The following is a 56263-nucleotide window of genomic DNA, read 5'->3' as shown; positions in this document are numbered from 1 at the left end:
CCCATTTATAACCTGTAATATGACCTCTTTTTGACTGTCCTGTGTATATGATCCTCAGGAAATATTTTGGCTTTTGAAAGCCTGCAGGAGCCAAGGTGCTATACGTGAACAAACAAATGACCATCTGAAACGGGTAAAAGCAGCCACGCTGAGTAAGGGTTATGTCCCCACATACAACTTGTTTGATCTTAATTAGCAATGAGAAATGAATGCTGACAATATTAACCACTTAATAAAGTCCTTTTGAACAGCTGTAAATCTACAAATTATAACAGAAGTCCTTGGTGTAATTTAGACGAATAAGACCTAGATTAGCAACTATTATGTTTTTGGTAGAAACGGACAGGCTTCATATTAAAAGATTTGTATCTTCAACAGTGACTCATTAAAAAAAAAAAAGCCTCCATCTCATCCAGTTTATGACTTTCCCAGATAACTAATAAAGAAAGGTAACAAGTGACACTGTGGGCTGCCTTGGGTTATTTTTTGTGGAACATCCCACCACTGCTAGCCCTGTAGCACGGTACAGGTACAGCATGCAGGGTACAGTATACAACACCAAGCCGCTCGCTTTTTCTGAGAAGAGTGTTTTAATGATCAAGCCACAAGCTTTAATCAATCCGCAATACGTGAAGAATAAATATCAGCGTAGTGGCACTTTTAACAGCTGGGACTTGGAAGGTCTATGAAAATATTACTTGCATATCATTTGCACAGTAGTAGTTGCAACAAAACCCACTATCTTTTACAACTGTGATAAAGATAGGACATACAGTAACAGGTTTTGTCCAGCATCCATGGTTTTATTTACTAAAGCTAGTCAACCATGGCAATAGGGTGACCTTGACATATGGCACTTGGTTATGTCCCATCCAGCTACAGAAACTTAAGACCTTCTATAATAATAGAGATGAACAGAGTTGTTATTCTTTGGAAACTTATAGTATTCATTTACCAGGAGAAAAGAAAAAACAAACAAACAAACAAAGAAAAACCACCCTGCAGTTGCATAAAGTACTTCACTAACAAAGGAAGAGAGAATTTCACCAAACAAAGTACATTTGATGGACGCTAGACAGAACATGTCACATGCTATGCCATGCATCTAGCAATGATCACAAAAGCTTTATAAGCAAATACTTCGAATACTCAAAGCAATCCTGTCTGAAAATATCCATACACATTTATTCAAGCAGATCTCCAAAATACATTAATCCTCTGCTGACAGCTGCTTTGGAGTCTAGGCATAATCAACATGAGAGTGAGCACATTTTCAACCGGCTCCTGCATGACCCAGTGTTTTTTCTTCTCCTTAGTCTTCTGCATGCTTGGTGTAAGCCTCATCACACTAATACATCTGCAAGAAACCTAAAGCTTCTCACTGCAGCCATTTTATCATTCACATTCTGCCAGGGTATTCACAATCTAACATAGGATCCCTTTCCCCCACATAAATTGAGGCGATCGTATAATTTATTTTTATAATGCACTTCGTTGCTCTTCCCTTAAGAATACTGAGCTATTTGAATCTTAAGCCAATACAGTTCATGCTTCCTGTCTTTATTTCAAAGACCTCATATTGAGAGCCGCATGGTTCAAATACTTCAGTGCAAGTCATGAGACCAGTAATAAAGTACAGAATGCCTAACTTTGAATGTAACCATTACATCTCAGTAACTAAATATTGCATGGTGTAGTCACAGCCTCCACTATGGTAAACCCTTGGAATGCCACACCTGTAAACTGACAGGCACAGAGCATATATTGTAAGAGGATTATTTTATTGCCATCCCCTTCTAAGGGAAAAAGGAAGTTACTGAAGTCTACTGAATGAAGGATGCATGGTTTTAGCTCCTGTACGCCCCAGTGAAAGCTCCCAATATTTTGTTGCTACTGCCCTACTGTCAGGGTACAAGTTAACAAAGTTAATGAATGAATTCTTTTTCTCCCCTGAAAACCTGCAATACTTGTCTGCTAAGGCAGGTGGAAGGGGAGGAGAAGGGAAAGACAGCTGTATAAAGAATTTCACTAATGAATAAAACCAGGCAATTAATTTAAAGAGGGGAAGAACCACCATTGACTGGAGTTTCAGGTATTGCTCAAAAGTTAAGACCAGATTCTCTCTACAGATGGCACTCAGGAATATCATCTGGAAATAGCCAGTTCTGGCAGCCACCTCCCTCCATCAGTCACAAGGAGCTCCTTAGCTGTCATCATTAACTTTTAGCCATAATGTCCATCCAACGCTCCCTGTAGATGGTGCGATGAAGCAGCACATCCCTTATGAACCTCAGGCAAACGGAAAATGGAACTAACATTTCTCACGTTACTTTCAATGCTTGAACTGTGTTTGGTTCCTGGCTTGGAGCAGGTAAGAAGGGACTGAACCACGAAGGAAGGGGAGAAGAAACAAGATGGAGACTGCCTGTCTCATTTCCACACTCTGTTTTGTCTGGGCTTTTTTAAACTACTTAGGCAATCCTGCAAGTCACAGCTGTTACCTCTGCCACTCCTGATGAGTCACCTATGAATGCACAACTCTGGACAAGACAGTATTTGCAGCTGCCTGAAATTACAGCTGGAGAGACACAGACAGCGACACATCTTGCCTGCTGTCACTAGAGGGTGCGCTCTCCAGACCGACGGGACCAAGGACCTGCAGCAGCTGCCCTGGGGCTGAGCGAGATGCCCAGGCACCAGCTCCGTGCTGGCCCAGACACACTGGAGGCAGCAGCAGCTCGTCAGCACGTAGCCGTCATACCCAGACACCCTGTCTGGCTGGAAATGTGCTGCAGCAAGTGCTTCTCCCGTCAGCTGGCTCAGCTCTCTCAGCTCCTACAGCAATGAGGTAATGTGCAAAGGAGGAGCTTGAAAGGCTCCAAGGAAAAAAATGCCTCCAAAAGGGAGATGCGTAGGCAGCGTACCCTAAATCTAACATAAGAAAACAGAAACCAGGTAGACAGAAGAGTTGTTACACTTAGATAAGGAAGAGGTGGGGAGCAGAGACCACACAGGAAGATAGAAGTTAACACTGCACAGAATTGGAGGCCAAAAATTAGATGCTTCCAGTTTATACAGAAAAAAAAAGTGTAAATTGATTGGAAATTGTAAGATTATTCAGTCCATTTTTTTTAAAACTTGGTAGGACTGGCCTTTGTAGACAGCTAAAAGCAGCAGCAGCTATGTCACCAACTGAGAAAGGAAGGAAAGGAGACAGGGTTATCAATTTTGCAGCTTCTCATTTTGTTTAATACAAGATGGTAAGAAAGGAAAAATATATCCAGGCAGATTAGCCGCCAGAACTTCCAACCAGGGGATACCAAGAAGCACTAACATAAGGGGTGGGGGACAAGCTAAGATGGATCATGGGTAAGATAAGCTCCTGTAAATGGAGTTGCACACTGAGAGAGAAAAAAAATGTTGAAGAGAGAAGAAAACACCTTTTATCTTCCATTATTCCTTTTGATAAATGTTTCAAATGAATGCTGTAAACTTACCGGCTTTAAAGCTGAGTTCATCTTGCTCTTGGCCCTCATAGTCATAGAGGGCACGTACTCTCACCTCCATTGCAGGAGAGGTATCTTCATCAAATGGATTGGTATCTCCATTTGCATCAGTGGAAGAAAAGGGATTGTTGGACTCTTCATCAGACCAATCTGTAGGATAGCTTTGGTTCTTTTCGTAGCTGCTAACACTAAAAACAAATGCAAAGTTATTCTGTGTGCTTTTAAAATAGGAGACTAGAAATGCCCCTAAGGTATCTGTTCCCTTAGCTAAGCTTAAGCTCATAGGTTAGGCCTGGTTTTGAAATTGTATTTCTGATGCTGGCTATGTCTTATTCAAAATAAATTAGTCTTACAACACAAAGTTAAAGAAAGAGGAAGAAAAAACAACCAACCAAACAAGAGAAAAAAAAAGCACAACCTCCCCACAAACCCCAAAACTTCTCTAACAAGAAACCTGTACAATCCATGAATGAGATATCAAAATTTGACAATTATTTACTCTAGAAAGGTTAAAAAAAAATGGAGGTAGCAGATTAGAAGAATTATCTGTTTAAGATAAGACATTTAAATTGCTCGCCAAAGCTACCTCCCACCTATGCAATAGCTTTTCACTCCTGCACATTACAATCTACCAGTAAAGAAATCTTGTTCTAAAGCAACAACTAGGTCATTTGAAGAAAAAAGTTCCCAGTTGAGCATGCACATGCCATTCAAGACAACAGTATGACATCCCTAGCTGGGTATACTAAAGCAACAGGCAGCTGTGTGAGAAGGTCCTAAATCAAAAGAAAGCAATAGTAAAAGCAGACTTATTCAGGGAGAACACAGAGCAGCAAAACTCCAGTAGCAGTTACACTAGAAAAAAAAAAAGTTGTCAGTTTTTACTTTTGAAAGGACTGGTAAAGGAAGGGGGAGAAGAAAAGCAACAGCAATTCTGTTAGCAACTGCAGACAACCCTGGTAGTTTCGAACCAAAGAAGATAAAGGAACAGATATGGCATCTGTTAGAAAAGACAAGGTTGGTTACAGAGTTGCTTACAAAACCTCTCAAAAGGACTTCATGCACTGACCAGCATAGTGTTACAGAAACCCAAAATTGAAAACCCTGGATAGAAAAAGTGCAAGTGTGAAAACAATTAACAAACAACATTTCACCAACTTTTTGATTTTATTGTCCTCCTTTTCACTGACAGTACTTCCAGTATCTTCTTCATCTTCAAAGGGATTGTAACTTGATTGTACTGACTGCACTGTGTTACTCGGGACACTAAGACTGCTAATTTGGAAAAGAAAAAGCATTATGGTGACCCTATCTGTTCAGAGTCAGAACACTGTCATTAGTGTCCCGATAAGCAAGTTTCTTAGCAGATCCCTTTTCCAGAAAAAAAAAAATCAATCAAGTGTAACATAAAATCCAAAAAGGTTTTACAAATCTCACACGAGTATGATAACATTCCTCTAAAGTTAAAAACTCCTAATGTTTTGTAGCTCTTAATTTTCTTTATTTCCACAGTAAAAGGCAGTGCTACTTCTTCCACACAACTTTATTCTTTCCTAATGATGATGATGATGATAATCATCTTGCATTAATGATATCTGGAATTCTCAAGTGACCAAACATTTTGAAGACTGAAACTTCAAGATATATATAACTGTCATTTCTAGATATGGGAAGATAGCAATGACTAACTACCAGATTAACTAGAGTCAGTTTCTCATAAAGTTTGGCCTCTTGTAATTCCGAGATGAAAGGAAAATGTAAAATAGAGAATAATTCCCCAAATATTTAGTTAGCTGCAGAAATAAATCACTTCCAAAATGCTCACAGATAAGCAAAATGCAGTTGGACAGTGACTTTTTGCTCCCGTATAGCTTAATGCACTTGAAGATAAAAATCCTATTCTTTTAGTCTTTTCAGACAGGAAAAAATACCTGCTATGTTTGTTGGGCTGTGAAACCTGATCTCCTGTTTGATTAATACCAGTCAGAGTCACTCCATCAGAAGCCTTCTTCTTTTCTCTTCTACTGAGAGTACGATTCAGATCTGCAGACCACTCCTATAAATGAATGTAAAAGTGGCTAAGAAGTTTAATTAAGCACATGATTTTCATATTAATTTTCAAATTGGGTTATGGAACATACATTTAGATACACTATATAACTATATAAAGCACTGTTAGAAAAATAAGCTATTCTAGGTTTTTCCCCCTCACAGTTATAGTCTATTCCCTATCCTAGTAATGCAAAGAGCTCTCTCTGTGCCACCCATGGAATCTGAAGGATGCCTGTATTTCCCCTGCTTAATATTCCAAACAGCTTGAAAAGACTTAATACCAAACATCTGGCAGACAACTGGAGAAACCAAAGGCATCGGCCAGTGCAGCTCTGCACTAAAAAGGCTTACTGTTTTAAATAATACAAACAGGGCACATTTGATTTTAAAGAGTAAACTTAAGTTAAAGTTTAAAAGTTTAATTTGCTTTGAAAAGGTATGACAATCTACTTACTCCTCAGAAAGTGCTCCAAGAATGACCTATTGCACATTCCTTCTCCTGCCCCTGAAATTTGAGTCCCTAAGGTATTGTTCTCTAGATTTATAGATTTCTTGTCCCTAAAAGCCATCCAGAAGAGATAAGGCTCAAGCCAACACAACTGGCAGGCCTTATGTCGTCATTTGCGCAGTATCCGTTCCTGATGCTCTGCATTAGTCAGAAGCTTCAGCAGGCAGATGGACAGGCAAGCTAATGAGAGCTAAACACAATTGATAGAGTCAAACTAAACTGCATGTTGATATAAAGAAGGAATTAGAGGACAAATTGGATGTAACCAACTATTCCAAGTCAAAACATATTTAATTTCAGAAGCCTTATTAAAAGTGGGAAAGAAAAATAATAATAAAAAGATACCACATATCAAGAGATGCATTCCTAAATGGAAAAAAAAAAAAAAAAGGGGGGGAAGACAGATATTTGAAAATAAAAAGTTTTTGCAAGCTGGTATTACAACTGGTTTACACATATAGCACGGTCAGTCTTAAGTGATTTCTGATCAGATTTCAGAGGTATCCCATTATTTTAACTTTGTACAAATATATATTGGATTTCTGAGTTACCATAATTTAAAGACCACTGACCTAAGCATATTTGCAGTTTATAATGCAATTTCAGATTCATTTGATCATGACATTTTTACTTACGTCAACCTTGGAGCATGTAAAGGAGAGAGATACTTGATTAGAAAAACAGTAATGACAAAACTTCATTTGTTGTTTTAATGCTTATGGAAAAGGACGGCATTTCTCACACAGAAGTTAACAGAAGTTCAGTGCTTCGGACAGAGAAGCTTGAGAGCACTATTTTTATCTTTAATTTTTCCCCCATCTCCAACCCTTCAAATCTAACTGCTTAGGTCAAAAAACAAGCTCCTCACCCTAAGCAGGTGAAGTTTTAATGTAACGTTAATAAGGGAGTACTGAAGACTCCATCAAGTGATGTTCCTATTCCATTAATTTAATGCCCAGAATGTACTTCAACTAATTCCATTAATCTGGTGAGACAAACTCATCCCAATTAGAGCCATGCAATACTCTAATATACTCTAAAAAACAGGCCCTTTTAAATGTATATATATTTTTAAAGGATTTAAGTATTCAGTTGAATTTCATTCCTTTCTACGCTGCAAGTTGAATCTCCTTGCTGTCATCAGGTACTTAAAGTCTGACACCAAAAGACAGGAGTAAAACATGCAAGGTATCATACATACGGGTCAAAAGCGTATCAACTGAGGCATACCTCACTAATGACTTCAGCAATGACTAACTACAAGCATCATTAGAAAGCATTTTGTTTCAGTATCGTTTGATAAAATCTCCAAAAATAGCGAGTGGGAGAGCCCAAAGGAAATTAACGGCAGATATGGTTTGTAAAAACAAACAAAAATCATTGCTAAAAGTTTGAATGAGAGTTACGTCAGGAAGTAGTATGACAAAAAGCAGAGAGAACAAAATGCAAAGAAAACAACATGCATAACAATACATTAACCTGGGATTTATGTACTACGTCCTTACCTCAAACTGAGGCCAATTCATTGACATCCCGGGACCCTGATTAGCTCTAAACCACCGCAAATCTTCAACAGCGTCTGCTGTTTTGATGTTCTGTTCCAGTTCACGGTAGATATTTTTGTAACTACAAAGAAAATTTGTCTTCCAATTCAGTATACCAATTTGAAACACAGAAATCCACTAGTCAGATTAAAATACCGAACATTTACAACAGCATTGAAAACAACTGCAGCAAGACAGACCTTATAAATTTCTGTACAAGATACCTGCTACCTCCATGCTGAAAGAGTAGACTAAGATTTACATTTTAAAAACTGCAAGACTGGCATTCAGAAATCTAAAGTCACACATAAATCCTACATTTAACGACATCTTAAGTTGCTTTACATAAGAATCAGAATTCTAAAGTCTTCTGTATTTTAATTTTAATAAGTTCCACAAAGTTTTCCTAAAATACTGTAGGAATTGTTTTCATGAGAAGTTCACAGTATTCTATAACAACTCACATCTTAACCTAACAAGTAGTATGTGATGAATTATAAGCAATCAGTAAAATACACAACTCAGATTTGAAGTTAAATAGGTAAAGAATTTTCTTCCTCAACAGATATAATACCTACCAGCTGCTTTTACTGTTTTAGGAATTCTATGTTATTGTCTGTATTACTTATAGAAAATATTAAGTAATATATTTTAAAAAATCTTGCTGCTTTAATTATCTTTTAGTCTAACTGTTCTCAACTGAACCTGAAGCATGACAAATATAGATAAAGCATTTTATGGAAGTAAAGCTATGCTGCAGATATCACTTTGATTTCCTCATCCCAGATCAGGCAAAAGATATTTTTCCAAAACTCTATAGACTGTGACCACAAACACAACTGTTTGATACCAAAAGGATGAAAACAGTAACTTGAAACCCACAGAGTTCACAGAGAGCTCTATACAATGGCCATTAGGTCTGAAAACAGAACAGAAAACAGAACTCTATCTTCTAGCTAGGAAACACTAGGAAATACTTCTAGATCAAATTATACAAAATTTGGAATCAAAACTCACTAATGCTACACCATGAAGGAGTCCAACTTTCTCAAAATATCTCCAAATTTATAGGTTTTGACATATTATTCAACCATTTTCACATACAGTATTTTTTCCACACTTGTGAATGTATTTAAGCAATTGAGAGGCATACATTTGAAAAAAGGAATATATTGTTTTAAATTACTCCCTATGTATCAGTTAAATCAACAATAAACTGGAGGAGATTATATCCTCAGAAAATAGATCTGCGCTATTATTTGGACCATTGTCTTCAATATTTATCTTATTTAAGCAAGCTTTTCTTTTGGGAAATTGTTCTACACTTTTTACCTTTATATATTGAAAAAGAGGTAAGAAAATAGACCGGTTATGGTTTTATTATCCCTAATTTTACAATAATTGTTTTTTTTTCTCTTGCTTCCACTTTATTAATACACCATAAAACCATTCCGAAACCTAGTATCTTAGGAGCAAATCATTATATTTTAAGTTTTCTCACCTTTACTTTTAAAGTTAACTATTTCTCATTTATCTTCTTCTTTCAACCTGACTGAAATGAGTTCACATGGGCAGCAATCCTAACCAGCTATCTACTCTGAGTGAGGAAAAGGCTCTGCCTTCCACGGTAGATCCATGAGAGCTTTGAAGCAACCTAGAATAACAACAGTGCTGCTAAAACAAGTGGTCTTGCCCCTTTTTGCCTTCCTGTTGCCTGCTACGTACTTGTTCTTGCCCCTAGGCCATCTCTTTCCCTTGTGCCAGCACTAGCTTTTATGTGATTGCACAGCAAGTCAACCAGGGAACTGATGTGGGTTAAAAACTCATGGGATTCTTCCTGCCCTTGGTTACCTTGATGAGCTTCTCTATTTATACTGGACCAGCACAAGGAGGACGAGAAGTGAATAGCCAGGAACACATTTTTATTCTTTTTCCTCCTTTCAGTTGTTGTGCTGGCTAAAGTGCATATGAAATTCTGCTGTTTGAAGCAAGATGTAAAACCACCTTAGAGAGCTTCACAGAACCTGCTGTAAGCATTAAGGAGTTCTAGTCTGAGCTCCTAAGGAGATGGAGAAGTTTTGACATCTTAGAAGGTGGTAAAGAGAGTCCAGTCAGAGAAACCATACATATTTGCTGGAGCAGGGCGGTTGGACTAGATGATCTCCAAAGATCCCTTCCAACCCCAACCATTCTGTGATTCTGTGATATTATTTATTTAAAAAAAAAAAAAAAACACTTTAAAATAAAGAAGGATAAGGGTTCATTGATGGTGGACCAATGAATCTTAGGGATCTTTAACAGTTTACTTCCACTAAAATAATTCCTGTACTACTTTAGACTCAGCTCTAACATTTTAGCAACAGATAGGGTTAATCCTGATTTGCAAGAAGTCTATTAAAAACATAGTAAATGAGAGATTCTTAGTTCATTCAGCACTGAAAAGTTATGTAAAACTAGCAGGCATTGGGGACCAATGCTAATCTGATTCTAGAAAAAAAGTAGTAAGTTTTTTCATTTAAACTTCCAACAAATTTAAGGATTACATTAGGGAAAAGAAACAGACTAAATTATCTACTTGTAGTTTGGGTTATTTTTGCTGTAAGTATTAAGCATTAATCTTGAACTCTTGCATAGTTTTACCTTGCAGCATTAGACAAGTCAAGGTGTTTCTGAACTTCCAGTAACACTTCTCGAAAGAAACGTAAACGTTTTTCCTCAAACTGCTGACACTGTTCAAATACCTGCTCCATATTTTCCATATATTGAGGAGTAGCATTATCCAATTCCTTCAGTGATTTTTCGTATTTTTCCTTTGTCTGTCGGAGGGGGAGAAAAGAAAAAGCTAGCAATTTTTCTTATCATTAGCCCACATGTTGAACTGATCCATTTAGCAATGGTCAAGCTCCAGACCAAGAGCTCCCAAACTCTGTTCTCCTTTTATGATCATGGCACCCATCTTGGATCATGATGAGAGTTATCTAACAAAATAGGAGGAAGGTTACAGAGACGTTCTAAACCATTTCACTGTCTTTTTAAAAGAAAGCATCACAAATATTTACATAATACTAAAGATTAAAAAAAAATTAAAAAGGGCCCACAAAAATCATAGCAGGCAGTCTTTCAAGTTACATGTCTCTGATATAAAGTCCTCTGAGCAATTTCAAAGTACTGTCTCCCCCTTCAGCAATTTATATAGTCCATTATGAGTCAAAAACAGGGCAAAAAAAAGGCCTATGAAAAAAGGTCTCTGAAAATAAATCACATGACCTGTGAACTCATTTAACATAGAACCTGAGATTCTAGATATTTACAAAAATAGTTCAGAGACATAAAGATCCCACCCAACATATATGAGCCTTCAAGACCACACATACACACACCAAAACCAAACAACATCCAAATACAGAAGAGCATCTCAAAGGAAAGATGTTATTTCAAAAAGGATTTTTCCTTTTCGAGAAAGATCTCTCATTAGCAGCCAGCTAAAGAAATAAATCAAACAGGGAAATAGAACAGAATTTCCACAAATGTACTTACCATTATTTAAATTGATATCAGCTTGGTTTCTTTAAAACATAGAAACAAAAACCCCCACAAAAAACCATGCTACAACACCACATTCTGCAGGCCAACTTTGGAAAGTTTAAATGTCATCAGCAAACTGACAAAGCAGCCTCTCAAACAAAACAACTCAAACTTCATTACCTTCTTCAATGAGTAATGAACTCTGTCCTGAAAGTTCCTTGCCTTACTCTGTTTCCTTGCCCGCTGAAAGGCAGGAAGTAGAGGTGGTATATAGCCACCTGAAGTAGAGGCAGTGTATATAATGTTCCCCCTCACACAGGAGCAACTTTGCAATGATGCATGCTTGGGAGAAAGCTCTACCTTCTGGAGTAGGGCCATACTGAAAATGAACCGCACAGCTCTCCACAGCACGTGGCACAAACCAAACACGCCCACCTTGTCTGCTACCCGTCCAAAAAAATAACGTAAACCAAGACACCTCACCACACATAAACCCCCCTTGAAATATGCACAAGCTGTATTTTCAAAAGACCACACATGAACACTATGCGAGTGTGCAGTATACCTTTAGTACATCTTGTTTACTTCTTTCTACTTTGTCTTGCAATTTCTTAAGCTGTTCAGGATTCAGGGCTGGATCTGCTTTGCTATTTGTTTCCCTGGATATAGCCAGTTTCTCCTCTTTGCAGGCTGCATGGTATGCTTTCTTTGCAGCTTCCACCTACAAAGAAAATTGCAATCTTTGCATCTGGTACAACTTATAAAACAACCATTAATTGACATTTAGCCTTATAACCATATTGCAGTGAAGGAAGTGTCGAGTTTTGTTTCAGGATAATTTTTTTTCTTTTTTTTTGGAAAACATTTATTTCAGGCCAAGTAACGAACAATGCACAAGGATCAATGTGAGGAAATTAATGAAGTACTTATGAATTTCAGCATTCTCTCACCATACAAGAAACTTGACTCCCACAGTTTAGAAAAATGCGCAAACAGGAAAGGTCTAGAGAAAGTCCCCAATAAAACATTTTGTCATGCTCACGTCCCCCTGCTCCCCTTCTTCTACAAACCTGTTTTAAGAACAACACTACATAACATGGGAAAAGCACCCAAAGATACTTTTTCCCTGGTTATTTTTTAAACGTAGCATAACATTCAAATGCAGGAAATCAGATACTGTTAAGATAATAGAAGATTAGTTTAAACACCACTTTCCCCCCAGATCTTCATTGAAGTCACCAAGATCAGAAGAGACCAACAGAAAGTATTTATTTTCAGAAGAGGACAGAAAGCAAGAGATCTTTTTGAGAAAGGAGGATCCAGCAGAGAAAGTAGGGAGTTTACTCCCCTATAGGAATTTCAGACATTAGGATATTGTAACACAGGATATCTAATACATAATCTACTGCTGTACCTCTTTCAGCTTTTTTGCCCAGGGTTTCTGAGCTTTCCTAAATCCATCTTCTGCTTCTTTGGTTTCCTTAAATCCTCCCATCATTTGCTTATGAAAGGCTTCCTTCTGCCAGTTCTTGATTTTTTCAAAGTCTTCATTCATCAGTGAACTTTTTACTTCTAGATGTAGTTCACTCACTTTTTCAGCTTCTGACATAAAAGCACACCAAGCCCTTTCTACTGTTCCATACTGTGGGCCTAAACACAACAGAAAGTGTCATTCTCAATAACCATCACCCACATGGAACTTTTATTCCCGAGAAACTACCTGGAGCTATCGACTCATATTTACTTTTAAACAGTAATTCCTAGACACCAATACAGATTTAAAACAGAACAGTTTCTTTTTTATGCAAATTTAAGAGTTTCACAGATTTTTAGACCAGAAGAAGCAAGAGCTTGGTCTCCTCCTTCCTGTACTGTGATTCTTCCAGTTATATCCCTAACTCTTCTTTGAACCGCTTCAATTTCTCAACATCCTTTTAAAAGCACACATAGCAGGAAATGTATTATACTGGGATTATGCAGAGCTACTTTAATACTGGTCTTCTGCCAGGCACTGCTGACCCCTATTATTCAAATATGTTTTTCAAACTGCATGCTCTATACCATCATTCATTTAGAAACAGCCAGTTCTCTAGAACTTAATCTTTTTGGCTACCTCAATCTAATTCAGTAAGAAACAAACAAGCTAGCAAAGGAGTAGCCTTTTTTTTTCTTTTTTAATTATGAAAAACTTGACCTTGTCACACTATTGAGCTTTTTAAAAAAATCCGCTATAGACTAAAAAGTACAGAATTTCTACTTTGCACTTACCAAAACAACGATTACTTAGAAAATATTTTTATCATTAAAAAGTTAAAAATTGGAAGACTGTACTTACCTTTTTCCACAAGCTGTTTCCATCTTTTTGCCCATTCTGTAAGCTGCTGAGCATAGACCTTCTCTATCCGTGCCCGTTCATGAATACAGTTCATGAGATCATTGCAAAGCCGGTGACCATCATCAATTCGCTTGACTGTCCGCTTGTAATTTCCAACCTATGAAGGAGACACACTTTGAAGTTTATCTTGCTTTCAGTTCCAAGCGTTTGCGTAGAAATTGCTAATTAACACAAATATCGAAGAGCAAGATGACCCACCAGTAGAAATTCCTCATTTGTAACATGCATTAATTTAAATCTTAATATATCACTGCTTTACCAAAGATACTGAGAGCAGGCTGAAAGATGTTCAACAAGATGTTGAAAGTCCCTTGCAACAAAGGCCACCAAGTTTTCCTGGAGAAAAAGCTACTCATTCTAAAAGCCAAAGCTAGCCAGAGGACAGAGTTTAGACAGTGAAGCAACACAACCACTACAAAAGCTGTATTTTATTAGTCCTGTAATGCCTGTATGAGTACAGTCATCGCAGCTGTTGTTAAGCAATTGCTCTGCACGATTACTACACTTGGCAATATTTTAGATAATCCAAGTCTGTAACACAAATGCATTATTTTCTTTTTCCATGCTTATGATAAAAGGACCTAATACCTTAACTTTAAGTTAATCGATTAATCTTTCTTTCAGCATTAGGGAAACGGTGCAGACGTACAAAGGAGCATTATGAAATCTACATCAAACCCAACAATAGAGGGTTTGTTTTTTAAAAGCTCAGTATGAAAAAATACAAGCACTGAACCTACAGCAAAGACTGTATGTGCCCTACCATTAAGTCTATGTTTCACTGCTGACAAAGTAGATTGCAACCCGTTCAAAACTGTACTGTGGAATTTAATGTGGAAAGATACTGACAGCACTATCAAGGAGATCCCATACCTGCTATTAACATGAAAACAAACTCTGCAAGGAGTTACCTCCATAGGTATTGGATGCACATGCTACGGAGGGAAGAGGATGCTATGCAGTGAACACCTATTCCTCTTTAGTCTACACCAGTATGGAACCACTGATCTATGTAATGGAAAATTAAAGTAAATAAATAAGTAAAAAGGCTGATTCTGCGGGCAGAGCAACATTTCCACTAATTTCAAGGTCAGTCAGGATGGCTTTTGTAAACATTAAACAAAGCATAAGAAAGAGCCCAGTTAAAAGAATTTGCACAGCCTATTAAGTCGCTGCCTTATCTGCCTAAGCTACCTGACTGAAAAAAGATTAGGAATAAGGCAGTATGCGGACATTCAAATGCTTAAAGTATGTTTCTTATTTTAACATTTAAACCAGATCCAATTCAGATCTGGAATACAAGAAACTATGCAACTTCTAGGTTCACATTTATTCAGAATTTTGTCAGGAGGTTTATATGCAAACCATCTGCTTCGGAATAGCTCCTCAAAGTACAAAGGGACACAGTTTTAAAAAGGAAAGTAAAATAAAACTGCATTGCATGGTAGAAAAATAAGTGACACTTTTTATCATTGACCAGGCAGATAAGTACAGGCATGACAAGCTGTAAAACTCCTGATAAGACTCCTTGTCAAAGCTGCAAGAAATCAAACCCACCAGTGACAGCACAATAACACCAGTTCTTTTAGACAACATCCTCAAAATACTCATTTGGGTTTGCATTGGATTTAGGCTCTATCCATTTTACAGACCAAAAACTTAGATAACCTCTAGCAGACACCTGAGTTGGCAGCCAATGATTTGTCTTTATCTTGGCCTCCCAAAATATCTTTTTTAACATTAAAATCACAATATAATTGATGATGACAAGCTACCCGCATCAGAAAGCGGCTGACAGTGCACAGATAGTCAATGTCTCCATGCCAAAACACCTTTCACCTATTAACAAGGTAGTAATTGGGTAAATAAAAAAAAATTTACTTAAAAAAAAATCGATCTTTCTTTTTCTTGAAAAACAAAAAGAGGACTAAATTCTAACAGCATGCACTAGAACTATCGTATTAAAACTATCATCATATTATCACGTACTAAAAGCATTAGAAAAACCAAGCGATTCAAAGAAAGCTTCCTAAATTATTTGCAATGGAGGAGCAAGTAATTTGCTTCCTCAAAAGTATTCCAGTTCTAGTTTGACAACCAAGAACTGTTAGAACTGGTTATGCTAACTTCATGCAACAACCAAAGGCTCTAAATTAGCATCATTTGTGTTTCTAGTTAAGCGCGCAGGGACTTGGGTCTCTATCAGGAACATTTCCTGTCATAAATTTGCACTAATAAATTAGCATTTTAAACGCTAATCCTGAATAGGAGATGGCTGCCTGATAGTATTTTTACTATTTTCATTTCGAGTTGCTCGAGCAAATCCTCAGCGTGTGGTAATAGCCAACAGTTGCCAAGCCTCAGGCAGAACTGAGCTCCCTGGTTATGGCCCACACAACTCGCCGTTCAGCAGCCTCCCGGTGCATTAGGGCACTCTCAATGAAGCGCATGGAAGGCAGAGACGAATCAACCACCTTATTCCAGACCATCTCCCATGGCACAGGAAACTAAAGGAACTGGCACAGGTGAGAACAAATATAAGGAAAAAATAGGCTAAAACACTAACAAATATAACCTTGAATTCCAAAGAATGTCTCGTATACTAAAAGTTTCAAACTTAAAAAACAAAAAACCCACACAGAGCACAGCACACACACACATACACACAAAAATAGTCTTGCTTTGAAGTGTTGTTTCAAAAGTCGTATTACATATCACATTCCCTATCATATTCAAAGTTTACATCCCGTGACGACTACTAGAATCTTGGAAATTCAGCATTTCTTCCACAATTAGCTTCATGACACACATGAGAACATGAGTTATAAATCTGGCAGTTAACGTATTTAAAAAGTCTAACGGCTTATTAGCTCCTATCTAAAAAACAGGAAGTATCAGTCTAGCTTTTTTTTTTTTTTTTTCCCCTCCTCTTTTTTTAATCCAGGAAATAAGCTTTCATCCTAAATAAACCAAGTTCCTCAAGCAGGCATTTTAATAGCTATTTATAATTGTTTCATACTAAATTTACAAACGGTTCACATCAAGTTTAAGTATTTGCTTGAGTCACGCTGCCGGTGCTGTAGGTCACCAGTTCTCAGACTTTCCAGACCAAGGTGCCCTATTCCGATAAGAGCCCCGGCCTCCCAGGGAACAAGACGTGTAACACAAGAAACTCTCTGCTGTCTCCAGAGCGCCAGGTGCTCCAAGTGTGGAGCTCCAAGTGCTGCTTGTTGTAAGCAGCCGCTTTACAGTGCCCTCTGCTCCTTACCAGCCTTGCTGGTTTTCTTGGTGCGTGCACCCAGGCACCCTGCGCAGATGTACCAACTTCCACTTTGAATGCACAGTTTACTCCCCTTAGGCACCCCTCCTCCCCCAGCAGTCTTAAGAGAGGAGGATGAGGAGCATCAGCATCCGAAGAAGGATTGCAGCACAGAAGAGACATACAGGTGTCTAAGGGAGGCACCAGTGGAAGAAAACAAATGTCTCCCCAGTCCTCATGGAGGATTAGGAGAGGACCTGGAAAGGAACAGGCCAGTTGGCCCCACCTCCATCCTGGAAAGCTGATGGAAGCAGCTCATCCCAGATCCTACTTCCAGGCACATGAAGGTCAAGAAGGCATTGGGCAGTAGCCAGCAGGGATTCCCAAGGAGAAATCGTGCTTAGCCAACCCCATTGCTTTCTGCAAAGGGAAGCCTGGCTGCGTAAATGAAGGGGGGGAGTTGGGGAACAGTCGATGCGGTTTCCCTCAACTTCAGCAAGACTTTCCACACAGACTCCCAGGCCATCCTCAGAAGCAGGGTGATGAAGTGTGGAATAGATAAAGAGTGATGTGGACTGAGAAGTGGCTGAATGGCAGAAACCAAAGTCCACTGGGAGGCCAGTCACTAACAATATAGTCCAGGGGGCAACAAGGGGCCCAATCCTGTTCAACTTGGTCACCACGGACCTGGGTAGACAGCACCCTCAGCAGCACTGCCAACCACCAAGAACTGGAAGGAGAGGCTGATACACCAGACCCTCAATGGCCTGCAGAAACAGGGAGTTGAGGAACCCCATGAGGTTAAATAAAGGGAAGGACAGAGTCCTGCTGAGAAAGCTGAGCAAGGAATAGGTTCAGTTTAAAGAAAAGGCTTGGGGCATGGGGATTTTAGATGTGTGCATAAATATTGGGAGATTGTAACAGGATGGGGCCCAAGTTGTCTTCAGTTGTCTGGGCAGTAGCCAGCAGGGATTCTCTTCAGTGGTGCCCAGGGAGGGCATGAGACAACAGCAGGCACAAACTGAAATAGAGGAAGCTCCATGCGAATGCTAATAAGAAAACAACTTTTTTTAAACTGTGAGGGGATGCCTGAGCCCTAAGACCAAGCTGCCTAGAGAGGTTGTGTAGCTTCCACCCTTAGAGATGGTCAACTGCATCTGGACACAGTGCTGGGCACCCTGGTATATAGGTGACCCTGTGAGCAAAGCAGTTGGGCTAGATGACCTCCAAAGGCCCCTCCCGACCTCAACTGCTCTGTGATTTCTGTGAAAGAAAGGGCATGCAAGGCACAGACCAGCTAGAGCTGCTCATGGTTGAAGTTTCACGAGAACTTGCTTACAATGATATCTTCCTGCTGCAGCTTAGCCCAAATCAGCACCTTTATGATCCCCCACCCCCCTTTCCTTATTTTGCATCTGAATCTCAGTCTAAAACCCAGAATGAGTGCTGGCTTTCAGCTCCTTTTCTGTTTTCCAAGAATCCCTTCCTTCTTGTTTCTTGTCTGTAGCCTTGCGTTCAACTCTGCTGAAGCCTCCATGACATGACAAGTCTCTTTTTGTAGGTGAAGCCCACAGGACAGGGCAATAGCAAAGAATGTGCAGCAGATAAGAGCTCCGGGATACAAGACACCCAAGCAGGACACGTCAAGAGCAGAATCAGTCTTGGGAAGACAGAATTGGGTGAAGGTGACAAGTGTCTCGAGCAAGATTGAGCAGGACACACAAACCCTTTCTCCTAAGCGCTTCAGGCCAACTGCAAGGCAGGATGCTGCATCAGACCTTGTCCTACTTGAGAAAAATTAAGGCATTATTGGTAATTGCACATTACTAGATGCAGGACAAGATGAAACCAAGTAGAAACATTTGCCTATGAGCAACCAAATGTAACTAATTCCAATGTGCCACAGCACAGTATAAAATACATTTTTATTTTCCCTGTGAGAATGTGTTCCCATATTCAGAGTGCTGAGCACCCTAACCAACAGCAGCAGTCCCAACGGTAGGCAGGTTTGAAATTGATATTGTTTTTATATAACATTAATTTTCAGACTCAAATATTTTATAGAAGACCATAATGATTAAATGTAACTAAAGAAATTTAAAATTGAATTTACAAAGCTGTACACAAAGTACAAAGTCCGGTAAAATTGTTTAAAAGATCTTCAAGGCTGCTAAATTGATTTAATTACTACAGTGAAAACAACTGTCAGAAATGGCATTTAAAGTTATAGACGCTACAATAGCAATGTTTTGAAAAGGAAGTACATTCTGCCACCTTAGGTGATAGCAGAATTCCTCTAGGTGTAAGACAGTACTCCTACACAAGGTATTTAAGCAATACAGAGTATTGCAAGTATAGGAAGAAATCCAATATTCTAGATATGAGCTTCAGAAAATGTAGGAAAGTTAAAACTTAATTGAAAAACAGTATAAAAACCACTGTGTGGAATCTGAATTCGGGAACTAATATATTGTTTGATGTAAGCCTCAGATGTCTTCACTTTCTGAAGTAAACCACAAATATTCTGCCTTATTTCCCCTCCTCCCACCCCCAAGAAGTATTTGATCTAAAACATAAAGTGATAAATTCTATTATTATTCTGTTATTTCAGTCAGAGCTGCTTTTACATAGGGCCAAGAATTTACCCTGCAATTTTCAGCTTTCTGGTTTAACACCGTTTATTTGTATGTGAACATATAATTTCAGTAGTTTGAAAGTAACTTTCTGATCATTTTGAGTCTGTTAGGTTCCTTGCTGTTACACAGATTTATAGGACAAGTATTTCTGCACCATGCAAATAAAACATTTATTGAGAAGTAGTCGTATTAACACTGTCAATGCCTTTACAATTTCAAGAATAGCAAAATATATTTAACACATAAGACACTTAAAACTGTATCATGCTATTATTTGCATCAAATGATTTTGAACCGATTTGCACAAGTCTAAAAAAGACATTTTATTACATGAAATCAAACTAAGTTTCTGCTCACCCTTAGCTGCCAAAAACACTTTGAAAGTAATGAAGAGTTTGTTTTCTTCAATACTCTATTATAAAGGCCACTTTCTTGATTCAGCTATATTGCTCCTCCCTGCTGTTTCATACAGTCAATGACCAGCAGCTTCTCCTTTTCCACTGTAAAAAAATACTTAACTTTGCTACAAATAAAACAGCAACTGATCCAGTTTTACCCCATTAATCTCTTATAGGCCCTGCAGATGCCTTCAGATCTCCATTCTGCTTTCCTGTTCCAAAAAAGAGCTTCCAAAAAAAAAATCCTCCACATTTTAATGTTTCTTAACATGTATGACAACAGTCAAGCAGTCTTCTCAAATCTTTGCTCCAAGTTGAGATTTAAAGACTCCTTAATAACCACAGAAACACAGTGATCAGGTACTTTGCACAGTTTAGTCAGCAGCCCAGGCATCCTTCGCTTGTGACCACTTGGGCACTAATGCAGCCAAGTTCCGCCACTGATGCAACACTCAAGTGGAGCATTTGATAGCTTGCAACCTCCTTGTTTTAATTTTCACAGCACTTAAGGCAGAAGGAGAGCATTTATCCATTCCTGCTCCTTTTCCTCAACAATAAAAGTTTATTATTATTATTATTCATATATTTGCATAAAAGAGTATAAAGACTTGGTTTTTTTTTCCCCTGGTACACTGATTGAAAATTAAGAGCGATTTAATTGATTAGTGCCACAGAAAGTAGCAAATATTTAACTTTTGCTAAACTCCAGTCAATTCATTCTGGTGGTATGTCCTAGTATTTGTTATAACCACAAATACTGCAGGAGTTGCAAATGCCTGAAGTAAGATTTGATGTTAATTCTTTTTTTCATGCTTGCCTATCTTAAAACTATTCAGCCTTTATGCACTGGAATCATTTGAAAGAAATTAGGTTGCCTTATCTCAGAATTCAGCATAATGTACAACAGCTTTTACTGGCAAATATTTCCAGCATAAAATGCATAATAAAGAGGTTTGAAGGCTTCTAGTCAAAGCAAAATGTACTAGTGACCAATAGGAAGAGCTCTCATTTTCCTCCCTGTTCCATCCAGCCACAGATACGGTTTGTTTCTAGTTTATCCTGAAAAGCTCTTAAAGCCACAAAATGTACAAGCTTGCCACTAAAAAAATACATGGCAAAATAAATGGAAAACATTACTTTGCTTGGTGGTAGAGGAAAGCTAGAAGGAAGGTTTGTCCAAGGAGCATCCCAGATTAGCTGCCTCAGCTACTCTCCATGGTGCCCTGGTTTGGGAGGCTGGTGCTTTTGGGGAGGATGGTGATTGCAGAAAGGTCAGATTTGGTCCACCCATATTAGACAGAGAACCTACCAGCCTTTACTGAGATAATTGAAAGTCTTCTCTGACCAGTGGGTATCCCAAAAAACACTTCAAAACACAGTGAACAGCAATGTGCTGAGCACCTCAAAATGCACCTGCACAATAGATGGGGAGGTTTCCACATTGGTCATGCTGGCAGAAAATAAGGAAGAGTAAGGACTCTCACGTAAGATAAGCAGCACAGTCTGGGAGGGATCTCTAGCTCATGAAAGAGATGAAGTATTTTCACAGGCAGAGCAGCTGCTCGTTTGGATGTCTCACCTTTGCAAGATACAGTATGCGTGCATTTCCACTTTGATCTCTAGGAAAGCTTACTCATCACCTTTCCTCCTTTCAAGCTGACTCACGGAGCAGCAGCATTGGCCTCAGCTTGCTCAAGGCATTATTATTTTAATATGACCATAACAGGGATTAGCAAGCAAAAGATCAGGCTTGATTAACAAAACTGGCTTTCCGCTTGCTCGTATACCGAACTTTTATGTCAATTCCAGTATTAATTTAGTAAAACAAGGCCAATAGGATTGCCCATTTCTTGTTTTTTACTAGCAAATTTTAGCACAAAGTTGAAGCAAAACAGGTTTGCCACAGTCTACCTGGATGCAAGAAAGTGGCATGAATGATTACAGCAAACTTCAGTGTACTTAGTCATGGAAGTGCTGAGAGGCCCTGTGACACATAGGGAAAAAAATCTGTAGTCTATCAAATTAAACACTAGGCCTCAACTTTTTTTTTTTTTTTCCTTTTTCTTTTTTTCTTTTAGGAAAAGTTGCTGCCACATTTGTAGTTCAAGCAGCCAAAAGCTTGGGCTTTTGAATTCTCCTCACCACTGGCACTCAGCAGGTCATCCTGCTCTGGGCTGTCAGCAGGAGCCTTTGATTACACCAAGGAAGGTGCCCTTGCCAGCTGGGTAGAGCAGATGACGGAACTCCTTCTCAGAGCGTATCAGCAAAGTTCTTCTGTGTTAAAGATCTGTATCCGGAGAGAGCTGTGCGCTTAGCTGAACACATCAAAGTTCACTGAAGTTTGTTAGATGAAGAATGAAAATGAGACTGCTGGTTCTTAGGTAAATCAGGGCACTGTTACACCTGAAACTTTAATGCATTCCTCCATTACTGTCACAATTATCTTTCAGAAGGTCCTTTTTGATGTTGTTTATAATCCCTGGCAAGGAATTATGTCTAAATAAACTTCATGAAAACGGTCAGGCATTTCTCTCGGCCTCATCAAATATGTCATGATGGTGAACACCAACATCAATTAGAGAAAAAAACTGTCGGGATTTCTTATCCCACTAGAACATGAGTCTAAACTACAGCTAAAAATTTAACTAAACCCTGAAAAAAATAATTCTCAGTTTGTATAGCTGTGAAAACTGCTTCTGCCTCTGTTTCAGGCTAAAAGAGTATGTATTCTTGAAAGCCTGTTTTTTTCAATTATATCAGCTGGTCTGATAAAAAGACTACTACTCTCCAAACCTTGCACTACCCATGTCCTTAGACCATCATAGCTACAGAAAGGCTACCCTTAAAAAGGCAAATCAAAACAGGAACTTCTCTGTAGTTCTGGTTCAACATGACGAGTATTTCCTAGCCACAACATGGTCGATGAACTTGATTACTTACTGCAAAGGTACTGCTACCAGAGATACCAGTTTTTGAAAGAAACTAACTGCTATTCATAATGGATTTCAAGCACTGATCTTGAGACACTCAATTCACAATGGAAAATGAACTGGAAGTGTTTGTGTTGATAGCACTGATACTGTCATCTAATCAAAAAAAAAAAAAAAAAAAAAAAAAAAAAAAAAACACTTCATTGCTAAACTGCTCTGCACTGAACTCCTTGGTCAGTGTACGCCTACATGCAGAGGCAGCAAGTTTAAGAGCAAGAAGTTTGTAGCAGGTGGTTGCAAAGTACTAGTCACACTCTTAATGGGATCAAACTGCCAGGAGTCAGCTTTGTAATAAGGAACCCTAACGAAAGGGCACTTCCTGAGCCAGAGGGGTGACATGAACAAGGGAGAGTGTTCTAGTTCCCAAAGGTATGAAAGGCTCCCTTCGAAGGCAATGGTGAAAGTTTTGAAGGTGGTTTATTACCATTTTAGTAAGAACAGCTCTTACTAAAAGCTCAACAAAAAAGCATTCAAGATCAGTGCGACACTTCAAAAAGTACAGTGAGCTTAAATATTAAGAGCTTATTTCACAGTAAGTTCTTAAGATAGGTCCCACACTCGGACACCTCACTATCCCAAATGCCTCTCGAGATGTGCTTTGTAGCCAAAGGTAAATAAACGCGAGCTATTTTGGTACCTAAGGAAAGAACAAAAGCTAAGGCACTGTGAGACTGTGTCTTCTGTGCCAAGGCCAAGTTTGAACACATTCACTGCTTTCAGCTGTGGCAGTAACACACAGGAAGGCAGCTTTTAACAAACTGCAGGATGAATCTAAAAACAAACAAAACACCCAGCAAGTCCAATACCTTTAGAAACTTCTAACCAAAGAGAAAGAGTGCAAATGACAAGTCTGTTGTAATGGCACAACTTCCAAGTTGCTTTCAAATTCTTTAATTCTTGCTATCCAAGGCTGAGGGCAGCATTCCAGAGACACTGCTTCTTCTCCAAATCAGATGAAGAAAAAAAGAAAGTCTAGTTATCCAGTTTATGAAAGATTAAAATCAGAAAGCAAAGTGGCAACCTGCAGAAATGAAACAACTGATTCAGACAATATCGAAAAGAAGCCAGTTTTAGTTTAAAAATGAAAGGAGTTTTTATTCGGAAAAATGGATCCAAACCGGGAGCAATAATTAAATGGAGCTATAGGTAATAAGTTCTATATGCAGGAGCAAAACCCTCTCTCATTAGCTCCTGAGCTTGAGTAATTTCTGTTCTGCTGTTTTGTTGAGCGTCTCTGTCAAGCAGCGAGGTTTAAAGTCGAATGGTAGATTATGCCAAGGTACCGCCTGGCCTAGGCTAACTGCCACGCAAGCTTAATCATTTACTCGAGAAGTTCCAAGACAGCTCATCAGAAGCATTTACAAATCCAAGCACATTCCAGCCTAGCACGAGGAACACATGCCCTATTGCAATCACCCTCTCAAATGCATACAGGTAGGGTGCACAGGTCATAAACTCTTTCCAGAAGAAAGCAAACATCCAAAAGTTTCTCTATGAAAGCTACACTGCAACAGAGCACTGCTTTTACCGCTCACCCTTATGTTTTGTGTTACTTCAAGCATTTTGTGCATTGGAAGAATAATAATAAAAAATCTTCACTGTCGCATGACACTGCACACAACCAGGTTTATGGACCTCACATCAGTTCCATATAATTCGTAATTGTCACTATCACAGGGTACTGGTAAGGATATCACTCTTAAACAGTTTAAGAGTCAGTAACAAGGTGTCTTAAGTGTCAGAGTAAAACCCCTGTTCAGCTTGATTCATCTCAGTTATTTCCACCAAGAGAAGTGTTTATCTTGGAGAGGTTTGCAAACTGGTTTATTCCCTGATCACGTTATTTGGGCTTCTACTAAATCACCAAGTACAGCACTTATGCTGTATGCGGAAGGTCAGCAAAGGGTGTTACTATATCAATCCTTCCTGTTCATCGGTTAGCGTTACTGTAGAACATTTATCATGTTATTTATACCACAGTATTCACTTGCATTATTAAGTTCAAAGTATTTTAGTGTACCCATAAGAGCCCCATCTCTGCAGAATGCCAGCCAGTTCCTGTCACCTCCTCTAACTGCTTGTGCAGTTACATGGAGATTTACACGTAGCTATTGTGGCTTTACGGTTGTCCATATAATACCCTGTAATACTCGCCAGCATAACTTCCTATACCTGCTGATATCTCTAACTAAACCCATTTCTTACTGTTTTTGTACATAAATGCACCAGTAGCGATATTTTAAGTTCTGGCCAACTGCAAAGCTTCTATGGTCTTCTCCCTTTTTCTATCCAGATTTTCCTCAAGTAGCACTTTTACTTTCAATACATGTAAAGCCTTTACTACTTTTCTAAAAGAGTGACAAAAGTCTTTACATCCACAGTAACAAGTCAGGCATCTTTATATTTTAAAGAAGCAGAACTGGTAGCCACAAAGGCTCTAAAGTGCCCCATTTTGCCTCAAGAGCCTCCTAGTACAAAGCAGAGGAAGAGCAAAACTAGTATTTTCCTGCATAATTCAGTAATTTACACTCCAAGATTCAGTAATCCACTTTTTTTTGCTCAGCTATCAAAATTCTAGCAGAATAAAATACAAGATTTTCAAGTATGGTGATCAATTACACAGAGAGTCCAATTTTGCTATTACAGAGTTCTTGCTTTGAACATCCTTATAGTTGCTTCAATGATAAAAACCACTAACTATGATGCTCACGACTCCTTTTTTGCTGTAGCCAAACCTTGTCTTACTCACTAAGCAGAGCAAAGATGGTCTCTTAAGACCTTTAGTAAATCAAACTATTCCATTGGATTATAATCGCATCTTCAATTTCCATGACTACTTTAACCATTTTTAGCAAATTATTAGCTAAATATGAGATAACCATTGATGACAATTGTGCTCTTTGAACAACATGCCTAGCTGTTCCACTCTGTTTGCCATCTCTCATACGAATATACTTTATCAACCCAGAAAGCTAAATTAAAGTGGCCTAAAAATTATTCAATCTTTATTCCTCATGATCATTTTAGCATAGCATAGTTTTCTTAATGTGTACCCACAGTGAAAATAATTAATCAAGCAAGGAAAGACTGCATGACAAGGATTGTCATATCAAAGTTCAACTTTCTTATCCAAGGATAAATAACTTCAGTAGGCTAATATAAGGGTAAGCAACAAACTGCAATCATCATCTCTTAGAAGGCATACATAGAAAAAGGCAAGGAAGTTGAATAAGATGCAATGTTTTATATATAAAAATGTCATCAACAGCACAAACATGAGAAACATTAAACCTACCTGTAATGAGCATCCAATTCCTTTAAACTATGCTTTGTAAGCACCCCAGCTTCAGCTAATTGTTAATTCTTTACTACTATTGTTACTATTGTATATCCTTTACTACTATTGTATACTGTTGTTAATCCTTTTTGTTTGATTCTTTAATATTAAAAACTTGAGTTCATATTTTTTCAAGCACAGTGTTACTGGGTTTACAGAATGCCCATTCCAAAATTCATCTCATTTTTATGCTTCCTGACCTGGTTATGTGAAGGAAGATAACAGCTTGGTAGAGCACAGTCAGCCAGCAGAGTCATGTTCTCCTGGCAAGAACACTATGGCCAACGGATAACAAAAAAATTCCAATTAGCCCAGGAGTTTTCTTCCCTAACAGCCTCTTTATTTTTCTTTGACACATTCCTACCAAGGAGGCCTGCACACAAAGCTGTCTCAGCATAAAATCCAAAAACAACAGAACAATTTAGACTGGAGGTAACCTGGGGAAACTATCTAGTCCAGCCTCCTGCTCAAGGCAGGTCCAGTTAGAACAGGTTGCTCAGGCCCGTGCATAGTTGACTGATACCTCCAAGGACAGAGATCCCCAAACCTTCACAGTCTTACTTCAGAGTCCCCTTGCAGCAAAAGCATTATAGAGGCTTATAATCCCATAAACTTAACACCAAAACATGCCCTTTAATTAGGAAAAAAAAAAAAAAAATCATCGCAAGTCTCCCAGTAAAATGGTAGCTTCTGTTTAAAAAAGACCTAACCAATGCCAGTTAGACTCTTAGATATTTTATGAAAAATAATGGGAGATCTGTGAAACCACCCTACACCTGCCCATGCAGGTTGAAGGAGGCCCATAAAAGTTTTCATTTAAAAGGAAATATAATACAGTCAGGTCAAAGCTAAGTCAGCTAATAACAACTGCTCCAATAATGAATCATTCAAACACTTTCCTCCTAACCATTTTCACATGGTCCCCGGCCACGGTAGGGATTTGCATCACTGAATATGGTGCAATCAGCAGCACACTTCGTTATCTCCAGTCACGTCAGCATTGACACAAGCTTTTATATTTTTTGCAGTATCGATTTCTCTGTAATATGCTTTCTGCTTTACCAAGTTCATTCTTTTAAAGGCATAATCAAACTACTTTATCTAGACATTTGAAAAGCATCAGACTCGCACACTACCTTACATTCCTAACTCAGGTACATTAATAGCAGCTTTTAACCAGTTTAAGATTCTCCATGCAGTTTATCCCATGGGTAACTCAAAGTTTCTCTCCCCTGGCCCCATCCACTTTCAGCAGTAAGAAGTGACAAAGGTTCAATTCGGAATTGCATACCCTACCAAAATAAATGGTCCTTGAGCTTGTGCCACCTAAAAAGCCTCGAAAGAACTGGGCCAAACATAAAAGGTCATATCTACCCTGAAGGCAATTTCTGCAGATCAGAATAATCACATGCTTCTTATACCGCTGCTGTCTCCACAGTTCACTGTGCATAAAAATCTTTTTTTAATACAGAGATCAAAATATAAAAATATTGTTAAAATGCAAAACCAACAAAAGCATTCAAGTTACCTCCCAGAAGCTATCGCTAGAAACTTCTACTCCAACGGAATCATCGTATGACCCAGACATTTCTATGTATGAAGAGCTTGTAAATATTCAGTGTTTAAACACCAGTTCTTCAGAATCTGTAAAAAAGATTAAAAAAAGCCTATGAGCATTTGTAATCAAAAACAGTTATGAGAAATGCAATAAGACAATTTTGTTAAATTCTTGGATGTCTAGGGATGGCAAATAAAAAACAGTAATAACCACACTGGGCCTTCAGTAAGCATTTTAAGCAGAACTCTGTTCTCCAGTGCAAAGCTCTCAGCCCTTAGACAGCATTTATCTTGCCCAGAAATTGTTTAATACATTTTTCTCTGTCAAATTTCACTGCACTCTTGAATTCATTTTCCTAGAGAATTTACTATTAGAAGCAAAGGAAGAGATTCAGCAATGTGACTCCTAAGTCCTAGCTGTAGGGTTCTTTCCCACTTCAAAGCATTCTCTAAGAGGCAATCAGCTGACCTTCACTACTGATAAAACCACCTCCACTGCTTGCAATTACTTTTTTTGCTAGATAGCACATATGAAGTGAAATGACATGAGATCCACTGGAAATATACAAGGCCAGGAACAGCTGTGGATTAAAAAGAACAAACTCGGAGGAAAAACAGTGAGATTTCTATAGGAATTTTAAATTCAGTGATCTAGTTGAACATTGGAAGAATGCAATATCCACAAAAAGCAAATAGCGCTTTCTCTCTCAGCAACAATGTAAAGCTGAAGTTGCATGTGTATATGGCAGGGCACACAAAAACAGCCTCTGCCCCAGAAGATTTAATATGCAGTGAAGATATCCCAGCTCAGCACCAGTTATCTCGCCCAGTCACCTGTGACTAGATCTCTTACTGGGGCAGTCAAATGACATGTTAAGTATTTGTTTGTCAACTCACCTCTGCTGATTTTAGCAAAACAAAGAATATACTCTAAATGGTGGTATGAAGCACCTATTCCAAAGGTACCAAGGCAAATGTGATTGCTTCTGTGACAGAAAGCTTCTTTTCAGGTGACATCTACTTTCTCTCCAAGCTTACACTCTCACACCTGGGTTAACTGCATTTGTGACATGCTTATGTCATCTGGGCGTTTTTCTTTTAAAAACTAAAAAAGTTAAAAACTCCAAATACTAATCTTTAATAAATGTAATCCTTTAAGCTGATAGGGTGTTCTCACATAGACAAAGGATCTATCCTCATGTAAAGAGCCTGTTTGTTAATAACACTCCAAAAATTCCAAGGTCACTCTACACTAACATTTAGTGATAAGCATCAAAAACAGCATTGAGGGCAAAATCCGTGAAACCACAAAAACCTCCCCCTTCCCCCAACACACACATGCAAAATCCCTGCCCATCCTCCACAGGTAGCAGATCAAGTTCTCCTGTTTAGATTGCCAACAACTACTACCTGAGCTAAACAAAATTTACAAACAGGGGATCCTTGAGCTTGAACTTCACAAGAGGCTTAATCTAGCTGTATCATACTGACCCAGGGACAGTGCTATGAGCTAAGACCAGCACTCACTGCTGCCTACATCCCAAATACCCAGAAAGGAGGAATCTGCATGTTCTGGGTGTACCTGGACAAAAACGCAGGAGCTAGCAGTGCAGGAAACTCACTCGGAGCTCTCCTCTCCTGGGGCATATATCTTAATCAGTGCACTACAAGGTGAAGCTCCATCCCTCTTTCACCCTAAGAATTTTGCTTCTCTTAAGGCAGTAATGGAACTTCAAAGGGAGTGGAGAATGGAGACAAACCTCATCTTGTGCTAACAACCCAGTGCTTAATGCTGCTGAAAAAACCTTGGTCAATGAGGAAATTTAACATTAACCCTCTATTTCTTGGACAACCTGCAAGTAGCTCTTCTGTGAGGGTAGCTGTATACCACTAGCTTTTTACAAAAATCAGCTACTGGAAAGAAATAGTTGTTTCAATAGTTGTGTCATCCAGAAAAATGAGATGTTTCTCCTAAAAAAATTTTCAACCATTTCATTTCCACAATCCAATTCAGACAGCCCCGATGCCAAGTGCAAAAGACTACAACAGGGATATTAGATTTTAATCTTGAAAAGATGGCCAATAATACAGGAAGGGGTCTGCAACACAGCAAGAGTTAAGAATCAGCACTTGAGCCAAGGCGAGGGGCAGCAGCTTCTACACATATGTATGGATGCAAAAAGCACAACTACTTTCTCCAAAAGTAATCACTTGGTCACAAACTGAATATGTAAGACAACACACAGTAGTTTGACACATCAGTAAGAACCTCCAACTTACCACTGATTAAAGAAAAGAAAGAAAATAAGAAAGTTTTCTGCCTGTCTGAGGGAAAAGATAGGTTAAAACACAATTTCATTGTCAGCTTCTAAGTAGCCTTCATACATGGCAATATACTCTTTTCTAAATAAATGCTGTCCCTTGCAATTCTTAAAGTATATCAAGGAAAAGAAAGATCACATTTGAGTTGGTAATATTTTCTGATAAGCCTTAGAAAATTCTAAGCAGCACAAGAAGGACTTAGAGGACAAACACAAAATAATAATTTGACATTAAACAGCACTTTCTAAGAGTCTGTTTGCTTTAAAGTTTCCACAAAAATAAAAAGCTATGCCTTGTGGTAGTTTTAACCATAATTTTCAATATTATTTTGTATGATCAAAGGGGGACCCAGAGCTTAAAGACAACTTCTTAAATCAACAAACATCCCTAGCTAGAATCTGGAACCATTTGTATCCTCTTGCCTTTTTGCCCGTTAAGGCAATATTAGCACTTACATTACTTTAAAACCAGCTTAATATTTGAGGCAAATACATAATGCAGGAATGATGTGCAAGACAATTGAAGAAATAAGATTCCTAACGTTCTCAGAAAGGGTTACAGTTGTTTGCCAACAGTATCTACAGCAAAGACTTTTAAATCAAAACATTTATTGCCCTTTGCAATTGCTTATATAGACAGCTAGAGAGAAGTCTCCTGAAAAAGTCCTTATGACAAAAGCCTAAAGCTAAAGAAAAGTTCCCATTCAACAAACCACTCCCCCTGCAAGAATTACTTCTTAAAAATAGTACATTAGCTTACCTTTAATAAAATAAGGTATCTTAACATTAAATGTTTAAACTGAGAAGCCACACAGGAAAAATGGGAGAAGCTGAATCCGAGGAGGAAGGTTTTCTTAAATAAGGGAAAACAGTTGGGTTTTGTTTTAAATTTTTATTTCTCCTAAACTAGAACTAGTTCTGATTTAAATGGCTCCTCCTAAACTAAAGCACAGGGCTATCCTTTTTTTTCCATAAAAGCATAAAAATGATCAACACTGAGGAAATTCTGATGAATTTTAAAGACTTCTGCCTGCTAAACACCGCGCTGTGAGAAAGTATGAACAAGCGTATTTAGGGAAATATTATGAAGTCATAGCAACAACTGGCACAGAAAAACAGGAGTTGTACAACACTGCTTAAAAATAAACTGAACACTGAAATACCAACATTAAGCTGTGTGAGTCATACTACCCCCATGAAACAGAATTATTACAGCAGACAGTCCCTTTAGCACATTTTTTGAAAGGGTTTGGTTCTTCCATCAATCACATGAATTTGCAAAGGCTTTGCAAAGAAAATTGGTTATATTCTGATTCTCAGGGTATTACATTTAGCTATCATAACTAAACCTATATACAACTGAGGCTGACAGTATAAAAACTAGAAAATTTAGAACAGTAAGAGAGAAGAGGTGACTTCTTTGACGAGATGTGTAAGCCACCAAGCATAAACAAGGACAGAGAAGAGCCTGCTAGTTTAAACCACTTGTCTTTTGCAATAAAAATGACCAGGCCACACGAGCTATAAGAACTTATGCAGGTTAAACTCCCAATTCCAAATGAAAAAGATAACTATGCACCAATAGTGCATACTCTTAACATGCTGCAAGCAATCAAAGCTCCGATTTCTTAGCTTTGTTATTCTTCAGTAATATTTGTACATTAAGACACAATGATCTTTGACATAAGAGAACTAACTGAGGGGCAAGGGAGGGTTTATTTTTAAAACAAATTTTTAGGGAGCATTCAAGTAACAACATATCCTATGACCTTTGCTTTCTTCTCTACTGCTAATGCACTCTAATGTGACCTAATATAAGCACCTTGAAGACTTAGCACATGAGAATTTCAGAAAATATTATCAGTTAATGAGCAAACAGACCTTAAAATACTGCACACAAACTTCTGGATAGAGTATGCTGCCTCTGCTCTCTGGAAGTTGTTTCTGATGCTGTTATCTTGAAAGCAAATTACAAAATTCAGAAATGCCTTGCCTCACTTATGCTGAAATAGTACTTTTTTAAACTCCCTCCCCCCTTTTTTTTTCCTCCTCAAGTGTCAGGTGGTAGAGATTAACATAGCACAAGACTTGCAAAAGTCTAAGCAATGAATGAAGACCTTCAAGATGTTAAGGACATCTAAAACTTCAAAACAGAAATAGAAGAAGTCATGTAGAAAAAGAAATCCTTCATTTTATTCCTGCCTCACAGTAAACAGCTGATTTTTTTTGAAGAACTCTTACTATTAACTACACAGGCCTGTTTGTTGAAAGATTTTGATGCCTGAATCCCTCTGGGAAAGGTCTGTTTTGGTAAGATATTCTACCATCATTGAAAAAATCACCATTAAAAAGAAAATTCTGATAGTCTCACTGCTGTTTACTTAATTCTACCAAGAGAAAGATCAGATTTTAAGAGTTTCCTATTTCAACCTGAAAAATGCCTACAAGCCTAATTCAGACGTTTAACACTGAAAGGTGAAATTGCAACCTTGTCCTGAAGACCTGACCTTACCTTTCCTAAAAATGTACAAGATTGATGAGAAGAGACATGATTTTTCTTGCCTTGCAGAAATTCTAACAGTTTCTAGAACAGAAAGAGCTGTCAGAAGCTTTTCTCAGTGCCAACACAACACAGTACTTCTCTCTAATTATTTTCTCAGGTACAGTAGGCTACATTAAAGCAAGGCCATCCCTGGTCTGTGGCTCTAGGCGACAAGATTGCCCATAGCAGGGAAGACTTCAGAAGGACAGACTTGTTCAGGCTAGAATCATTCTGGCTTCAGGAGACCTGAAATCCAAACCCATCAGACAAGCCACAGGGTCAGACCAGGTTCCACTCAGGACTTAAAAACCTCCAAGAATAAAGACCGTACAACCTCTGGAAGCCTGTTCGAGTGCTTGATTATCCTTATTGTGAAAGGCCAAGGAAAGCAGAATTAACCCGTACTAATAAAAAAACAAATTGCCCTTTTGCCATTAGTATTATCCTTGTGTTTTCTTTGAGGACTTTGAAGCAACACTCAAATACATTTAAGAGAAGAGGGCATCTGTTCACATTACTTTTAAAACTTCTTTCTGGAAGAACAGGACTTGTCACTGTGCATCAGACACAACAGGATTCTCATGCCGTGAAACTTGGAATCAAGTACTTCGAAGAAGGATGCCGCTCAACTTGCCCTAGCTATTCATAAATTTCTGACTACAGTATTTTACTGTATTGCTCACTGAAGGCTAATGTTTTGTTCCATATGGAATAGCAAGAAAAATACAGCTTCATTCTACTGAAACAATCATGTCCCATGCTTTAAGTGCAAACCATTATGTAACTACCAGGAATTTACTTCACAAATGACATTTTGAACAGCCTGGTTAAATAAAGCAATAAAGTAATTGCTTCCTTTTCCATCCTATCCAAGTAACTTGCTCTAATAGAGATCCCTAATCCTTTCAGGTGGAAATTTGCTGCAATTTGCAAGAAAGAAAAACATATCAGAATATCTGACCTCAATTTAGAAATGCTGATGAACTGTGTATCAAAACCTGTCAGAATCACCACTGTCCACACCGATACATCCATAAATAAATGAATGGTGCAAGGAAGTATAACAGTAAAAGAAGTCTCTTTGGTTTATATATTCATTCAACTGACACCAAGGATTTCTAGCCTTTGATTCAGGGAACAAATCCCACAAACCAAAATTTGTTATTACTATTCAGTACTGTGAGCACTTTTAATTGCAATCAACAAATCAACAACATTGGCCTAATTCTTAGCCTGCAATCTATGAAATAGAACAGCATTCTCTTTCACAGAGATTTAAGATAAGAAGGTCCACTAGTCTTCTTTAAGTACACAGATACTACAGCAACAAATACCAAAGAAAAGTCTGAGGAAATCACTCTGCTTCCTATGGAATTTAGGCTGCATACTAAAGCTAACAGAGCTAACAGAGCCACACTACAAATGACTTCTGGAAAGATGCTGACAGCAATTCATTTGGTGAACACGATATCCTGAGCCCTGGGGGGAGGAAGGAATCCAAGAAATGCACGCGATTGCAAACTGCAAATGCGATCCCTACTAGGCGTGCTCCTCAGAGACTGCGAGCAATAGTCCCTCTTTTCTAGTTCAAATACCTGAATATTTTGCCACCTAGGCATTCTCCAGGGTTCAGATAACAAATGATATAATATAGAACATGCTTGTTCACACTAGTCATTCGGAAGTTCAAGTATGAGTAACAAGAGGCTTCTTTCATTTCTGCATTGGGGTGCCCATGTGGGAGGAGGCCAGGAATTGCCCCTTGCAGGTTCCCGCCAGCTCCAATGCCAGTGTCAGCAGCCACCAGCCCTCAAGAAAGTCCTGGCTCTGGCAAGGGGGAAGGAGAAGGTGGAATCAGAGCAGTGGGGCTGGCGTACTCACAGAAAATGTGCTGCCTGAGCATAAGGAGAACCTGGGCAGGGGAGGAAGAAGAGCGCCTGACTGTGTACTGGGGCTTCTCCCACTACTGGGGCAGTGATCAGAAGCTGCTGTTAACCACCAGTTAAATTAAGCAAAAATTCCAGGTTGGGACTGTTTTGCTCATGACAACTTTCTCACTGCTGTGTTAAAATCACTTACAGCCATAGTTAATTAAGTGTGAAACAAGCAACACACAATAAAAGAAAGACAATAGCATTTGTTTTATTACTTTAGCATAAAAGGAAAGACAAGGGATGGACATTTAAACCATATATTTATAGCACACATCAGAAGTTAAGATCATTAAAGCACGTGCATTTTACTTGATACTTACCAAAACTTAAAAAGGCTTCCATCTATACTGAGAACACCATATCTCAAACTAAACTCTCCAGGCATATCAACACCATGCGACCAAAATTTTACAACATAAAAATTTCACAATGTGTAATTTAGTGAGGCACAAGCCATTTCAATAACTAAAGCACCGTGTTATGTGCTTTAATATGTTATTACATAAATGAATCCAAGTATTACTGATTAAGCTTAGGCATTTGAATAATACACAGCACGGAAATGTATCTCAATGCTAGACATGATGATCCAAACATTGCTTGAACACTGACTCTTAGCCTCAATGTTAGATAAGCATTTCACACAGATCGAATGCTTCATCTCACCCCAGCACCTTGCGCATCAGATTGGCCCAAGTTACAAACCCTGCTTCCGTCTAGTTTCATATTCCAAGGTGTACGGGTGAACCCAGGAAGCCTCGGAAGAAATTAACTTGTGTAATCAGTGCCTTCACCGTAGGCATGAGCGATTGCCAAAGGGACAGAGCTGTCCGAGAACCAGCTCATCAACTTGCATCATTCCTTCCCTTAATTTGTAATCAGGCATACTGGCTTCAAGATTCATGACTCACCTGTCCTCGCTGGCTCCTATACATGGACAACATGACCAAAGCACAAGTTTTTTAAATAGCAAAATGACTGACTTCTGGAACATTGCTTTTCCTCCCTGCCATCTTCTGCATGACGGACTGCTCAGTGCAGGTGTATTGTTTTAAAAATACATTTAAACTTTATAGTTATTCATTGCCTTCAGAGGTTCTGCTTCTACTACAAGACACCTGGGTACTTATGAAGTCCCTCATGAGGGCACAGAGATACTTTGACCAGAGGTAAAATTAGTGAATGCTTGAGAAGGCACTACGTTAAACACTGGGATGCTCCTTTTATTACCCACTCTGCGCCATTCTTTCACAGCCTCCTTTTAAATTCTCCAAGTAGGCTAAAAATTAAGTTCTAAAATAAGTCTCTCAAGACTATTTCATGACGAATAAGATGCAAGATTCTTTTAAAATACTTTGCATATAGACTATCTGATCCTCGTCCTTAACTAATACTTAATTTTGAAATCAACTTTGGACGTACACTACTCTGATGAATGCAGATGGTTGGAGTGAGAGTTTCCAACTACCTGCAGAATCTTCACTTGACACAAACAGAAGTACAAATAAAGTACAACTGAAGAGCAACCTTCAGCAACAATAGGTGCGTTTTCTCAAGATCTTGCCATAACACATGAAAACAAAACAACTTCCCAATTTTGTTGAGATGGGCAAAAGATGGGAGAAAATGAGAGTAATCTGAAAGTGTTTTGGTCACAAAACATTTGTGTTCTAGATTCTAAGCACTTCAACACCTGATTATATCTTAAAAGATATTTCACATTTTAAAGACACTTTCCTAAATTTGAGACCCAGGAAAGAGAAAAGATTGAAGTACTAAAACCCACAATACCTGGGTAGTACGCTATTTAAAATAATAGCATGTGGTAGTCCTTTTAAAATGGAAAGCTTTAAAAATTCTTAGTTTAAAATCTCATGCCTTTCGGATCAGGGAAAAAAAAAAGGCTGGGCAATTAAGCAGTTTAAATACCACATTCATTACTGCAGAGGAAAAGGTGCATCAGAATTGGCCTTTCATAAGTTTTGCTAGAGAATCACTGGGAGAATGAGGACAGTTCTGAAATTTAAATAACTTAGAAGATTAAATCCTAATTTAAAAAAAAAAAAAAAGCTTGCTTCCTTTTTTTTTTTTAGCTTTAGCAATTAGCTCATTCAAGTGCAAAAGAAAAAAAAGTTGAATGAGAATTCTTCTTCCTTTTTTACCATTTACTATTGCTCTGATAACATATACTAATTAACATGACCCGCCAGAATCTCCTAAAATGAGAACACCCTTAATATCTTAACAATCCTCCTCTCCCTCAAATAAAATACAGATGACTATGCCTTGAGGCTTGTTTCAAAGACAAGGACATGAGATTATTTTGCTCCGATTTTCAGATTACTTTTGGCAAGCATCTGGTTAGTGAGAAATCTTTCAAGTGACCAGGCATTACTAGAAAAAAATGCTTTTACGTTTACTTATTAATATGTAAAATTCCTCAGTAATTCAAAAAGTGACCATGTATGTAGCTATATTAAAAACTTAATTCAATTTTAATACATCCATATTACTGCAATACAGAAGCTTGATGGTATAACAATGTGCAAATTTCACCCCCAAAAAACTATGTTAGAAGCAGTTTGCAACTGAATGATTGACAGTTTCAGTTAATGGATGTAGGAGTCAGGTTATATATAGCTGTAAAGAAAACTTATTGTAGGAAAGTCTCAGTGGAACTATTAAAATCTGTATGCTTATTAGTTTAATCCTCATGTGTAAGAAAACACATGTTTAAGTAGAATTTGATAGTCCAAAAGAGTACAAAACGATAATAGCGAGGAAACTAAAGAACAAAGGAATAGTAATGGTGCATTCTGCAGTGGAAGAAAACACGAAACAGCATTTACAGCTGCACTGACAAAGTAGCTGCAGAGAAAAATGACATCTACGCAACCCTTCTGAAATGGGATACAATTAAGCAGCAGAACAGAATATCAGAAGCACTGCCTTTGACAAAGCTTTCGAAAGTTAAGAAGTGTCAAAATCTGCCTACACAAGAACCACAAAACATGAACTTGTTTCAAAAAACCTACATATAAATATAGTGCAAATAATACAGTAATCATTACTAGAAAGAGATGTAGACAGCAGTCTGTCTCTAGGCCGAGAATCATATTTGTCAATAATCAAACAAAACCTGTGCTGCTTGACAAGCATTACAAGCTTTACCAAAATATCATATTTATTTTGCCAAAAATACTTTCATATTAGTTGTTAAGCAGTACAGCAAATTTCTGGTAGGGAAGGGGAAAAAAAAACACCACCACCACCACTAATATTAGAGTTGTTTGGCAAGTCATTTGATATGTTGCCTGCCAAGAATTTACCTTAAGAAACGTGCCTTAAGTTTCCTTGCGCGGAGTTCAGCAGCATAGCTCTGCACTGGCTGCGGTACCTGCCCAGCTCTGTGTGACCTCCACTTCCCCAAGCGGAATTCTCTCCACACGCATTTCATCATTTCCTGTTGGCCAAAAATCCTTGGAGCTCAAGCTAAGGTCATTTCCTCACACTGCAGCAGTCAAAGGCATCTCAGGGCTTTCCCCACCTCGCACGCACACACACTTCTCATGTTTATATACTGCAGCAAAGTTCAATATTTAGATTTATTATAATCTTTAGAAAAGACCACTAGTAACTCGCCTTAAAACAAGGTATTTTTAACCACATAGATGGCCTAGGTATAGAAGTTTTAAAAATGCATTAGCGCAAATGCATCACTTACTTAGGAAGCAGCTGCGCTGTTTCTGTGTTTCATATTCAGAAGCTGCATTATTTCACTTCAGGAAATATAAGGTTGCAATATTAATTAAATACTGACACAAACTGAATGAAAAAAGGTCTAAACCTTGGAAGTGAAATAACTGAGTCTTCCTGACTCTGAATGTTACAAAGGCGGGAGCTGCAGCTCTTCACTTTGAGATAAAACCAATTTGATGTTTGTTTCTAGGAGACCAGAACAGACCAAAACCAGATCCAGTGAGGATTGAGCCTAGGCACTCTACAGCTGTAATGCTAATTCCTGCCACATTGCTGCAATGCAAATAAATCAGGCACACTGGCGGGCAGATGAAAAATTATGTTTTCCTGACCATGGAGCAAGTATTAAAAGGCACAAAAGTAGGCCTTCCTCTGTTGTGTCTCAGGACATTACTGAAGAGGATAAAAGCTGGGGGAAGACAGACAGAAGGCTTAGCTAAATAACTGAGCTTCTCAGACCATAATGCCTATATATTATACTTAAAATATTAGAGAGGCATGCTTTTGGAGAATTCTTGGGGACCTAGAAGAGTATTCTCTAGCTTACTAGGATAGCTACTCAAAAGATAAAGTACAGTGAAAGAAATATCCTAAAACATCCGAGACATTTTGCTGGTATTCTTTAAGCTGCTCTTCAAACAAAAAATGCACGAAACTGCACACCAGAATCCTTGTTAATGCTTAACAAGGATTGTTGGCATGTTAAGGAATGTTAAGGAAATAAACCTCCCATAACTACTTAGTGTGAGTTCAGAGCTGAAAAACAGCCCAAAACAGGAGCTTTGGTTATTACCAATTGTTTCTGCAACTATTATCCTCTCAGTCCTAACTCTGCAGACAAAAAGCAGGTCAAAACATCATGTAACATTCCTCAATTCTCAAATGACATTTAGGCTAGTTTAGTATTTTCCCCCCAATTTATCAACATAAAAATTGCTAATGAAGAGGCCCTTGCAGCTGGCAAGCACACATGCTCAGCTGAGATCACTGTCAAATAAGCTTTTTAAAATAAATCTCTTCAGCAGTGTCATATGATTTCTGTAATTGATACAGAATTATATTTACCTCTGTGGAATGCAGTTCATAAATGCAGACATAAAACAAAACAGGCACATATAGCTTCTGCTATCCCTTTTTCTGTAATAATGGATTATTCTGTTTTAGAAACAACAGAAGATCTGTTCATGCATTTTAAAATCAACAGCATACTGTCACAGTAAGAACAAACCCACAACAGGATTTCGTATTTCAGATTAAATAAAATAAATTCAGATTTTAAAGCAAACTGAACCAGACTTGTGAAGAATTGTTGCAGGACATTTCAGCTATTCATTTATTTGTGTCAGGATGGAGGAAGAAGGTTGCATGTTACAGTCTCTGGAAAGAAAATGTCTTAAGTTCTGCTTAAACAGATTTCCAGCTCAGTAAATCTGAGGTAAGCTTCAGCCAGGTCTTCTACGATTCTAGTCCATCTCATTTTCTGGTCCTCAAATAGTCACTATGGCAATAGGAACAAAGGAGGACTTTTTACTTTTCCTTAGCATTCCAAGTAACGCGTGCCAGAGGTGAGCATTGATTTTATAGAATTAAACATCCCTTACAAAGTACTTCTTTTTGTAAATAAGCATAAAAGATAAACTGGGTCCTTCATGTAAGTAATAAAAAAGCCCTTCAGTGTACTAAACTCACTGGTGTAAGCTACCCGAAAGTATCACCCTTTTAAGTCCCAAGGTCACAGATCTTGTTTTATAAACTTACATACAACTCGACAATCTAAACTGGAAGCAAGTTTAATTTTTTTTTTTTAAATCACATACAATACACCTAACAGTTTAGCTTTAAGACAACTGAAAATGTGAACTTTTCGGTGTATGACACAAGGTGCTGCTTTAAAACAGACACAAAATCAAGGTTAGGAAAAAAAAAAAAAAAAAGCTGCAAGTTTCCCTTCCTAAAGGTCTCTCTAATTTTATTAAGAAAACCCAAGTAGACAGACTTCCTTAAAACTTTCAGAAACCTGGATGTGCATTATTTGCCCTTTTACAGTTCTCACACAAATTGCAAAAGTGTGGCCCCAAATGGAAGAATAGACAAATATAGATTTAATTTTATTAATTAGTCACCAGAAAGATTAACCTTTTTTTCTCCTATCCTTCCCTCCTTTTCCCAGAAAATGAAGTTTTTTATACTGTTTGCAAGTAATGATTGACTAGTACAAGTAGGCCAGCCCTCTAGTACACAACCTAATTTAGACTGAGGTTCAAGGAAATTAGAACAAGTCCCATTAGCTCCCAGTTCCTGTATTGTGCTTTTTCATTTAATGAGACTGTACCATCATTGACCAGGGAGAACTTAAAACAGCAGCCTTTAACCAGCATCTTCCCAACAATTTCTATATGAAGATAGGAGCTAAATAACACAAAATTCAATTGAGCACTCTCTCAAGAAAATAGCACAGAGTCTCAGAGAGACCTACCCAAGTAGCACTTATATCCAAAAAGTCAAGTGTATACATATACATACAGTCGAGGCCCAAACCTTAAAGGGTTAGAGCAAAGCATATAGAGCTAGAAGCATAGCGCACAATTTCATTTGTCCTTCATATAGGAGACTGAACATCTTGAACCTTTTCAACGGTTCCACAAACAGATCTTCCAAATTGATTCAACTTGCTTCCTACCAAAAAGAGGGATATATGCATCCCTTTTGCCTTATGATTTAATCAAAATACATCTCAGGAATCTCTTCTCTCACAGACTGGCAGCAATCTCATAAAAGCTGATTAAAAAAAAAACAGCCAGAATAATCAAATTTCATATGCTCTTCAGTTTACTGCAAATCATTTGAGACACTGCAATCATACTGAAAAAAGAAAAAAACCAGTAAGTACAAAGTCAGAATCCAGAAAAGCGGTTATATATTCAAATACAACCATGCATTTTAAAGTTAGTATACTTGTATGACATATGGTAAAATAAAGTTTGCCTTCAACTAACTTCAGTCAGTGACCTTGTGTTTGTGACTTCAGCTTAGATATCTGCACAGACTGTACATTCATTTCTCTTTTGAGGCACTGAAATTTGTCTTGCATAATGTGAACACCCTGTATTTGAGCTTATGGCTAGGCCAGTGTACTCGGTGGGTAGGGAACTGTAATACAGGCAGAATTGCACCATGTGACATTGAAGTGGTCTGTGTCACTGGCAGAAAGAGCCTCTCCGCCAGTGTACTCCAGCAGTCATGGCTATTGAAATGAGTCACCAGTCGAGATAAGACTGGTGTTGGAAAGCCATATCTGCATAAGAATAATCAGCTGTGTTGGAGCATTAAAGAAATTTAAAAAAAAGAGTGATGAAAAATGAGTGATAAAAAATGAGTGATAAAGAACAGCTGTAACGGCTGCAAGTTGAAGGCTTTATGAAGTAAAAGGTGTCATTGAAAATAAATTTTATCTTTGACAAAGTAATCAAGGCAGAAAAAAAGAAAACGAAAGAAAAAAAAACTCCACACAAGCTATCTCACACAGTCTTTTGTCAATTTTTTTTTACTTCACATTTAGCTGTTTCCATATCATAGAAGGAAGAACAACATAGGTAGAAAAGAGTTTGAAGTAACACAAGGAAAGAAACAACTAAAAACAATTAAAAAGCTGATATTCCAAAATTAAACTTATAGTTTGCAGCATAAAGAATATACTAAGATCTTTCTCGTAATCAGTTTCAAAGCTCAAGTCAAGGACATTTCAGTGAAGGACAATCATGAAACTTAAGTACTGCCACTTTCCAGCTCTAGTTCTTACAGCTTAAATGGCTTAACATAACATATGATCAGTATTAGAAAAAGTAGCCAGAAACTCTCCCAAAAGCACCATGTTTCAATTTGCATTACCTCAAAATACAGTAGAATTCTAGGAAGGACAGGAAATCTTAGTATTTCACTTTATTTCTTACAGTAAATTGGTGGCAAATTATGCTCTCTGCAAATAACAGAGCATATCAAATCCAGAAAGCCTTAGAATGACAAGAGCACAGTCTGACCAACAAAGCTCAATATCGACTCTGGAAATAAGGAGTATAAGCGATAGTTTCTCAGCCATTCACTGCAGGCTTTCATGAGAAAGTTAGAAGTTGCTTTAACCCACGAAAAAATCCCTCCTGTGACAGCAGCTATGGTTGCTGTTATACTGTGGCAAAACACCTATATATTGGATTCCCCAGACAGCCACTGAAAAAAAAAAATAAGGAAAATTGATACTAATGCTAATTTCGTTTTCATCGCATCTAAAATTACTGTCAAGATTATGAAGATGAAATTAACACCTTCAAATACTTTTTACTCATAAAGGCTAAAAACAACTGGAGTATTTGATATGTTTTTTTAAGGAGAGCCAAGGTTTGTATCTACTTTAAATTGACAACACTGGTTTTAAAAGCTTGCAGTTTTCACTTCCAATTTGAAAGTGAAGGAATCTAGCCCACACTTCATCAGCTCAGCTATGAGAATGGTATGGGAGTTGGTGGGGAAGGCCTTGCCGAACTTGTCCATTTATAACCGTGGTCCTGGGCAACCAGCTGACCCTTCTTCAGCAGAAGGGTTGGACCAGATGATCTCTAGAGGTCCCTTCCAACCCCAACAGTTCTGTGATTCTGTGAAGTCAATGCTGACACAGACACATCCACTGCTCCCTGCTCATCTTTCCAGCCAGGCTTCTCTTCACAGAAGGCAATAGGGTTGGCTAAGCACGATGTCCGCTTGGTGAACGCCTGCTGGCTACTGCCCAATGCCTTCTCAGTCTTCATGTGCTTGGAAACAATATCCCGGATGAGCTGCTGCATCACCTCTGCAGGGATGGAGATGAGTCCCACCGGCCTTTACCTCCCTGGGCCCTCCTCCTAGCCCTTCTTGAAGACTGGGGTGACATTTGCTTTCTTACAGTCTTCAAGCACCTTTCCCAATCACTGTGATCCTTCAAAGATAATTGAGAATGGTCTCGCAGTGACACTGGCCAGGTCTCTATACCTCGTGGGCACAGTCCAGCAGGGACCAGGTTGAAGCCATGAAGAATTCATGTAGGACCTGCATTATGATTAGCAGTCCATTTTTCATAGAATAAACTGCATATACACTAATAATTAACAGTACCGTTCTTTCACAAATGCTTAGGTGTTTATTCTTTTTTCTTAAATCGAATCCAATCATACAGCAAACGAATGACATCAAACCAACCTAGATCTACCCAACATTTAGTTAGAACAGGATACTGCCCTGTGTGTCAGATTCTAGGAGAGTATTTTTTGTGAAACAACCAGCTGCAATAATTCATACAAAAGCCTTCTCTTGGAAAAGACTTTAAACTCCTAATTACATCAAAGGCAGACTGATTTTTTTTTTAGGTATGTTATTGAAAAATGGCAACATTCAAAAGCTAGATTAGGTAGAAATTCTGACAATTCAGTAAAAACAGATTCAAGAAATATTGCAAAGTGCTTTTCCAAATGTTCCTTGAATTTCCAGAGTAAGTTCTTTTTCTCAGGCTCTGAGAAACAAACAAACAAACAAAACAAAACAAACAAAAAACCACCCAATATTGGTTGGAGGGATTTAGACTTGTAACTCTGAAGGTGGTGTGTGACGAGCCCCAATGGTTATTTTATACTCTTAGATTGCTGGTATGAGAATGTATGAACTACATCCCACTGTGTTCATTAAAAGTTTCTGATAATAGCCTTTTCAAATTAGGATAGTGCAGCATCAAAAAAGGCCATTTTAATTCTTACTGCTAACCTACAGCTTTGACCAAGCACCAGCAGAATAAATCTCAAAATACTTAACTTCAGTAAGTCTAAATTGTGTTAATCTTATTCCGAAAAAATAATCAGAACGCGGTCCTATAAAGAGTTCTTTCAAGATACACAAATTCAAATTTCTGGCTCAAGGCCCAATATATTTAAGCATGAACCTGGAACTTCTGCCTGTAAGTTATCTAAACTCTGAAGACCTCTACGCTAATTTTTCTAGTCCTCCAGTTAGTAACTTGTATCCAAATCCTGATGTAGAATAATAAATCCTGATATATTATGTGATATTGAAATACACTATCTGAGTTTATTTGACCTAATACAGATAACCAGTAATTCTGTATCAAGTTTTAGATTTTAGAAAAAAATAGATGAAATCTGAGAACAAAATTTTAAAGTACATTTTAAAATAGATAAATTATCACTTGAAACAATAGTTAATTTTAGTAAGCTAATTTTAGACAAAAAAGTAAGTTTTCCCTTTTCAGTTTATGTATTTGATATGCCTGTGTCAACTCCCTTGTCTTTAATCCAAGATTTTTTTTTTTTTTTCTAAAAACCAGAAGACATTCACAAAGCCAGCCAGCCAACTGGAAAGCAAGATTTAGAAGCATCTTGTTAAGCTGATAGAGTTAATTTTTCCAGCATCCCTTTTTCAGTACATACAGCTACATAAAGCAGTTAAATTCTTGAGGCTGAGTGACTCTGAAATATGCAGGAACACAACGGGCATTCCTTTCTCTTCAGGACAGATACCACAGACATATTGAAGCTTTTCACAGTACTCCCAATTTAAACATGTAAACTGACTCTGATGTAAATGCCTAGGCGCAATGGGCACATTCCACAATTCTTACGAGCCAACTTTGTAACTACACATAACAGCTCAAATGCATTCCAGGAAACAGAGCCATGCCTTGAAGATTATGGAAGAGATACCTGGGGGACTATAACTATTTTAAACAAATTCAGCTATACATACTATCATTTTCTTCATGAAAACACAGGATAGGCGGCTGTTAAGCCTTGTAACAGAGATGACAAACAGGCAGTTTTCCATGTTCAGACCTTCTAGGCGGATGGCAAATAATGGATACAACATTAATACAATTTACAGCATATCCTGAGGGGGGAGCAGGGGCAAGTTAACTACAACCTCTCTTATTTCTTCAGAAAGGCCATCAGAAGCCTCATTCCAATTCTCTCACTTGAACAAGCCATCATAACAGTAACAAAGCAATCTAATGATAGCAGAGTTTTAAACGGTCTATTTCTCCCCATTGACAGGGCTAGATGGTGCCCAAGTCAACTGCTATTGCATTAAAAAATGCTGCACAAGTGTTTTATAAAAGTAAGGTCGTTGAGGGCTTTTTGACAAGACAGTATGCAACTTAGTTCTCACTGCTGACTGCAGTAAGAATTCAAATATTTGGGTGATTCATTATTTCCTAGATGAATTCAGAACACTTCTGAAGAAGCATGCTTATAAGAACTTCAGTTCTTTATAGAGATGATTTTAAGAATAGATCTTCTTTGCATTTCCCTTACCTAGTAAATTACACTAGAGTAGGGATTCTATTCGAGTAAGATAGATGCCTAACACATCCTTAAAATTTACAAGATTAATAGACTCGATAAACTTCACAATTGAACTAATAACAATTCAGAAGTTTAAATAATGCTGTCCCAGAATCACAGCCTTCAAGATTATTTAAAAGTAGTACTGTACCCACATGTATGAAATGCTGCATACACAAAAACACCTCACAATGAAAATGCTTCCTATCTAGCTTCTTTTGCAAGAAAGAAAGGGGACAAGGGCAAAAAAAGAACTAAAGTATTCAAGATCCTCAATTGCAGTTTAGTACCACCTTTACTTTCCCTAAAGTCAATTAAAAAAAAATAAAACATATATGCACACATACAACCAGTTAACTGCCATATCAGAGAACGTGAGCCTTCTTTATATTTTATGGCATTGCTTGAATCTAGGGTGAAGAAGCTACAGCTTGTCTTACATAACTAAAATAAATCTAATATTAATGTATGACACTTCTTTACACCATTCTCACACACCAGTTTCTGAACTGTAGCTGACTTGACAACAATATTTTTAAAAGGCACAGTACTAAGTTTGCTCTCAACACTTAAAACAGCTCACAGGACTTCCACAGACTAGAAATTACATAAGAGCTCGTGTTGTTCTGAGTTGGGAATGCTACAAGTCAAAACAGAGAAAACAAAACAAACAAACAAAAAGGTACTTGAACACCAATTTGTCCAAAGAATTTCTTAGCTAAATACTAACCAATTAAGGTTCACTTACATATCCTTTTAAGCCAGATGCATTGTCCCTTTATCTTCTCAAATACCATGCATGTTCAGGAACATAAATGGTTTGGTCCTAACTCAGAACAAAGCAATAACACGGCAAGATGTTATTTACTAAATGGACTTCCACCCCTCCCAGTGTGATGTACAATTAAGAGAAGGAAAGTACAAGGGCTTCTGTGACACTGTGACAAATATGCTTTCTTGCAGAGATGTATTCTGCTACCCAATCTGGGCATCTGCTGCAAAGATTAAAAAAACTAGGTGAAAGAACACTTTGCTGAGAACAGTCAAAAAAAACAGCCTGGGCAATACTAGAAAACAAGACAGGAGGACCCAGCTAATTCCATTCACTGATTTTGGGGCAGAAAGAACAAAAGTGCTAAAAGAACACAGATGTTTATCTAAGTGTTTTTTTCTGATTTAGTAAAAAAAAAAAAAAGAAAAAAAAAGAAATTTATAGAGAATTGGCATGGTTTTAGTGCATATCTAAATTGCTGCAAGGAGAAGACTGACATTGCTAAAAAAAAAAAAAAAAAAAAAAAACACACACACAAAAACCAAAAACATAAAACTCCACAATTTTTAGAAAAGTGATTAGACATTGGTAATTAATTTGAGTTAGAATTTAAAACCAGTTCATCAAAACCTGGTTTAACAATAATGTTAAAGATTAAACTTAATCACCTGCTAAGAGAGTCTGAAAATTTAGCATTTATTTTTTTCAACACAAAACATTTAATTTGCATAAGAATATTCTAGCACTATACAGTATGTCACATTTAAGTCACTCGCAATTGAAATTTTAGAAGACCAAAAGCAAAGACTTTTAGCCTCTTTATACTCAGATCTTACAAATTTAAAAAGGTTATCAGTTCCATCTTCTGTTTTTTACACATTGCTTTAAACGTTAAAGAAAAAACAGTACATATACCTTCAAATTTATGAGTTCCAGCTCATTTTCAATGCACTGCCTATTCAGTAATGCATTTAAAATGTGTAAAAAGAAAGTACAGTTTCTATAGAATAGTAAACTTGGTTGTATTTCAGCACCCCATATAGCACAATTTTAGCTGCAATCAGAACCAACACATGATACAGACTCCTCCTTTTTTTATTACAATCTGACTGATGAGGCATACATGGATTATTAAAAAGTAAAGTAAAAATCCCAACTTAAACACACTTAAGCAATGCTTGCTTACATCCAGTATTCATTTTAGACTTTGACTTTACAGAAATTATTCAGTATGCCATTTATCTCAATCCTAGGACAATCAGTGTCACAGTTACTTTACTATGGTATAAATGTGTTGCAGACCAAGAGAAATCTGTCCTTCTCTCCATGTCCCCAGTCACTCATCCAGACCCATCAATTCCCACATGACCCACAAATTCTTCATGATCCACCAAGAAACCACATGCTAAATTTGAGCTTTGTGCAGTTGCAAATTGACCAAAGGGATATCAAGTGGTTGTAACTTAGCTAGTGGATTAAGTGGTCAAGAGGGGAGTTGCGAAATTTCTATAAAAATATTCCCTGTCTGAATTAAGAGCTTTAAAGTAATGTTGTGTGAAATGCCAGTGTCCCAATAGCTCGTGCACTGGCTAGGTGCTAATTGGCATCTACGCAGACTGCTGAAACGCACCAACACGCACGGAACAATCGCCTCCTTCAGCAGCGGGCAGTAACGTAGAGAATGCTGCATTATTGCAGGGCACTTCGGTCCCAGTCACATACCCTGAATGTTTCGTTTTGTCAGTTCTGAAATCTGCATGGAATTCTACAAACATTATAGATGACAATGTCCTAGCTAAAAGGACACCCTGCCCCCAATACAAAGGAGTTCCATCTCTACTCCTTCCTAGAAAAGGATGGATAATAGAAGTAAAAGAGCGACTACTCGTACGGAAGTCATGAGTTTACTCAGCCTGTCTCTAGCTTCCATTGGCAAACTGGCAACCTGAAAGTAATAGCTACCCCAAAGTCAGAATTAGAAGAAAAAACAGAGTAACTACAGATAGAGTGTTACATGCACTAGAAAAGAGAAGCTTGTGAATCTAATAGAAGCTAGGAATGAAACTGATGAAAGGAAGCAGAAAAATCTGCAGAAGTTCAAGTGGTAAAGTTGAATATATTTAAAGCTCCTTTATAGTCCTGCTTATAATCTTAACAGAAATGCTATTGTTATTAATACATCAACAATTTAATGTAGTCACAAAATTAATGAGTAATGACATATTTAAGAGGTACAAAAATTTAGTCATCTTATAGTGAAAGATTTTTCCCCTCAAACCAGAAATCAAAAGGGCTTAGGCATGTGAACAAATCACAGTGTGATCACAATATGCCTGATTCAATAATTTTAAAATACCAACTGGGAGGTTCTGTATACCAGGAACATTAACTTTCAGGAGTTCCTCAGAACCTTAAGGAGGTTCTGAAATAATGTGGAAGTTCCAAAAGACTCGGTCACCTGGAACCTGGAGGAAGTCACATCAGTATCTTAAAAGGGACAGAATTGCAGCATTTACTAAAAATATGTCTAAAACTAAAATTTTCAACTAAAATGGCACAAGTAATATAAGAAACCGCTTAACAAGGATGACAAGCCAATAATAACAAAAGCAGTTATATAATATATAATTAAAGACAAAAGTCAATACAAACAACTTAATGGCCAAAAAGTCACTCTTTTTAATGTGAATACTTATGAAATATGCTTTCACACAGCATTCAACTTGCCATCACAAAATATTTGTATTAAAAGACTGATGAAAGCCAAGCCTGACATTAAACTTAAAATACAGAATTAAACTTAAAATACAGAAATACACTCATCACTATCTGCTTCACAAGCAATTTAAGAAAAAGGCTGAGGAAGTAGTCATTTTAAATGCCGTTTTGATTACTTGTCGAAATGAGCACAAGCTAACAACATCAACTTGGAATTCATACTGGGCTGAACCAACACAAACAAACTGACTTTTCTGTCTCAAAGCTGTCCTACTCTTATAAGCAGTGAGTTTGAATAAGAATTAAGAAGAATACTAATTTAAACATGCTCATGCAGTTCTAGGTACTGAAGGGAAGGCAGCTAGAAGGGTATATATGTACTATACAATCAGAAAGGGAAATGCATTTCAGACAGCAGAACTAGTCAGTTCTTTGGACCATTAACAGGTTTACAGTGGATTCTAAATTTATTCTACGGCCTGAAAGGGGAGTTTGTTTTGTAGAATTTCTCAAATTTAACAGGCATTAAAACCTGTGGCTCATTTTTTTCAGCACAGACCAGATGATTACAAATTGTTCCTTTCTAGATTAAACTCTATCAACAGTACTAAGTAAATGATGAAACTATTGTTTTGAAAATTTTTATAAGCCATTAAAAGTTAAAGACGGTTTATGTTCACATTTCTGCAGAAACTCAATATGTGCTCCACAGATAAAGAGTGCCTAATGGTTAAAGCTCTCTGAGACATATTCCTGAGGAGATATTCTAAAACACAAGAGAAAACAAGGATGAAACACAGCAGAATAGGGAATTCATTACAAATTTGCAAACATGTTTATCTATCTTGAAAATCACATAAGGGCAATACCTCTCCTTATACCACCTTAGAAACACGCACAAAAAAAATCTTGTCATATCTTTACCATCTATTACACCAAAAGGGATAACTTCGCTCCGCTACAAGTGGTTTAGCTAGTGTCAGCTAGCTAAACCAGCTAACCAGCATAACTTAGCTTCATTGCTTTTTTATTGCTTTTGAGAGATTAACTTCCACTTTTTTTTTTTTTTTTGGGGGGGGGGGGGTGTCTCTTTTGCAATCTATCCTACAAGGTAAGATACTCCTTTTATTGATATAGATACAGCCTTCCCATTGAAATGCATTCAGGAACTCTGTCCTTCAAGATTTAAGGTATTTTACTCCCACTTTCTGGAAACATCCTACTTCTGATTCCAGCTGCACACTTACTAGAAAGTATTAGTAAGAGACTATTAAAACATAATTGTGCTGGGATACAGTAGTATCTCTGAAGTGTCTCATAGAGACTAGATCTGCAGAAGAGATCCATGTATTTTCTTCTTTGAGCTAGAAATTAACTCTGAAAATGGTTAGTCATAATGTTTAAGCTTAAGATAGTAAGAGCAGGCAAAATTTAAGGTGCTTTCCCATTAAAGTTGATATTTTACGTTGGAAAGCTCTTAGATTTGCCATCAGATTCATTCCCTAGCCATCAATGATGCAGTAGCAGTATAGAACAGCCTCACTGTCTGCCAAACTAGGACTCGGCTGGCTAGAACAATATGACAGTTTCCTTTGGAAAGTGGCACTTATGAATCATAGGTTATTAGCTCATCACACTTTATCCGTATGGGCAGGATATTCCTACTTCCAATTAAATTAGCTTTTAAAAAGGCAAAAACTCAGCCCAAATCAAGAACAGCCCTTAAGATCTGGGCTCACAAAATAAACAAAAGCTTCAAAAAACAAACAAAAAAACAAAGACTGAGAAAACGAACAAGCCTGTAAGTTGATCTGATACTGTATAACATGTGGCCCCATTAAAAATGAAGAGTTGCTTTAACATACCTATACCTCTTTGTTGTAGATTTATCATTTCTCCTAACATGGAAGTGTTATTCCATTCTGCAGTGACTCAGGTATTTGTCAAATTGCCAAGAAAACATCTATTAAGGAAGAGGACCAGAGGCATAAGTCAAACCAAAAAGATGTCTGCCTGGCCTGTGACTCAGCCTAGATTTATTGCAATCTGGGCTTCACATTTTCCCCAAGAAAATCAACATGCCAAGGATACTCACGTGCCCTTTTACTTACGAACTCAGAAAGGGAGAGCAAAAGCTTAAAGGAGTAATAAACTACAGACAACAGACATTGGCAATTCAGAATGAATAGAATTCTCTTTTCAATTAACAAAGAAATGGTAAGTGAATATTCTGTGCAAACTGAAAGTTGTTTTTGGAACACAGAAGCTCTGGCTATGTTTAGAAAGCCGGAGATGAAATGCTAGTTATCGAAGTACCCAGTTAGACCTTTGAAGTGCACATATCTTCATTACAGTCATCAAGCGGTAATCCATCAGCCTGATATGTAGGAAAAATGCATTTATAACATCGAAAAAGACCCTACGGATTTATGAATACTACTTGTACTACTCATGTACAAAGACATGAAAGATACAAAGATACATGAAATACTTTTTATTTTCAACAAGCCTTCGCTGAAACACACGCTTAATAATGATTTGGCACACTGCTTATGCTCTCCATTTCTGAGACTATACTGTAATGTATCTTATTATTCAGTGGTCCAGAGCACATGCTGGAAGACAGAGAATCTCATTTAAAGTTTTGGGGCTGTAGATGCTTCGGAATTCTTAATTTAGAACATAGCCCTACATAAGCAAAAAGGGGTTAATAACAGACATCAGCCCCAAAAAGCAAACACTGAAACATACAGGTTACCAATACTGTCAAAATATTTACAGCACACCGCGTAAGCCAAGACAGATTTTAAATATTTGCATAATGTAAAAATCTGAACCAAACCACACCACTCGAAGCCTCAGAGACATTTTCTTCTAGCTTCAGAGCTCATTACTGTGCAGTGTTGCTCACAGTACCCGTGTTACCTCTATCCCTATTTACCAGTTAGGGCTGGGTACCCTCTCAAATATTGACACATCCTGTGCACTAAGACTCACAGGACTTGGCCCCTGCAAACCAGCATGCTGTGGCGCAAGCAGAATCGCTCACACTCCAAAGAATGTGCATCAAGACAGATTAGACATCAGCAGCAGAGAAGCACTGACTGCTCTCTTGCCCCAAGCAAGCAAAGTACTTCGAACGATAGCAGATGAAGGAACGACTTTCAAGTCTTGAGACAAATCTGATTACGACTGCAGGCTGGGAGCTAACCCTTTCCCTTCTCAGGTATACATCAACATCACCCAAGTGACCAGGCAGCATTTGTATTGAATACATCATTCCATCTAACCACACACTCAGAATATTTAGCTCTGTTTATCTCAGTACAGTTACATCACTTATTTCCTGCTTTCTTCCTTTCCATGTTCCAAAAATAATTCATCATTACCTTAAATCAGATAGCCAAAAATCAATAACTCAGTTTTGTTGAAAAACAAACAAACAAACAAACAAAAAAACAACCTCACTACCTCTATGCCACAAAAAAAACAGTTGTTCATCTCAGACACTAGTCTTCAATTCAAGCATGAGATATAGACACAAAAGTTTCAAGCAATCAGTAATCAACCTTAGATTTTCTAGGAGAAATCAGAGACCTCAAGAACACCAGCAATGCATCTAAAAGAGTACTGATAATATACTAATTTACAGGTATGCTTAAGCACTTGTAAAAAATAAAATTAAAAAAAAAATCAAAATTGTACCTTCCATTCTTTCAGCTCATTGTAAGGGGAATGAAATGAAACTTTAAGGATTTGCAACTGCTACATTCAGAGAAGTGCACACCATATCAGGAGCAGAAAATTACCTTTTTAGCTTTATTTATATTACTCCTACAGACTCATACAAGCACACTTACTTCTGAAGTAGTGCTTCTGAGTGCCATTAGGCACTTTTAACCCTTGCCATTGCTGTCAGAGACTTCTGGGTTTACAGACTACCGTTCTAAGTCACACTGACCTTCAGGCTTATGTTAACTGCAGCTGGAGAAGCACAGAATTGCCATAAGGACATATTTAAGACACCTTAAAGAGGAGACACGAGTACTCAGCTCTGAAGATTGAAAGGCTACCCAGAAGCTACTTCTTCAAAAATTATACAGCGGAATACTTCCAAAAAAAAAATCAAAGCTTCTTCTTTTGTCTTGATAACCAGATACATATCTCTGCAAGAAATCTCCCATAGCATCCAAGAATCATTTTGCAGACTTTGGTTCACTTTATAAACCACTGTGTATACCAACGACATGGGAACACAAATTTTGTGTTGAATATTAAATCTTCCAAACATCTCACCTGATAAAAATAACAGGCCAACATCTAAATACCCCTCACATAAAAAAAAGAGGCATCTGCCAGTTAGAAAGAAAGATACTTAGGTATTTTGTGAAATTATTACTTACAAACATTCATAGATCAAAATTTTGGCTAGAATATCACGACAGTCAAAAAGGCATATTACTAATATGACATTTCAAAACTAAAAGAAAAAAAAACACACATAGGAGTAAAGTGAAGTTTTTATTGCAGAGTTAATTTGTGGAATACAGAAACATTTTTTTTAAACTGTTGTAGCTGTAACATTAAAAAGCATCATTCAAATGCATACAGCCAACATCAATCATGAACGCCATGTAGTTTGACAGCTCTTAGCTGCTACAGATCCTCTTCAAAACAGAAGAAAAAAAACAGAAAAAGTCACTACAAAACAGTTTTGCCTATCAATCATTAATAAGCTCTTTCATCACTAAAGCTTGTGCTATACATCTTCATTTAAACTATGCAAGCACACAATCTTGGAAGCGCTGGTAGGCTCAATAGCGATGCCAGAGTTAATAATACAGAGGGTTAATAATACCTGTGTAATAACGCAAGGTAACACTTGCATACGTCTCCCGCTTTCCACCCTGGAGCTGCGGTGTTGAGTGACCAGAGATCTCCAAAATGATGCTGCATTGCGCTAATTACACATGCCCTGTGTGCTAATAGAAGCTACTGTTTAAGCTGATTCAGTCGTAATTGGTAGAATATAATGTCATTATCTTTGAAGGCAAATTGCAAGTTTAACAATTTCAGACACACACAGCTACGAAACAGCAAGCATATTATCCTGCAATGCAAATAACCTTAGTATTCATAAATGTAATTAAGACGTTTTGTCTAAAACGGTCACCAGTCTGCTGACCTCTCGCCTTGAAGCAGAATTACAAGACCTTCTCCCTCTCCCCACATCCCAAGAAGGCAATGAATCGGTGTTTTCATGCTGGTGTTATAGCAGTCATAAGAATGAGCTTTTTGTTGCCCGGAAGCCAGAATCTTCACTGCGTGTATTGTGACCACACACTGCCCGTGTTTTCACCCCTTCAAAGTTGGGAGCACAAAGGCCCTATCTTCAAAGAAGGTCCAAACAAACTCTGAAATTAAGCTCAAATTAGCAGAAGGGAAAGGGTTCTCCCACAGTGAGACAGAACTGTCACCCTGGCAGTCTTTCAAGTCTGCTGCGAGGTCACAAGGCACAGCAGAAGACGACATAAGAGTCTAACATCCTGAGGTTCGTTTTTTTCAACACAGTTTGGGTTGTGAACAGACGATCAAACTTACCAGAATAACTGCAGGGGGTGAAAGCAAGTGCAGACTTATTTTGAATTATCCTAGCTAATTCATAGTTTTTGTCAGAAGAACAGGCTACCAACTGAACATGTAAATCTGCATGCTGACACTTTGCTTTCAAACATACAGTTTAAAAAGGACAGTGAAGGTTACTAGCAGCTTTCTGGTCTCCCTTATTGCTGAAGCAAATGGATGAAGCCTCAGAAGCCAGAGCCTATCAGCTCCCACGTCTTTTTAACCAGAAAGAGCCAAGCAACGGGGGTAAAGACAGATACAGCAAGCCACACAGACCCTGTAGATACCCAGTCTTTCTCTAACTAGGTAGCCTTGATCCACACGCAGATTTCCATTTCCCACATGGATATTTTACTTCGTGAAAAGAGGTGATTCTTTCCACCAGCAAAATAAAAATAATAAGTAAAGAAGGGGGAGGAAGAGAGGGCAAGGCCAGGAACCTGGCCTTTCTGGGCCGCTGCTGGTAGTCATGTAAGCCGTTTAAAACCTCACTTTCCCACGCAGAAAACACCCCTGCCTCGAAATCGGCATCTTAACCTTCCACCACGCAGGCCGAAGGAATCTGAGAGGCAGGGGGCAGCCGCGCTCACCAATTTTGGGTTTCCCTCCTCACCTCTCTTTTCCTCTTCTTACCTCCCTCTCCAGAGAAATACTAATAAGATCAGAGCACTCTTCAGAGCCGGTCACCCAACTTCCCCGAGCTCTCGCCTCCTACAGGAACTGAGGCTCCGCAGCCGCTGTCGTCACCGCCCGCCAGCGCCAGCCCTGCCCCGCTCTGCCGGGCGCTGCGCGCAGCAGCTTCACCTTCACCTTCCCCCCGCCGCGAAGCCGCGTTCTCACCGCGCCGACAGCCCGCGGGCAACGGCGGAACCAACCGCCGCTCAGCAGTCGCTCAACGACCATTCATTCCCCTCGCTGCCGGGGTGCGAACCCCCGCCTCGCCTTCATGCTGAACGCGAGGCGACGACGCCGCCGCCCTCACCTGAAGCTGCGCGGTGCCCGCCGGCGGCCGCGGGAGGGATAGAAGCGAGAGACGTCGCCGCGCTGCGCCGCGCCGCGCAGGGCCCGTCCGCTCCGACTGCCGCCCGCCCGCCCGACTGAGCACCGCCCCCACCGCCTCCGATTGGCGGGCACCCAGCCGCCTCCGCATTGGGCGGGAGCCGCGCGCAGACGCCCGCCCCCGCCCCGCCGCCGCCGCCCATTGGCTCGCCGCCCCTGCCAGTTAACGCCGCTTCCTAGCCCGTGGCGAGAAGCGCGGGGGCGGTGGAGGCGAAGGGGGCTGGGGTGGGGGCGGTGCGAGCGCCCGCCAACGGTCGCCAGCGGCCGTTAGCGCCGCGCGGCTCCCCCTCCGCCACCAGCCGGCCACTGAAGTCGCATCGCAGGGGTCAGTGCCCCCCTCAGCAGCTGGTTTGCTGCTTTTAAACATGTATATACATACATGTATATATGCACCTTTATGTGTGTTTGTACCTGTGTGTATGTGTTTGAAATGTGCTGGCAGAGCAGTGC

General features: G+C 38.4%; 1 protein-coding gene across 2 annotated transcripts; it reads right to left on the bottom strand.

Moving 5' to 3' along the window:
• Nucleotides 1–3457: 3457 nt before the first annotated feature.
• Nucleotides 3458–55808, bottom strand: PACSIN2 (protein kinase C and casein kinase substrate in neurons 2). 2 transcript variants are annotated; one of them, XM_088525630.1, is made up of 10 exons: nucleotides 55737–55808; nucleotides 27679–27794; nucleotides 13471–13627; nucleotides 12550–12785; nucleotides 11701–11856; nucleotides 10251–10426; nucleotides 7572–7692; nucleotides 5438–5562; nucleotides 4665–4781; nucleotides 3458–3694 (listed from the first exon to the last, which is right to left on the bottom strand). In XM_088525630.1, exons 2-10 carry the CDS (start codon nucleotides 27736–27738, stop codon nucleotides 3475–3477), a joined length of 1368 nt encoding a protein of 455 aa, XP_088381756.1. In that variant the 5' UTR covers nucleotides 27739–27794; nucleotides 55737–55808; the 3' UTR covers nucleotides 3458–3474. The 2 variants fall into 2 exon arrangements, with proteins under 2 accessions (XP_088381756.1, XP_088381757.1); XM_088525631.1 differs by lacking the exon at nucleotides 4665–4781.
• Nucleotides 55809–56263: the final 455 nt, after the last annotated feature.

The sequence above is a fragment of the Tinamus guttatus genome, unplaced genomic scaffold (genome assembly GCF_059628265.1).
Source record: "Tinamus guttatus ecotype Peru unplaced genomic scaffold, ASM5962826v1 Tinamus_guttatus_pri_ptg000229l, whole genome shotgun sequence".
Lineage (NCBI taxonomy): Eukaryota > Metazoa > Chordata > Aves > Tinamiformes > Tinamidae > Tinamus > Tinamus guttatus.
Note: the sequence above shows the minus strand (reverse complement) of the source record. Positions and strands in the feature narration are given on the sequence as shown.

Bases quoted from the DNA above. Each gene is read 5' to 3' on its own strand.
- PACSIN2 (XM_088525630.1), bottom strand. From the start codon at position 27,738: ATGTCTGGGTCATACGATGATTCCGTTGGAGTAGAAGTTTCTAGCGAT. The intron at 10,427-11,700 runs GTATACTGCACA...CCCCTCCGACAG, and splicing joins GTAAACAAGATGTACTAAAG to ACAAAGGAAAAATACGAAAA. The intron at 4,782-5,437 runs GTATTTTTTCCT...TTTCCAAATTAG, and splicing joins CAGCCCAACAAACATAGCAG to CAGTCTTAGTGTCCCGAGTA.